Source organism: Diorhabda sublineata, chromosome Y, assembly GCF_026230105.1.
Source record: "Diorhabda sublineata isolate icDioSubl1.1 chromosome Y, icDioSubl1.1, whole genome shotgun sequence".
In the NCBI taxonomy this organism is placed as follows: domain Eukaryota; kingdom Metazoa; phylum Arthropoda; class Insecta; order Coleoptera; family Chrysomelidae; genus Diorhabda; species Diorhabda sublineata.
The window spans coordinates 1,227,027-1,299,115 of NC_079486.1; the positions used below are offsets into that span (position 1 = coordinate 1,227,027).

The 72,089-nt window shown below is 34.1% G+C and overlaps 5 protein-coding genes across 5 annotated transcripts; 3 read left to right on the forward strand and 2 right to left on the reverse strand.

Moving 5' to 3' along the window:
* Positions 1 to 10,014: 10,014 nt before the first annotated feature.
* LOC130451987 (uncharacterized) lies at positions 10,015 to 11,786 on the reverse strand. The gene is made up of 3 exons (XM_056791347.1): positions 11,134 to 11,786; positions 10,606 to 10,998; positions 10,015 to 10,487 (listed from the first exon to the last, which is right to left on the reverse strand). The coding sequence occupies exons 1-3, from the start codon at positions 11,375 to 11,377 to the stop codon at positions 10,015 to 10,017; spliced, it is 1,110 nt and encodes a 369-aa protein (XP_056647325.1). The 5' UTR covers positions 11,378 to 11,786.
* Positions 11,787 to 35,533: 23,747 nt separating this feature from the next.
* LOC130451989 (uncharacterized) lies at positions 35,534 to 36,361 on the reverse strand. The gene has a single exon (XM_056791348.1). It carries the CDS (start codon positions 36,359 to 36,361, stop codon positions 35,534 to 35,536), a length of 828 nt encoding a protein of 275 aa, XP_056647326.1.
* A 26,479-nt stretch (positions 36,362 to 62,840) lies between these two features.
* Positions 62,841 to 65,347, forward strand: LOC130451990 (uncharacterized). Its single transcript, XM_056791349.1, has 3 exons — positions 62,841 to 63,251; positions 63,341 to 63,831; positions 64,081 to 65,347. Exons 1-3 carry the CDS (start codon positions 62,841 to 62,843, stop codon positions 65,345 to 65,347), a joined length of 2,169 nt encoding a protein of 722 aa, XP_056647327.1.
* A 76-nt stretch (positions 65,348 to 65,423) lies between these two features.
* Positions 65,424 to 67,030, forward strand: LOC130451991 (uncharacterized). Its single transcript, XM_056791350.1, has 3 exons — positions 65,424 to 66,047; positions 66,108 to 66,213; positions 66,303 to 67,030. Exons 1-3 carry the CDS (start codon positions 65,424 to 65,426, stop codon positions 67,028 to 67,030), a joined length of 1,458 nt encoding a protein of 485 aa, XP_056647328.1.
* A 3,548-nt stretch (positions 67,031 to 70,578) lies between these two features.
* Positions 70,579 to 71,558, forward strand: LOC130451959 (proteasome subunit beta type-5-like). Its single transcript, XM_056791316.1, has 4 exons — positions 70,579 to 70,710; positions 70,764 to 70,962; positions 71,015 to 71,208; positions 71,262 to 71,558. The coding sequence occupies exons 1-4, from the start codon at positions 70,579 to 70,581 to the stop codon at positions 71,556 to 71,558; spliced, it is 822 nt and encodes a 273-aa protein (XP_056647294.1).
* The last annotated feature ends 531 nt before the right edge of the window (positions 71,559 to 72,089 follow it).

The window sequence follows — 72,089 nt, forward strand, 5'->3', positions numbered from 1 at the left end:
AATTTCCTCATAAATATTTTTAAAACTTTTAAAACACAAATTTGAAAAACCGATATATAAAATATAATTACTCAGTAGAAAAATCGTAAAACCCAACATCAAATTAAATATTTTACGTCTTTAAAAATCTATTTTTTTTTAAATTAAGGCAATTTCTATAACACTATTAAAATTATTTTTTTACGTAACCCGTATTTCATTGTTGTAAGTGATTTGGAATAACCTGTATAAATTTCGTAATGGTATGTATTAGGTATTTAATATTTCGGCAAATAGAAATTAGAATCCTTCTGTTCGTTATACGCAACATTCTTATTGTTAATTTTTATAACTGTATATCTCACATAATATTACTTTTTAATTGAACTTTCAGCCCGGTAAGTGAACATGTATTCGTTAATATCGTCACAACCTCGTATAAACACTGACAAAAAAGGATGTGTTTGTACGCCCAATTTCAATCATTCTGACAAAAGTGACCCATTTTGTTTTGTTAATACTCTGTGTAATTGTTTACAACTGTACGGTATAAATGGTTGTCTACTTATTAGGGAAAACTCTTCAGTATGGCATCTTGAAAGGGTTTAATTTAGTTGTCAAGCAGATATTTGTATTTCAGTTGAAGATGCTCGCTTTGAATTTTACTATGAAATGTTTTACTATTTTTAATATCAAATCAATCAAAGATTATTATTTGTGGACTAAAGGACTTTTTAGTTGAAAATAATATATATATATATATATATATATAAATATATATATATATATATATATATATATATATATATATATATATATATATATATATATATATATATTGTAAAATTGCTTAGTTTGTGTTTTCCAAAAGATTATTTAATTCACGTTTGTAATTAAAAATATCAGTCTTGTAATTGAAGTTGTTCGTTTCTACGATTTGTTGACTATTCGAACAAGTAAAGTTAAATCATTGGAACTCTTAGTTGGGCGAACTAAGTAACTCAACTAGAAGATCTGCTAGAAACCGGAAGATTCAAGAGGATATTGCTTGTTCCTGTGTAGTCCGAGTCAATGGAAAGGATCTTCATTCTATTGCTGTAAGTGTTTTTAATGTCATATAGAGGAAATATTAATTATTTACTTGACACATCTAACGATTCTGACTCAAATTCTGATTCAATTAACTCAAATTCAGGCTCAAACTCTGTTAATACTAAAATAAAATTTAACTTATCATCACCAAAACTTTTTTTCTACGAATAATTTTAATAAAATGGCCACTCCACAATTACCTATTTTAAAAAAAGAGTATTTTGATATGATACCCGAATTTGATGGAAACAATGCATTACTTCTTAGGTTTATAGAAATTTCAGAGAAATTAGTAAGTAAGTTTTATAATACTGTGGATGTAGGGGATTTTCAAAACGAATATTTGATGTCCAGCATCTTAGCAAAAATAAAAGGTGAAGCAGTCATAAACATTTCTTCTTGTACGATAAGAACTTGGGAAAATCTAAAAGATGCACTTCTTAATACTTACGCTGACAAAAGAGATATTTACACTTTAAATATAGAACTTTCAGAAATGAAACAAGGTAATGAAACGCCTTTCGAATTTTATAATAGAATTCAACATTTATTAAATCTTCAAATTTCTTATCTCACGACACATTCTAATGTTAGTAAACATTTAATTTTGAGTAATTACTTTAAAAATTTGGCTCTCAGAGTATTGCTAAAAAAACCTTTAGGCACATTAATGTGTACGAAAAATCCAGAAAATTTGAATATTGCTTTGAATGTTCTTACAAATGACCCACAATAATCATCCGAAAAATGTTTTTCATCCTTGATACGCAAAATAATTCACATAAAAATAAAACCAATTTCCAAAATAATGTAGCATACTTATAAGCAGCCACCTCCTAGGCAAACTTTTATGCCGAATTATCAATATACTAATCGATATTCCGCATCAAACCCGCAAAATCGTCCATCAACTTCTTATATCCCTTCTAATAGAAATAATACAAACTTTTCTAATAATGGTCCAAATCCAACTCCAATGAGTATGTCTACAAGAAATACATCTAGACCCCAATCTCAAAGTTATCAAAATAGGTTCCAACACAATCCTAATCAACAGAAATTTTATCTCGGAAGAACTCCATAATATAAACGATACTGATTGCACTAATGATGAATCCGATAATTTTTTAGAGTCACCAGCCTCGGAACCAAACCAAACATTATCGAATTGTTAAACTTAAATAATTCAGAAAGCGTGTTACCCTATATAATTTTTCCAGAACAGAATCTTAAAGTTTTAATTGATACTGGTAGCACAAGATCCTTTGTGACACCAGCAGTTGTTGAGAAATATTTCAAAAAATCTTATGTCAAAAGACCCTTCCATGTAAAATCTGCCTTTGGTAGCAGTCAACAAAATTTCTGCACACTCATTCCAATCCCTAAAATGTTTATTTATAGGAAACCGCTCAATTTAGAATATTGCGTTTTCAAATTTCACGATCATTTTGATTGTTTGTTAGGATTGGATAATTTAAAAATACTTAATGCAATTATCGATTTAAATAATAATTTGCTTATGACTCCTTATAGTCAAATTAAATTGAATTACGTTGACATTAAAACTGGATCCACGAATTGTATAGTAGTGCCTCCACGTTGTGAACAAGTAATTAAATTAAATATTGAAAATGTAAAAAATGGTAATGTAATTATACCATATACACGAATTGGAAAATTAGAAATCCCTGAATGTTTAACAAAAGTTGAAAATAATATAGCTTTATGTACAATTTTAAATCCTTCAGAATCCAACTTTCGAGTAGATTTATGCCCTTCTATTAGTGTTGAGACATTCGATAAATACGAACAAACTCTCAACCCAAATTTTAATGAAATTTATTGTGAAATTGTTAAATTTGATGTTTCGAAAGTTAGAACTGAACACATGAATTCCGAAGAGAAACAATCTGTATTAAAATTAATTCAAGAGTATAGTGATATTCTTCATGTTGAAGGAAATCAGCTCACCTTCACAAGTAAAATAAAACATCACATTAAAACTTCTAATGAAATACCTATTTATTCAAAATCACACAGGTATCCTGAGATTCACCGAACGGAAATTCAAAATCAAACGAAATAATTACCGGACACATAAACAGTAACACACCTTTCGTTATAGAAATTGATCAACTAGTAGTTAATAATTATATACAAAATCATAAAGACAGAAAAAAATTTTATACTCGAATTTAAATCAAAAATTACAGGAAAACAAATCAAAAGTAATCTCTAAAGCAAATAAAAGCCGTGAAGAATTACCAGATACAATACCCACTAAATTGTACGTACGTAATAAACAGGCACAAGGTAAAACCAAAAATAAATATAAAAGTGAAGAAATCAAAAGCAAAAATACCCGACTAAAAACAGCTAAAATCGCTAATAGACACAAAAATACTTCAGAAAATATTCATCTTTCAAACATAATACGTCCTAAAAACACTCCTTATAAATTTATTTTAGGTACATCACCGTCGGAGAAGCAACAGTCAATATAAAAGATGTTACCTATAACTTGGGAATACTTCCCATAAATCTTGGATATGCCAAGCTGCAGAAAGAAGCCGTCATAGACGTAGTTTGTAAAGTAGAAAATAATCAAACACAATATTTTTTATCGATACACATTTACTATGATATTTTATTTAATCTTTTTTATATGTTACCTATACCTACAGAAATTGAATTAGAATACGTAACATTAATACCTAATTCAAAATTTTTACTTAAATCAAATAAAGTCATTAAACCTCTAAATGACATTTGTACTCGCGGCAATATTTTTCAATGTCTTAATTATTCCGGAGATAAATCAATTTTTGGCAATATTTCCCGTACAAGAAAAATTAATCATAAAATGTAAGCAAGAAACTGAAGTGAGAACTCTTAAAGGCATTTATTTAATAGAAAATTCATCATGTAAAATTATATTTAGGAACCAAGACTTATTATTTCAAAAAAAAAACGTTTGGACAACCTTTTGTAATAAATGAATTAAATTTGAAATTAAATCAATTACACGTTTCTCCAATGAAGATTGATTTAAAAAGGTTAAAATTAAAGAATATTCCAAATCAACTGGTAACGCCAATATTCAGGTAAAACACTAATTTTCACATTCCAATATTTGGACTATTCTTCTTTATACAGCATTGATATTGGCCTTCTTGTGGATTTTGTATAAGAGGAAACATTCAGGAAGGACAAGTAAGAATCACCCGCAGGCAACAGAAGATGGGATCCAGCTTCCAGGAGAAGCTTGCTTCTAAAGGGGGAGACGTCACCTACGCCATTGCCCTTAGGTGGACAGTACATTGTGCTGATTAAGAACTTATTTTATTGTAAAATTTCTTAGTTTGTGTTTACCAGAAAATTATTTAAATCACGTTTGTAATAAAAAATATCAATCTTGTAATTGAAGTTGTTGGTAGAAATTATGTTAGAAATAAAGTTAGTTTTTAAAAACACGGTTCCAGTAAAATCAAAAGTTGAGATATATATATATATATATATATATATATATATATATATATATATATATATATATATATATATATATACGAGACGAAGTTACATGTTTTGCGAAATTTATCAATGCAATGGTGATAACAATGTAACGACTTTTTACTGGAAGCATCCAAAGGTCCAATAGATAGCTGGAAAGTATTTTGGAATGCGCATGGAATATTGTTCATCGACTATCTCCAAAATGGAGATCGTTTGACTACAAAATCAAGGAAAAGTCGCAGAAAAAACCAATGTTCTACCAAGATAATGTACCGATTTAGAAGTCGATGGCAACTATGGTTAAATTGAACGAATTACACTTTGAATTGGTTCATCATCCACCGTATAGTCTAGAGTCTAGACTGTTTCGAGGCAAAAGATAAATTCTTCTACAAGAACGGCACGGAGAAGTTAGAGAAGCTTTGGAATTATTGTATTGCTCTTGAAGAAGATTACATTTTTGAATAATATCGATTTTTGGCAAAAAATGTGTTGTTCTTAGTTGGTTACATGCTTACGGATTTTCCTTATATTTCTTATCTTCTAATTCATCAACTGATAGATAAGGAAAACATCTCCTTATTAACATTAATTTAAAAATACGTAGCCTTTCCATCGAACTATGACATCGATGTTTGAGAATGTTTTAGAACTTGAAAATATCACTTGAATGTTATCTTAAATCCCATATATTTGAAACTTAACTTTACATATTGGATTTACTGGATACCTAATAAGTCTGTTTAAAATAAATTTCTTCTGATTTACTCAAATGTAGAATTACTAAACTATTGACAAAATGAACACACTTTATAGTCTCACGCTACACCAACATTTTCCCTTGCACTAACAATTGGGATTAAAACTATGATAATTTTTATAATTATAGTGAAATTAATCAATTTGTATCTAAAAACAATCCGAAATTAGATCGAATGCTTCTTTCATTATTATATATTTGAATCCATTGTTTGTTCGATAATCTAATTACACTATTGTTGGAACGTACACTATTATAATAATTTTTAGTTCTCCGTCCGGCATAATACTACGGGACTAACGTTACTATGAATTATCAAATCATAAACATTGTAGATATGTCAAAAAAATCAAAGTTACTTCCAAACGTTGAATCTGACATTTCACCAAAGATGAATACCACCAGTTGCAATGTTTCATCTGAGTTTTCTCAACAAAATGCAGAGCATGGTAAAAAAATAAATAGATCGAATGAAGAAATTATTCCTCAAGAAAACAAATTTAATAAGACGGAACAAATGGAAAACAGAACTGGAAAATCATATCATAATCACGCAGATGATGAGGTAGATCCAGATAATCTACAAGCGATTATGAAGGTTGCGAGACTCATGAAACACATTTGCGATTATGCACGATTAATATACAAGGATTAAGGACACAAGTTGTTACAAAGATACAGAACGAAATATCATTGATGTAGAAATACAAAATTATTGCTTTTGTTCCATTTAAACTTGTATTATTTTTATTCATAGTTTTGGTTTTTCTTATTATAAACGAATTCTTAATAAAGTTACTGTTACATTTAATGTGTTTTCATTCAAACAACGTAACAAAAAAGTCTGATTGTTGGTAACTAAAAAAAAATTTTGACTAAGAAACAACATGAAGTACTTGAAATGTATTTTTATAATTTTGAACTTTTTACTAAATTACTAGGTATAACATTTTTTCGATACTGGTTTTTGTAGCTCATTTTGCAGATTATAACTTCTAAATAAAGAAGAATGGCAACGATTTCTCTATCCTCCGTGGTTTAAGCTCTATTCTGCGCATTCTCAAGCATGCGTACTGTAGACAAAGTGTCGCGAACGAGAGAAAAAAATGAATATTGTCCATATAGGAGTATTACATACAGGTATATGAAATGGTCACATATTATACGATCTATCGTAATACAGGTTGTACTACACCAAATTCCAGCTAATGAGAAGTTTAAGTTGTTAGTGAATATTCACAATTGTGAAGTAGAAAAAAGAACAGTAATTTTAATTCGACAATCTCTTAATAATTATGAACTCGTGGTTGAGTTACCCTAAGAAAACTTCAATAATTGGAAGTTTAGGTTTGAAGTGAAATAGAAACAAGTGGCTGTTGCATTGGAGATAGCAGTAGAGCACTTCGAAACATATTGGAAGAAAAAGTTATCAACCCTTAATAGCACAACAAATAAATTAGATCATTTATAGAATTTTTATTTCAATTAATCAACAATTATTTTTAATAGGTGACATTTATTAATTTCAATTGTAATATTTTTCTTGTTCTGGTTGATTCTTGATAATGATAACAAAAAGAGTTCTCACTACCAATTTTGTGAAAGATTCAACAACTCCAAGCTAAATACAAAAACTTGTAGAAAGAAGCAGACTAAGTTATTTGATGTTTTGCATGTGACCCATTGTGTTTTGCAGACTAAATCTACTGTAGTGTCAGGCAGCAAAAGCAAGGGAAAATTACAGCCAGAAAAATGTATCGATTCTTATAATGTGTACTTTAGTGAATACAGTATTCATGTAAATGTCTCTGAACCATCAACTTATATCAATAGCCAATCCACTGATAGAAGTAAAAAAATTTGAAAAAAAAATATTAATGGAAGAGGAAACTGAAATTATGGAAAGAAATGAAGCACGTTAGAGTAGCACAGTAGATTCTTCTAAATCTTCAAATTAAAAGATTTAAATTCTTAATTGATTGTTTTATTTTTATCATATATTATATTTCCTCAACTTCTTATTTCTTAGACCTTTTTATATGTGGTTCGTGATAATTTTTTTGGATTTTTGTTTATAGTAACATGTTACCTCCGTCAATTTGCATAATTATATTAGTCAGTAAATCGCCTACATCATGAATATCAAAATAAAAAAATAAATATTGTATTAAAATTAATGAAATAGAACTCAAAATTTGTTTATGAACCATTAAAAGAATTCTTTACTATATTTATTTACAGAAAAGTTATTTATTATTATTTTCTGTCAACTGTCTTAATAATTCTACTACCGCGTTCCCTACGCTGGGAAATCGTACCGGCTAGACAACAAACAGCGCAGCCACGTTCCACATCAAGATATGCTGCAATAGGGAAATATTATTTCTAGATATGGTTTACAAATAAAGAACAAAAAAGCTATCAATGATAAATAATATTATGGATTAGGGAAAGGTGTGCTGGTGAAAATAATTAAAGATGTTAATATTTGGAAGATTGTCTTTTATTTAAACTAGAGTTTTTGAGTTGTTATTACAAGTTTAAGTATCAGAAAGAATTAACTACATACAATTATTGAATATTCTAGATCTGTATTTTATATTCTATTGCAACATATTTGGATACGGTACGTGGCTGTGCTGCTTGTGGCCTACCCTATAGGCTGAAGTAATACTCAACGTAGGAAACGTGGTAGTAAAATTATTAAGACAGTTGACAGATATCAAGATAAAGATGCACTAGCGTAGGTCTAGATCAAGAATAGTTCACCAATAGGATTGCTCAATAAACTGAATGTGTCTGCCATGTGCGTGCGAAAAATCGCCATACGTGACGTCACCTGCAGACCTCGACCGGTCTTAACTCTTTGTTGAGCTAGACTATTTGATGAGTTTAAAGGCCAATTTTAACAAAAATACAGTTTTATTCATTATTATGAATTAATATTAATTTAAAATCCAATATCCAATTATTCAGTTAATTTTAAGTTCCATTTATAATAGGTATACAATGAAGAAAAGAAATTAAAGAAAATGAATTATTTTTGAAAATGATCTGTATTTTATAATTAGTAAAACAGAAGCCATTAACAAACTTTAAACTAAAAATTAAAAAGTAAAAACAAATGAAATGATTTAAACTGATTTATGAAAAATATTTCTAATAATAATCTAAATTATTAAATTTAAGAAAAATAATAAAATATCAGATATATATAAAATAAAGAGATAGGTAGAAATCTGTCAATGAGTAATTTTGAACATTTTTTTTCCAGTTTTTCTGCCGTCATCTTCATCCCCTTTTACAGACTTTCTCTTCAAATTCGTGCTTTCAAATTTAGCTTTTAGATTTCTAAAATTTATTCTGATTATAGTCCTTAATTTACAAAAAGCCTTAATTATTTTAAATGGATAGTTCGAATCTTTTTTAAAGATTTTCTTTGCTAAATTAAAAACAACACCTGGCCCTTTTCTGAACGATTCTCCATGATGGCTTTCAAAATAAGTGTTCCAAGTTTTAACTTTTTTTAAAAATTCTTCTCATGGCTTAGTGAGACCACCGTACGACAGTTGTTGAATCCAAGAAGGAATACTAAGTACATACGAGTGTTCTTGTGTCGTTTCGTATGTAAAATCACCCAGACTTGGAAAAATATTTTTGTATTTTTTAGCAAGATAACCAGCAATATATTCTAGAGCATCATTAGTCGTTTCCTGTGAATTTTGATGATAATCTGAGCATGAGGATAAATCAGATGAAACTGATGAAAAAGAAGAACTGCCTTGCGTTTCGTTAATATCAAAGGACTGCTCAGCTTCACTGGCAACATTCGCAGTTTTCAAAACATTTGGGGCGATGTACTCTTCCAGTACTTTTTCATCAGTGTTGACACCTGACCCTAAGATACCAGGATTTTTTCCTAATAAAATCATGCGAATCCTGTAAATCGCAGATAAAGGTGACGGATGCTCATCTGGCCCTCCTCTACTTCTCATTTAGAAAAAGAAGTTTTCTAAACTGTCCTGATTTAATTTATGGGTGCATATGTACTTTACATCCATACTTTCTTTCATGTCCTCATAAAGTAGCTGTAATGAAGATATTGATATTAACATACCTTTTTGGAATGTCATCAAACAATTTTTTCCAATTTTTTACAATTTTTTACAATTTGATAAATTTTGTTGAGGTGTTTTTGGTTTTCTAAATCTATGCCATAAGCATGTTTTGTAGGTATATTTGCCCTCGGAACATAGCTATTGAAAATATCAAACCATGCATTTATGTCAGCAATAAAATGCCCTAGATTTTCTGACATATTTTTGTCTTGTCCAGGCTTGTATCGCAAAAGTCCAGTGGAAACACTATTGGAGAGCAATTCAGCAGCTAGTTTTACATTTTGTCTGAGAGTTTTTTCCACATCAAGATGTTTTTTGTTAATTTTCCAGCAGGGATTTACTTCATTATCAGTAAGCGTTACCAGAGCTTCAAGTGGACTTTTATTCACGAATAAATTATCTTCAAGCATAAAACCTTTGTCAAGTAGCCAGTTGCGTAATAGTTTTAGCAGGTGAGGTGCATCGGCAAACATATACACATTCTTACCACTAACAGGATGCTTAAAAGATGTCTGATTAATATCGATATTTAACTGTTTCCATAATCCCACATTACTTGCAACCACAATCGCTCACACATGCCACTACATTGAAATTTATTTTATGCAGTTCAGTTATAATATCCATTAAAAGAGATTTGGTCATTTTTTGATCGAAACCTATATAAATTGGTTGTTTCCAGTTTGAAAAGAGCCCTCTAGCCATGACTACTTGCATATAATTATGTGGTCCTAGCACTTCATCTTGAGCAATATTATATTCTTCAGTTTTCTTGACCTTCACTTCATCGTACTGTAAAACTACTGTCCTTTCAAAATCAGAAAATGACTCTCCGGCTAGTTTCAGCAGAAATAAAACATCTTTCAAAATACCCTGATTAAGGTTTAGTTGGGAAGCCCACCTTCTTAATGATGAAAGACCAGGTAACGAGTAATGCAACTTATTTCTTAAAAATAAATATGACTTCTTGCTGTAGTATCTTAGCGTAAAGGCTGTTGCAATTTCTTCTCTTGTCCAGAACAGTTCTAAGTATAGCAGACGCAGCTTCATTTCTCTGAAACAGAGATGTTACCTTGGGACTAGATTTATAGCATTTATTTTTGAAATATATCAATTGTTCATTAAGTTTTTTAATATTTGTGCTTTTTATATTACTTCTGGATTTTAAAAGAGCATACTGTCTTTCTAACTTTTCATATTTCTCTACAGACTCATTGTACAAAGCCTTATAATCATAGTTTTCTGGGACAAAGTTGGGGGTTGATGAAGTGGAAGGCTCTGGTACATGCTCTTCAAACTGAATACTTCCAAAAGATTTAGGATTATGGTCTTCGGTATCATCAGAAAAAGTATTAATAGGAGCTGTTAACGTGGCTACTTTTAAAAGTTTGTTCACTTCCTCCTTTGCATTTCGTTTGGCCAGTCTTTCTTCTCTGGAACTGATGCTTGAACTACTAGCTTCACTTGTTGATTTTTTTGAATACAATCCCAAAGTAGGAACAGCGGTTTTTTTCAATATTTTTCGTAGTGGTAAACCTAAAATACATATACATATTATATATATTTATGAACAAATTGAGTTACTAAATTTCATTACCAAAATCATTTTGGGACAGTATAGACTTTGAAAGCTATAAACTATTACACTAAACAATTAAATAATTCACCAACCTAATAATTCATTCTGTAAGTCTCTTTCATAATCCTTTTCTGTGAAATGAACTGAGCAGATGTAGCTAGTATCAGGGTTAAATTTATCTTCCCGTTTGCATCGTAATATCCATTCTTTTCTCATAGTTTGGGAAACAAGATCTTTAGCTTTGGGAAACCGATGAAATATAAAATATTCATGTTCTTGCTGCCTTGTTTTATAGGTATTACCACAACCATACACAGCACAACGTGTACCAGGCATTTTGATTTTTGGACATATACTACATGCACTAAAATCAAACAAAGTTTCATTTAGCAAAAAAAAGTAAAATAAAAATCTAGATTAGTTGCTGGACAAATGCAAACCAACCGACCAAAAACGCTGTTATGATTCGCCCATTTTTTTAATTTTTTATTGTGGTGTATAAAGAATAGAAATTTAAATAAGCCAATTAAATTGTCATTTCTGCTCAGCTGGTTTTCTTTCAGCCAGTAACTGACTTGGATTTTAATTTTTATTTTGCTATTTAAATCCAGCTTTAATATAACAAAACATTTTTACCTACCCTTGAAAGTCTCACAAGATTATTTTGCCTTAAACAATAATATTGTCTTTGTTCACTATTCTCCACATATATAATACACACAAATAATAGTTTTTAAAACGTAGAACTAAGTGAAAAACGAATTTCCAACTCTTCAATCACTTGTACGACCTTTTCGAATTAACAAAAACACAAGCAATACCGCACAGCGTAAATGGTAAACAAGCCGTCGAGGTCTGCAGGTGACGTAAGCATCACTTGACTTGGCTCAAGAATTGGCGTATGTACGTCTTATGGGATTGATCAATCCTATTGGTGAACTATTCTTGGGTCTAGATAACGTTTATGTTTTATTTTATTTTCACCATTCGGTACATGTTGTTTCTCTTTTTAACGATACGTATTGGAAGAGGACAGTGTAATGCCAACCCTTCAACGTCTTAAAGAAGCCACTTTGTTTCATTAGCAGTTTAAATGTGAAATACCTATGTTAATCATAGAATTATCACTGCTGGTTTTACAAAATATTTAGCATACCAAAATTATAAAATCACATATTTCAACGCCAATGTGTGAATATCGAGTTTCCTCGTGGAAACGGTAATACTTTGATTATAGCAAAAAATGAAATTTGTGCATTGTGCTTTTTGCATATTTAATCATTTCATTGACGTTATAAAATCCTCCTCAGTTGAAATATCAGAAATTCAGATTAAACATATCATCGGGATATTCTTTCGATTTCTTAGTATCCACGTATCATTCAAAAGAGTTTTTGGAGTAAAATATATGATCATCAGTAATCAAGGAGCACCGTCTACAGGAGTGTGTTGAAAAAAAATGGAGAATATGTTGAGAAAAAAAGAAAAGTTAGACTTTTCAAAGATATATAAATTAAGGCGAATATAGTATATTAGTAAATCAATAACCAATGCTGGTGATTGGGTAATCATTCGTAATAAAATTCTTTGTTGCCTGTTAATGAGAACAATGAAGAAATAATGAAAATTTTAATATCCTGATCCTGTAGGGAATGGAAAAAGTCTATAATCGATTGATACAGGTATCAAAAAGATTTGTCTTTAGGAAGAATGGCGAAAATAATAAAGTGCAACGGTAAAGGACGAATGAGTTCTTCGACTATCTAGAGCAGCGGTGCTCAAACTTTTTTAGTGACGGAACCCTTTTGTAAAGCGAAATACTTGACGGAACCCTACAATAAAACAATAGTCTCTAAAAGTAAATTCTTTATTAATAAGCATAATAAACGTAGAATGTAACTGATTTTTATTTTTGATTAATCCTGTTTCGCACAAATATGTTGTTGGAAATAGAAGAAGAATATTCAGAGCCATTTTGGCAAGCATTGGTTATTCGTCACGGATTCTGCACCAATAATCGTTGAGAGATGTCGTCGTTTTGAACAATGACTCCATACTTGTGTCTGATGACACTTCTAAAAGAGATTCATATATCTCATTTGACATACTTTCGGGCTTTTGCAAGGTGGGTAAAAAGGGATTATGAATCCATGAATTCAGTTTCAATTTTGTATTCTGTTCTTCGGGAAAATACTTCTCCAAAGATGCGCGCATCGAAGTGAGATATTGGACTAATTCTTCAAATACATCATCTTGAAACATTTCTGAGTTGTTATCGCTAACAAACTCACTGAGTAACGTAAAACTTTCTATTTCTTTCTTACTAACGCAAATAATCCAAAAATCTAATTTTCTTTTAAAGGAAGTTATTTTGTTACTGGCCTGGAACACTGTTGTCTGTTTACCTTGCAATGATAAATTTAATTCGTTCAGTTTTTGAAAGATATCCGCCATGAAAGACAGTCGGAACAACCAAGTTTTATCATACAAACGGTCTTTCAAATTAAAAGAAGTATCTGAAAGAAACATTTGTAACTCGGCTTTAACTTCAAATAGCCTTGTTAAAGTTTTACCCCGAGACAGCCATCGCACTTCTGTATGGAACAGCAGTGTTTTATGTTTGCTACCATAATCTTCACACAATAATGAGAACAATCGGGATTGTAGTCGTCGCGATTTGATAAAATTAATAATTTTTACCGCTTCATCCATTACTAATTTTAGGTTTGACGGCATTTGCTTCATTGCTAGTGTTTGTCTATGCAGGAGACAATGACTGGAACCACAATTTGGTGCTTTTTTTTTGTATTCGTGACACGACTCCTGCTGTTTTACCCGTCATCGCCTTAGCCCCATCTGTACAAATGTCAATGCATACTGTAGAGATATATTTTTTCAATCTTCTGACTCTCGTATTTTGTACAGGGATCGGTGTAAGTAAAGAGCTTGCAATAGGTTTGCCATAAAGTTTTATTGAAGAGCGGCGTGATGTTAAACTCTCCTCGTAAAATGCACTGTTTCAAGTTAGAATGAAATTACACACTTTGAGTATGGCGGATCTAGAGGTTTGTTCTTGGTAGTTGCACTGGCAGTTATATACTCATGAACTGGCCTGCACTGGTCCAGTTCCAGTGCTGCTACCAAGAACAAACTTTAGGTGTGCTGATTACGAATACTAAATCGCTAGAAAATCGAGTAGCAAAATAATGGGGTTTTCAAATAATATTTTTAAAGCAAAAACAGCAATCTCCAAAGCCACAAAGATTGCCGAGTGTTAAAAAAATACAAGTATGTGTTAAGGTAAGTAAGGAAAATTCTCCGAAAAATAGTGGAAAGTTTGAAAATGAAAGAGCCAGGTAGTTGGTGCATGTGTGCAGAAAGGAAGCAAATAGTATTGTACAAATGACGGACGGAATTAGAATAAGAAGCAGACCGAAAAAGAAATGGATATGATTGGTAATATTGATTTTAAAGTGAGAGTGGTAATAACTGACAAAGATCAGAGGACTGAAACGAATATTTATATATTTGAAATTGATTATATTGGAATGAAGGATTTTCAAAAAAATCGAAAATTTGTTAGATGGATACATTTTATTATCGATTTAAAATATATAAAACTTGATAATGAAGAAAAAAATCCTCGGATCATTCTTCTGGGGTTAACTGATACGATACAGATATGCTGGGGTATTGTCCTTTTAAGCCGGTGGCAACATTGGTGATCATAATTCCAGCAATATGATGATAATTTAATTCAAAATGTTATTCACATTTGCTGAACACACATTAGATCCACAGGATGCTGTACGACCATCTGTAAACAAAAATTCAAACATATCCAATGCATTACATCCCCATACTGTCAATTTTTTCAAATAAGCTCCTTTGAAATCTATCGGAATTGTTTCGGAAGATGCCTCTGCTAAATTTATCGAATCACCATTTTCGTAGTGGATAACCAACGCTATATCAGGAAAACAGGTCTCATATTCTAAACAGTATTGGTCAACAGAAACTTTATTAATGTATGAACTGTCCCATCTTCATCTTCTATAAGATTGTTCATCCACATCTTTAACATGTTAATATCCTCATTAGTTAATTCCAATTTCGCTTGATTAAAGATTCCAAATTGATAAAATAGTATCTTCATGTTAACTACGGCCGAATACATAGGTAAGAGAAAGTAATTGATATTTGCATAATCAGAATCTTCTTCTTTTTTAAACGTGATTTTCTTCTCAAATCCAATAAAAGTTTGTACGATTGTGAAAAATTTTCTCCCTTGTTGGGTAAATTGAGCTCCAGCTCTTGATCCAACGTCTGAATTTGAGTTTTCAGCAACCCAAAAAATAAGGTTAGTATGATTAAAAAGTTTTAATTAACAAGTGTTACTCTCAACCTAATATAAAAAGAAAGGTCTGAAATCTCCCTTTACGTTCCACAAAATATCTGTCCCCTAAATTAATACCGTTCAAACTGCTTCGAAATTATTGTCAATTCTTTAGGAATAACTGTTACGACTAACATTTTAAAGGTCCGCCTTTTACGAATTGAAAATTAAAAACAAATTTAACTTTATCAAGTGTTTGTATTTTATGTATGATATGTATATGCAAAATACACTTCCCAACAAGTTGTATACACTATTTTTCCTACGACCACGTAAAAAATTCCTCAAAAAAACGTATTTTTAAAATAAGAACGTCAAATAAACAATATCACATATACGTTGAAAAGTATATACACAGGTGTGCTGAATAGTTAGAAAATCTACAAAATATTTTTTATTTTGTGATAGTAGAGATGACTATTTGATGATTTTGATGAATATAATATAACTAAAGAACAGAAATAGAACCAATCGAACAATGAATTTTTTGTAACTATATTAGATACCTAATAAGAACTAAATATAAATAAAAGTTAAATGTAAAGTTGTTTTGTAACAATTAGTGCAGCACCTCCAATTTGAACTATACTTGTGTCATTTTTCTGGTTTTTGCTTTTTAAAAATAGTAAATTATTGCTTCCCAATTTTGTCTATAATAGTATAATGATATAATGATCTGCTTTTGATACTTGCCATTTTTCTGGATTAAAAAGTTACTTGTAATTATAAAATCACTTTATTAACAGAAGTTATTTTCAATTTATACTTTTCTCTATATAAAAAATCTGTTTGATTTGTTATAATAGTGTTAGATTCCATTAATGATCTTTACATAGATGTTTTTGTAATCCCTTTAGTTAACCCACTTTGTCTGTCTTAATTAAATTTATTAATGAATATGTAACTAACTCCTAATTTTATTGTACGCACTTGAAAACTGTACGTCAATTATAGAGTTGTAAAATTCGAATGCCAGTAAAAATTAAACTTGGGTAGTACTAATTTTAAAATTGGTTCATTTGGAAAGAAAACCATAATAAGTTTGTAGATTTCCATGCAAAATACTATAGAATCTATTATCTTTATTTTTTGTCATAAAGTGGAGTTAACAAAAATAATTATTTAAAAAACACTTATATATGGGCAAGAAGCCAATCGACCGATATTTCCGCGATTTTTACACGTTTCTCTTCAATTTTATTAATTTGTTTTGGCAAATCGGGCAAAGGATTTCGAGAAAAGAAATCCGCGAGAGCCATGCGATTGCCTTCTCTATAAACTATATCGAATTGAAAAACATGTAAATAAGCCCAGTATCTATGTACTCTATCGTTAAGGTCAATCTTCTTTTGAGAGGACTTTAAAAAGTTGCAATCCGTCACAACGGTAAACTGTCGTCCATGCAAGTAATGCCGAAAGTGTTTTATTGATCCGCGAGAGCCATGCGATTGCCTTCTCTATAAACTATATCGAATTGAAAAACATGTAAATAAGCCCAGTATCTATGTACTCTATCGTTAAGGTCAATCTTCTTTTGAGAGAACTTTAAAAAGTTGCAATCCGTCACAACGGTAAACTGTCGTCCATGCAAGTAATGCCGAAAGTGTTTTATTGATTTAACAACAGCCATAGTTTCGAGTTCATAAGAATGATATTTGGACTCAGCTGGACTTGTTCTTTTACTGAAATATTCAATAACTTTATTCTTACCATCTACTTTATGCATAAGTATTGCTCCGTACCCATCGGATCTAGCATCGGTATGCAGTTCTATGGGATAATCCGGGTCAAAAATAATTAAGACGGGTTCATTGGTTAAAATACGAATTACTTCTTGTCGAACATTTTCATGTGCCCCAATCCATTCAATATATTTTTTTACCTGAGATAAGGGCATATAATGGTTACATAATTTGTGAAAATTTAGGGACAAATCGTCGAAAGTAAGTCCGAGGAGCGGGTAACTGGTAACATTGTTGAAGAATTTATTTTACGATGGTTTGGACGAACTCCTCCGTCTTTAATTTCATACCCATACGAAACAGATGTTTTAAGGAAAGAACATTTTGAAAAATTGAATGAAAATCAGGCATCTATAAGAATTTTTAATACCATTCGATGTCTTTCAAACGCTTCCTCTATTGTATCCGCAATTACTAATACATCGTCTATGTAAACTATAGCGAAAGTATACGCCAGCTCACGTAATGTTTTTAAAATTGCTTGTTGAAAAACAGAAGTTCAAATGGCATTGTTAAAAATTCAAACTGGCCATCAGGAGAAACAAATGCCGTACGTTCTATAGATTCTGGATGTATGGGAATATGATGGAAACCGCTGGCCATATCTAAACTGATATAAAATTTTGCTTTTCTAAGTCTAGGTATTTGATCTAAAATAAGCGGCAAAGGAAATTTGTCTGCTATTGTGTTTTTATTTAATTCACGATAATCAACGCATAAGCGGTCTGATCCATCCTTTTTCTTAACTAGTAAGATAGGGCTAGCAAACGGTGAATTACTAGGGCGAATAACATTAGCTTCAAGTAATTCATTTATTCTTTTTCTAACTATTTGTCTCTCTTCTACACTAAGCCTATATGGTCTTCTCTGTACCGTAAACTTGGATCATTTAAACGTATTTCAAATTCACCACTGTGAGTACGAGGAAAGTCCGTAATAAAAGAACTTTCATATTCACAGATTCACAAAATGGATGCAAATACCTTACCAACAATTGGTATTTTCCCAACTCCAAATTTAACAAGTATTTTTATAATTTTGTTTATGACAATTTTTAAAGGGATTTCAGGACCATCATCGAATGAAGAATATCCATCAACGGTAGAACAGTGTACTAGAGCTCTATGCACTCCACAACAATAATGACAATATAAAGAGAAACACAATGTCTAATAAGAGAAGCAAAAATATATAAGAAAAGGAAGACCCAGGAAAATTCGGATAGAACCACTAGGACATAAAGTCTGTCTCAACTCTCAAAAGAAGATATTGAGTCAAGTACAAGGAATTTTCAGAAATGGTTCATATACATAGAAACAAGAAATTTAAATGTTAAAAAGACCTTAACATCAATTCCATAACACTGGATGCTATATCTAGTTGAAATTGATCGACATAAAAGAATAATGCAGTCACAGATCTCTTTAACAATATTTGATAAAATTAAGAGAATTATTTGCCCATTCTTGCCTTGAATTTGTTTATCACATATTGCATATTGGTTTAGAGATGTTTCAGAAAAGCTCATACTACGAATTTTTATCAAGTTTTAAACATTAAATTGATTGATATTAACTGATAAATTATTATTTTCAAGTAAAAAGTCCTTCAGTCCACAAATAATGAACTAAAAAAGTAATTATCATAAACAGAAATACTTAATGATAATGATGATTGTACAGTTAATTCTCAAAGTTTTTATTCTTATTGGAGTAAAAATAATCAACTTCTCGAATAGAAATCCGGGTCAATTTTTGGTTTATTTGAATTTTTGTGGGAATTTCCTGGAATACCAGGGCAATGATTAGTAGTACACAGATAAGCACTTAATAAAAATAATTACCATTAGTAGATGTATTATGCTTATTTTGAACAGAAAATATTTTAAAACTGATATGTTAAATTCCTCATGTTATTTAATATTATATGTATATGTAATATATTTTATAATGAGTAAAACCACTTCTCCACTTCAATCAAATTTTAACGTGATTTATCAATGATTATGTGGTAGATAAATAATTATGACATTTGCGCTTAAGTAAAAAAAATTGTTCTGCCACGAAACGTTCTTAGAAACACGTGTCTTATATACGGGATAAGAATGAAAATTTGATATTAAAAATAGTAGAACATTTCATAGTAAAATTCAAAGCGAGCATCCTAGGGAGTTAAATCTGGCGAATGGGGTGAATGAGGTAACAATTCAAACTTTAATCAATTAATTTTCGCCATTGCAATAAGGGATACATTGTCTTGATTGATTATCACTTTCTTCTTAGCAAATATCCGCCGTTTTTGCTTGATTTTTCAACTCAAACGTAAGTTCGCATAATACTCACCTTGATAGTTTCTCCTCTTTCAAGATAGACAATGAAAATTATCTCACGCGCATCCCTAAAAACCGACGCCATGACCTTGTCTGCATATGGAACGGTCTTTGTCTTATTTGGAGCCGCTTCCCCCTTTTCAGTTCATTGTTTTTATTATTTCTTTGTTTCTGGTTTGAAGTGATATAACCACTTTCCATCTATGATTATGGAACGGCTCTATTTCAAATATTGCCAAACACTCGATGGAGTGTACCACACTTTTTGCAATACCTACTGTGTCTGCTAGCTCGCGCACTTTCAGTCGACTATCATCCAGTAGATTTTCTTCAACATTTCTGGAGTTGTCATCTCATTTGGTCGACCACTGCGATGCTGGTCATTGTAGGTCGTAAAGCCGCGATTAAACTCTGCTACCCAATATTTTACTGTTGATAACATCACAAAACGATGACCGATGGTTTCCATCTTTACAAATTGATCAAAATCATCCACTATTGATGGCTGAACAAGTACTAAACAACGTGGCGTCTTCAAGCTTGAAACATACGCTGTATACATGACTTTTTATCTAATACTGGTATTTTCAAAGCAAGGACAGCCATCTCTAAGTCAGGCTAGATACTTCTACACCATCCTCGTACGGAATGTATTAAACTTACGTTTAGAAAACAATTTTCCACTGATATATTTATCAACTTTGAACCTACCTTGCATATTCGAGTAGATATTTAGTAATTTCGATTATTTTTAATCAGAAAGACTGTAATCTCTGGCGAGTTTTGCAGTTATTATGATAAGAAAATTGCTGAAAAATGTATCTATATACTCTAAATAGCCAAAGTAAGTTCAGTCGAAATACCTCTCCATTCTCAAAGTTATTCTCAAATCCACTTGATGAAGGACTGGCTTGTCCACTACATTCACTTGTGTGAAGAAACTTTCTAATCCAGAAAAATGGCAAGTAACAAAAGCAGTTCTATATGAATCCCATTATACTATTATCGAAAAAATTGGAAAGCATTCATTTGCTATTTTTCAAAGAGCATAAACCAGAAAATAATTATAATAATAATAATTTCAAATTGTTCACAGTAACCAGTACAAGATGAGTAATTATTGAACTTACCACTGAATTTAAAGTTGTTCTAATTCAGTCAGAGTAATGATAGTCTTTCCTTTAAGAAATAATCCTTTGATAATTTGCAGTTATTACAAATACCAAAAACAGTTGATATCTTATAAATCACCTCTTCCTGTAGTTGTTTGTATCTAATTCAATCAAATAACCACCTGATATCAAAGTATACGCAGTAATACATTTTGTTTTGTACAAATCACATAGAAACTAGAGGAGAACATCGAAACCGGCGTCAGACAGTGTAATAGTGTGTATGGTGGTAGCAGTAGTAGTAAATGCAGCACACAAATTGTCCTCGCGTACTTTATGAAATAATCATTTGACTCTTTTCAATTTGTCACTATGCAATTCAATGAAACGTTCATTCCATAATTGTATACATTCATACTTATACAATTCGAAATTATTTATAATTGTATAAATCAAGTTCAAAAAGAAATCATTTTCATTTACGTTTGTAACCATAAGCATTCTCACATCTTATATGAACGTTTTAGCTAGTCTCCATTATAATCTATAATATCTCAACCAAGTCACATACAATCAAAACTTTTCAGAACAGTTCTCCATTACTCGTTTAGTTCGATTTGCACATATAATGTTTAATTTGTACAAAATGATTAGATTGGTTAAATGGTAATTGCCTTAAAAATACTTATTTAAAAACAAGTGATAAGACAAAATTCATTTATTAATAATTTATAATAATAAACATCTCAATGCAAAACTTATTTTTATTAGGTTAGTTTAGAATTTTTAAAAGAAGTCACTAAGAAGGCAAAACCAAACCGTAAGTACATTGCTGATAATTTGAAATATGGTTTTTGTGGTTACTGGCACAGATGACAACCTGCTACTTCAGTGTGTTTTATGTTTCGAATTATTTGCTGATGAGAGTATGAAACCTTCAAAAGACTTTTCACAAAAGAAAAACATATGTATTTCTTTCAGTACAAAGAAAAAGAATTCTTAAAGTCAAACTCAATAACGAAAACATCAATTTCTGGTGAGAAAAATAGACAAGCTACATTTGCATCTTATGGCCTATTCATATTGATAGCTAAAAAAGGAACAGAACACTCTGTAGGTTAGAATTAGTCTTTTTAGGCCGTTTTCAGGGATCAATAAGAAACCAGTTATACGTGTTATCTAATAGAAAAGATGTAAAATATTCAATAGTATATAGGTTGTTCCATTCCAAATTTGATAATTGTGGAGAAAATTAAAATTTCTGTTACGGTACTCAACAGCTTAATGAGCTATTCAACACTCAAATGGTAATGAAAAATTGTTGATTAATTTTTTATTTCAAGGGGATAGCTGGGGGGTAGTGGGACACATAGATCCCAGTGGAAACTTTTTGCGGGACATATTTAAACCAATGGTATTCATTACAATTTTCTTTACAACAAATTTTTATGTATGAAGACTAGAAAAACAATTTTTGCACAGAGGAACATTGCAAGCTGAGCAGAAGGTTGTTGTGTGTTTTTCTCTCTTATTTTTTTTTCACAACTGTGACATCTCCTACGAGTTGGTCCTTCATTTGGAAGATGATCTCCAACATTCAATAACCATTTGGGTCATTTTGATGGTCTGCCGTATTGGCGTTTTCTAGCAACCGTGTCATATTTTCCAGCCTCAGAAATCATTGACTCTGCAAGTGGAACCAGAAAATCCAGGTAAGAAATTTTCTTTGATGTATTTCTCTCCAAATAATCCATGCATTACCGCACTGGTCATAAGCAAACGGTGAAAAACTTTTTTCTACCACTTCAAAGACTTACGATCCATGTCATAAATACCAATCAATTGATCAGAAAGATCAACACCCCCCATGAACCTATTGTAATTGGCGACACTTTCAGGACAAGGAATTTCCTATTTATTACCATATTTTTCTTTTCTGTTCACAAAGGTCATATCATTTCCATGACACTTTGAAAGCAGCGTTACTTCTTTTGTATCTTTCCACAAAACCGCCGTAGTACCAAATTGATTATGAACAAAGTCAGCTTTACCCCTGTTTCTTTTCTTTTTTTCGACTAACCTCTGGATCTTTTAAATACTATTTGGGAAGAGGTGATTCATTCATTAGTATTAGATATTGCCAACCTCTTCAAAGCATTTAGATTGTGTAAATCATACTCATCAACATGCATATTTAATATTTTACAACAATGCCTGAAAGAGCCGCTTCATCTAAATATTCATAAATTGAATTATTACACTTATTTGAAAGTTTAAGTGCTTCTACGAGTAAAACTAACATAACTTGTACACAACAAGAAGAATGTTCTAATAATGTCACTGGTATTGCAGTTCCAATAAAAAAGAAATAGGAAACAAAAATGAATAGTGATGAATTACCCGAAGCAAGGGACCTATTGGGTACTTCATTTTGCAAGGACTTTGTGGTAGTGAAAAACTAATTTAATAAAAAAATGCGTCGAGTTTATTCATGAAAGTGGGGACAGATTTTTCAAATTTAAATTCATCAAAATCATTTTTTACCATCCCATCACCAAAGAAAAGCCTTTTACATTAGCCTACAGAATGTTGTTATTTAGAGTGAGTTTACTAATTCAATCAACTGACGATCTTAAATGAAATTATACTCGGTAATATTTTTTTGTTTTGTACAAAACACATAGAGACTAACGGAGAACATCGAAACAGGCGTCAGACAGTTTAATAGTAAGTGTGGTAATAGTAGTAGTACATGTATTGGATTTCTCAATGTGAATATTCTTCTTATCTTCATAGTATCTTTTAAGGGCTTTTACTTTTGTAATATGTTCATTCAACAAATTTTCGGCAGCTGTCTGTATGTCCTCAGTGTCGATTCATTGTACAATCAACCAATCAACATGTATACCATAAGTTTTTACATATATTTATTGTATTTAAATATTTACCTCTATTATTCGATTCACTTTCCCCATTTTGCTTTCTATCAGCATCTCCATTTCCTTATTGTTTCTTCTACACTTGTCAATTTGTCACTGTGCAATTCATTTAAAGGAAGACTACGAAAAAGAAGAAGAGGAGAAGCAAGAAGTAGAATAGCAGAAAGATACTTTTGAGTGACAATGTCGTGATTTTTAAGAAAATTTTCTGTCAGAATTCAAATTTCCGTTCTAATTTTTAATAAAAATTTATTAATTTTCTCAATAAAGTTTGTTGAAAAACTCTATCTTTTCATTTGTTTTATGCAAATCATTATTTATGCCAAATTTTATCATTTTAATACCTTTTCCTTAAATTTCCAATTATATTGTCTTAAAGCGTCATAAATATGAGTAATTCCGTGATTAACACGTTGACTGCAGAGCCAAACAAGCAATTTTTTCGTGTATAAATATAGTAATAAAACAACACTGTATATTGACATGTGCAGTGTTGCCGTTTCAGTTGGCAGGTGGGAAATTCAAAAAGTGATGGACTCATCGATCTGGCTTTGTAATTACTATTTGGGAAGAGGTGATTCATTCATTAGTATTAGATATTGCCAACGTCTTAAAAGCATTTAGCTTGTGTAAATCATATTCATCAATATGCATATTTATTGAATATTCTGTATTTTACAACAATGCATGAAAGAGCTGCTTCACCTAAATTTTCCTAAATAGAATTATTACACTCATCTGAAACTGTAAGTACTTCCAAGAGTGAGACTCTCTTAAAACCAATAAGAAAAATGTTCTAATAATGTCACTGGTATTGAAGTTCCAATAAAAAAGGAACAGGAAACAAAAATGAATACTGATGAATTACCCGAAGCAAGGGACCTATTGGGTACTTTGCAAGGACTTTGTGGTAGCGAAAAACTAGTTTAATAAAAAAATGCGCCGAATTTATTCATGACAGTGGGGACAGATTTTTCACATTTAAATTCATCAAAAACATTTTTTAACTATCCCATCACCCAAGAAAAATAGTGAGTGTGGTATAGTAGTATATGTCTAGGATGTCTCAATGTGAATATTCTTCTTATCTTCATAGTATCTTTAAGGACTTTTACTTTTGTAATATGTTCATTCAACAAATTTTGGGCAGCTGTGTGTATGTCCTCAGTGTCGATTCATTGTACAATCAATCAATCAATATGTATATCATGAGTTTTTACATATATTTATTGTAATTAATTGTAATTAAATATTTACCTCTATTATTTGATTCACTTTCCCCATTTTGTATTCTATAAGCATCTTCATTAGCCATTCGAAAGTATTATCTGATGTGGAATTTGCAGTATTGCCAATCATTTCGTTAATGCTTCTTTGACACTTCTCAATTTGTCACTGTGCAATCCAATCAAACGTTCTTTCCATAATTGCATCCATTCAGGTTTGAGTTTAATATTGTAAGTATCTTCGGTTCCATTTTCCATTTCTTCATACCTATACAATTCTAAATTATGTATGATTGTAACATTCAAGTTCAGTTCAAATGATAAGCATTCTCACCTCTTATTCGAAATTTATTCTTAAAGTCACACTCACTAATGAAAACATCAATTTCTGGTGAGCAAAATAGACAAACTACAATTGCATCTATCGCATATTCATTTTGACAGCTAAAAAAGGATCAGAACACTCTCTAGGGTAAAATCTGAAGTTTCATTCACTGAAAAGAATATAAAAAAATCGCTCAAATTCACAGTTACAGTTTAAAAAAAAAACTTTTCACATCAACTTGATGAAAGTACTGAAGTTGCTTGCTAACTTGCTGACTTTTTGCTATTCTGTGTGATGGAATGGGAAGTGAGCACAAAGCATTCCTGCTTCATTGTGAAGTATGGTGGCTCTCAAGAGGTAAAGTGCTGTCAAAATTGTTCAAGCTTCTTAAGGAAATAATATTGTTTTTGTTGAAAAATCACAATAGGTCAGAAATTTTTCTTTTTGATTTCCTTATTTCCTGTTCCTTGTTTTCCTCAATGTTATTTTAGACTTCTCACTTTACTGTTATTTGTTCTTTGTTTTCAACATCATTTTCCTCATCGTGGCTCTTCTTCACATTACTTTCATCTTGTTTTTGACTTCTGGTTTCTTCATTATCTTTTAATATCCTAGTTATTATTTTTATATCATGTATTTCAATTTTATTCCTGAACCGATATCCATTCGAATATCCTCGCATCTGAGCCAAATACACTTAGATTACTTAGTGTCCAAGGTTTATCCTCAATCCAATTTTCCATTAAGTTATGAGAAGTTTGCTGGAGTGTAATCAAGAATAGTACCTCATTTTTTCATATATTCTTTCATTCGTTTACTTGTATATTCTTCATTATTTCCGATCTTACTTAATGAACTTTTGTATCAAATTTAGTTTCAACCATTTTTATGTATTCTATTATCCAGTCTGACACTTAACTTTTGTGTTCCAGTGAAAATATTATAACATTCTGAAGAAAGCATTCATCAAAATGTTTGTTTCCAATACCTTTTACGCTTATGTCACGTTTTGTATATTTCATAGTGCTTTGATCTTCTAGTTTTTTAAATGTGTACTCATTGCCTCCTATTGTGGTTATTATTGTCGCTTATGAATACAGATATATTGATTGTCATTTCTCTTATAGGTATAGCTGAAAAATTTTTGAGTGACCTTACCTTTTAATTGTTTTGTATCTCCTTCATACAGCTTAGACAATTTTTCAAATATTTCATCATTTACCAGTACAGCTCATAATATGTGTTATGTATGTATGTACAAATGTATGTTTTTATATATTCATAATCATGAATACTACTCGGTACCTATGCGGTTTATAACCAAGTCCATAATTCTATATGCTTTTAAAGTTATTCCACTTATGTTACAGTTTCCAGAAAAGTTTTTTGTTCTAATGAATTTTCGTTTTTAGTTTCGTAATCCGAATTATTTATTTATACAGTGAAAAGTCTCGGACCCATAACTTGTTGTTTTTAGTATTATTATAATAAAAATATCCTATTTATTGTTATAACTTAATATAATGATATATATGCAATAACCTAAACTGTCTAATATCACTAGGAGCCAACTTCACAGCGTACTAGTATGTTGCCATTTTCACTTTCAACACAAAAAATATACTATGCAACGCAAATATTATTTTTGCGAGACTACTGAAAAAGCGTCGCAAAGATCTGATACTTTTCAATCATTATAAATAAAATTTTAAAATTAGTACTACAAATATAAATACAAATAAAAATCATACAAAATACTATTGTAGTTTTATTATAACTATTTTTTGAAAAAAGTGGCAATGCAAAACTGTTATATAGGGCCTATAAATGAAAATATGGAAGTAGCATTTAAAATAATAAATACAACGCGCTCCTCGATATTCAACTGAATGTTCGACATTGATGTCTGGCCGCCGGCGTCAGTGTTTGCAAGATAACTTATTGATTATAAGTACCCAGACGCCGCATCGCCTTACAACTTACACATACAATTCGGAAGCATAATCAAGCTAGGCTAGGCGAATCGGCATATTATTTTTATAAAAGAATAATAAAAAAAATTAAATGAAAGCTTCTTTTGCGGCGTCTTTGTGATACGTCAAAACTGCAACGACATTTGAATACTAAACATGCAACGTTATCAACAACGCCAATAGAATATTTTGAGCGTCTTTTGCAAACATCAAATAAAGAAAAGAACACTTTGGAGAAGTATGGTACTTTGAATGATAAATATCTATTGGCATCGTATGAAGTCTCGTATTGGATAGCAAAAACGAAAAAGCCTTTTACTGTTGGAGAGCAACTTTAACTACCTGCAGCTATAAGAATGTCTGAAATTGTTTATGGAAAACAGTATGCTGCTGAAATTAGTAAAATTCCATTATCAAATGACACTGTGTCCAAAAGAATTTCAGACATTAGCAATGATCAATTTCAACAGCTTCTTATGAGGCTTAAAGACAGCTCAAAGTTTGCAATACAACTGGATGAGTCGACAGACATTTCAAAAATGGCACAGTTGTTACTTTTTGTAAGATATATTTATGAGGAAAGCATTCATGAAGATATACTGTTTTGTCGTCCTCTGGAAGGTCATACTCGTGGAAAAGATATATATATAAAAAAGTAAATGAGTTTTTTGAAAAAGAAGGATTAAATTGGAAAAATTGTGTTGGAAATGATCATATTACATTTACACATTGTATGATTCACCGAAAGGCACTTGTTGTTAAAAAAATTGCACCAGAATTAAACAATGTGTTTTTTGATGCAGTCAAAATCATTAACTTTATTAAAAGTCGAGCACTTAATAGTCGATTGTTTAAAAATTTGTGCATTCATATGCATTCGGATTATACAAGTTTATTGTTGAGAATTGATCAATTGACAGCTGACCCAAACCCAACCCAACCTTGACCCTATCCAACTTCACACTATACTTTTGTTTTATATAGAGTCAAAGTTGGTAATTATGTATTCTAATGTATTCTGATTTTATTAAATTAGTAGTCGATAAGCACCTTTTGACAGTTTCATGTAATAGTGACACAAGCGAAAAGAAAGGCGAAAGAAAAACGTGCTCCGAAATTATTATTCCGTTATTATTGTTATTTGAACGCACTTTTGAAATCCTGTTCAATAAATCGAACATTGATCAAAATTGGACTCAATTTATTTGCAACTACAAACCCAAAACCCACTGTAAATGAAACAACAGGTTATGGGCCCAGGGCAGCTGTAAAAGGGTTTTGTTGTAAATAAAGCCAGGAAAGCGACGGCAAAGTCCAGAAAGCAGTTCAAAACGTCAGTCAGACGACCACATCCGGCTCGCACAGCAAGTCAACGTTGAACAACACACACGCAAGTCGTTTTAAGTCAGAAAATCGCCACGAAAGATTGTAAATTCATTTTGTTTATTTAAAAAAAATTGTCAGAAGTCAGTCAAATTGTAGAATTTAAATGCAAAATGGATACTGTAAAATCTCAGTTGGAGATGTTAAGTGAAGATAGTCAGGGGAATGTCAATTTTATTTCTTGGCGATTTAAATTAAACCTAGTACTTAAGAACAAAGACCTGTTTGAGATTGTATCAGGCACGAAAGTCAGACCAGCAGGTGCTGCGTCAGATGGAACTGTTTCAGCTTGGACCAAGAAAGATATCGAAGCTCAAACACTGATAGGTTTAAATGTAAACAGTAAGATAGCTAACAAAATTGCTAATTGTAAAACTTCCAAAGACATGATAGACAAATTAGTTAGTTTATATGGTACAAAGACTGATGTAACTTTAGAAACGTCCCGAATCAAATTCTTTACCTTTGAGTATGATGAGAGCAAGTCAGCAATAGAGAACTGTATGGAGATCATGGACTTGGCAGAGGAATTGTCAACTGAAAATGATCCAATGAGAGAAAGTTGGGTCATCACGAGGATTTTGAGTGTCTTACCGCCAAAACGCACATTTCAGAACTGCGTGGAACAACGTGACGGGACATGCAAAGAACTTGGACACACTCATCGAACGTCTGAGACTTGAGGACGAGCAGCTTAGAGAACCGACGACAAACGCAGAGGGCAGTACCAGCAACGCTCTCATGGCAAAACGTGGAAAACAAGGGCAGTCGTCGAGCAAGCAGGACAAGTCACAGTTCACATGTTACAAATGTGGGAAGCCAGGTCACGTGATCAAGGAGTGCAGAGGAAAGGCATGTCAGAAGTACATTGAGTATTGCAAGAAGAAATACTCATGTAACAATTGTAAGCAGAAAGGCCACTTCGCAAAGGATTGTCCATCCCGAGAAGAAGGAAATAAGTCAGCAAATGGAAAACCCAAGAAGGCATTTTTGACCACAGCTCTCTCGACAGTGGACAACGACATCTCGCAGGACAGGGCAACTTTATGGTATCAAGACAGTGGAGCCAGTCAACACATGACGTCTCATCGAGAATGGTTTGTACAGCTTGTCGAGCTGGACGAGCCAATCCCAATTGTGATCGGAGATTCAACTAGGCTAGATGGCGTTGCAGTCGGTAACATTGAGATGGAGGCTTTTGATGGTCAAAAGTGGTATCCAGTGGTACATGAAGATGTGATCTATGTACCATATCTCAACTTTAATCTTTTCTCAGTCAGTCAGATGTTAGACAAGGGACATGTACAGAAGGCAGATGAAAACGAGTCGATATTCCATTGTAAGAAAAGCAACGAGGTTGTGGCAGTAGCAAGGCGCAAAGGAAATTTATACAAAATGATGCTCAGAAGAGAAGGACAGGAAGAAGAGGCAAGTTTGATGGTTCAATCGATTAAAGTATGGCATGAAAGACTCGCCCATCAAAACGTGAAGTATGTGAGGGACATACTGAAAAGGAAAGGGATCAAGTATGTTGATGACTGGAATAATTATGTGTGCACAGGGTGCGCATATGGCAAGCAACATCGATCCGCACATCCGAACAATCCCAAGACAGCCCAGCAGCCGTTAGATCCTGTTCATGTCGACACTGGAGAGATGAACATCCCATCCCTGGGAGGAGCAAAGTATTGGCTCATGTTGAAGGACGACTTCACTCACTACCGAAGCTGTTATTTCATGAGGACGAAAAGTGAGGCCCCTGAGAAGATTGCCAGCTACCTGAGACTTGTAGAAAATCAACTAGGAAGGAGAGTGAAGAGCCTGAGACAACGGCACGGAACTGAAGAATGCAAAAACGAAAGAACTCATGGACAAGTTGGGAATCTTTCACACCTTTACGAATGTACACACGCCAGAGCAAAATGGAAGGGTTGAAAGAGAAATGAGAGCTATTGTCGAAGCAGCCAGGGCAGCGATACATGAAGATGGATTGAACGAGAAACTATGGGCAGAGGCAATGAACCACGTGATCTTCACGATCAACCAGACAGGAACCAGCAACGTACCAGGAAAGAGTCCAGCAGAATTGTGGTTTGGAAGGAAAATGAAGATTGAGAAACTGAGACCTTTTGGCTGTGAATGTTATGTGCTGACCCAAGTACAAAAGAGAGGCAAAATAAATAGAAAATCAGAAAAGGGAATTCTGGTTGGCTATGACATTGATTCGCCCTGTTACAGGATTTACATGAAAGAGAAAAGAGAGGTCATTACTTCAGACAATGTTATCTTCGACGAGGAGAGGATACGACAGAGGCAAGGCACTGAAGTTGAGACATCGGCAACAGAGGGTACACTTGAGAAGAAAGAAGAAAGCAGCAGTGAGTCAGACGAAGAAGAAGACAACTGGACGACTGGAGAAAGTGCTGAAGAGGAAAGTGAGAACGAAAGTGGGACACAACCGCCAGAAGAAGAGCCAGGAAGGAGAAGTTTGCGAGATCGTCGAACTTTGCAACCATAACAACCAATAACAGACATGGAGGAATGAGCGCAAAAGTAGCCATGATTGGTGGAGCTGAAGACATTCCGGTGAGTCAGGCACTTAAAGATGAAAAGTGGAGAAAAGCAATGCATGAGGAGTACGACTCGCTAATGGAAATGAAAACTTAGGAACTGGTGGACTGCCCTGAAGGAGTGAAACCTATCACATGTCGGTGGGTACTTCGAGAGAAAGCAGATGGAAGATACAAGGCCAGATTCATAGCCAGAGGATTTGAACAGAAGGAAGGAGATGCATCGATTCGACTACTACTAAGTCACGCAGAAAATGAAGTTGGTATCGTTCGATGTGAAAACGGCATTCTTGTATGGAAATCTGGAACAAGTCATCTACATGAATCAGCCTGAAGGATTCGACGATGGATCAGGTAAAGTTTGCAGGTTGGATAAGAGTCTTTACGGACTCAAGCAAGTCCCAAAGATGTGGAACGAGAGAGTCACTACACACTTTGTAAAGAAAGTTGGCCTGATCAACGCAGATGACGACCCGTGTATTTACTATAACAAGGACAAGAGCATTATGCTCTCACTCTTCGTGGATGATGGACTGATAATTGGGAAAGATGAAAAGAGAATATACAGACTTTTGAAGGAAATAAGCAAGGAGTTTCAGATCACTTACAGTGAGAAAGTTCAGGACAAGTTGACGTACTTGGGCATAGAAATCAAGGTCGACAAAGATGGAATCTTCGTGAATCAGCCTCGGTACACGGAGAAGATCTTGAGGAGGATGAAACTCGAACAGTGCAACCCAGCATCCACACCAATTGAGCAAGGGATGATCACCAAGAAAACAGATTTCAAGAACGACGAGGCACTACCGGCGAAGAACAACTATCGCGAGGCGATAGGGAGTTTGTTGTACCTCGCTACAATATCTCGACCAGACATCAGTTTCGCCGTGAACTACCTCAGTCGATTCTGCAACAATCCCATGAAAAGCCATCAGGCGATGGTGAAACGTGTATTCCAGTACTTGAGAGGGACAGTGACAGCAGGAATCTACTTCGGAGGAGGCAAAGAACTCGTAGCATACACCGATTCAGACTTCGGAGGAGACCCTGAGACAGGAAAGTCGACAAGTGGAGTATTGGTGATGAGAGGAGGACCAGTAGTCTGTTACTCACAGAAGCAGTGTTTGGTAGCGACTTCAACCGCAGAAGCCGAGTACCGAGCCGCAGTATCTGTGATTGGAGATGTGTGCTGGATCAAGAGACTCGCACTGGAACTTGGTATCCTGGAAAGTGATCAGCCGATCACTCTGAAAATCGACAACATGTCAGCGATTCACATGTTACAGAATGCACACGAAGGAAAGACAACCAGAGGCAAGAGACACATTGAGATACCACGAAAACACATTCAGCAACACGTCGGCAACACTGTGACACTGCAACACGTCGAGAGCAGCAAACAGATTGCAGACATTTTTACAAAAGCACTCAACAGAAAAGTTTTTGAGACACTTCGCTGTCAATTGATCAAGGAGGAGTCTTGAGAATTGATCAATTGACAGCTGACCCGAACCCAACCCAACCTTGACCCTATCCAACTTCACACTATACTTTTGTTTTATATAGAGTCAAAGTTGGTAATTATGTATTCTAATGTATTCTGATTTTATTAAATTAGTAGGCGATAAGCACCTTTTGACAGTTTCATGTAATAGTGACACAAGCGAAAAGAAAGGCGAAAGAAAAACGTGCTCCGAAATTATTATTCCGTTATTATTGTTATTTGAACGCACTTTTGAAATCCTGTTCAATAAATCGAACATTGATCAAGATTGGACTCAATTTATTTGCAACTACAAACCCAAAACCCACTGTAAATGAAACAACATTTATTGCTACATGCTGAAGTTAGGTGGCTATCAAGAGGTCGAAGTTTGAAACGATTATCAACTTTAAAGATGAAGTTCTTATATTTCTAACAGAGCATAATTCTAATTTGGCCGATTATTTTCACGATAATTTATGGCTTCTCAAGCTATGCTATTTGGCAGATATTTTTGATAAAATCAATGATATGAATTTATCAATGCAGCGAGTCTGTGTTAATATGTTTATGTTAAAAAATAAACTTAAGGCGTTTGTTAAAAAAATTCTTATATGGAAGAACAGAGTAGAATGTGGATCGCTCGAAATGTTTCCATTTACTGACGAGTATTTAATTAGTAACAATATTTCAAAAAAAGATACTCCTATAACAAAAATTATAGTTAATCATTTGAAGGATATGGAAGTTTACATGAAGAATTTGCCGAATTAACAAGTGATACTACCTTGCGACTCAGATTTTCTCAAGTGCCTGTGCCTGAATTTTGGATAGAAATCAAATCAGAATATCCCCTACTATCGGAAATGGCAATGAACAAATTACTGTCATTTTGTACAACATATTTATGTGAATCAGCCTTTTCCACATTAACTTACATAAAATCAAAATACCGTTCAACTTTAATAAACGTTGAAAATTTATTACGATCTGCCCTAACTCAAATTGAGCCTAGATTTAATTATTTGTGTAAAAATAAACAATCACATCCGTCACATTAATATTGTTTGATGTTAATAATATGTTTTTATTAAAAAAATTGTTACAAAAGTTTATTTTTTCTATATATATATATATATATATATATATATATATATATTTGGGGGGGGTGGGAGGAGATTAGGAATCTGCTCTCAGACATCTAGGCTGATCAATATTGTGCCTAGATAGTGTCGGGTTGGCTATTGGCTGTTGTACTGCCGACCGACTAAACCCTTCCCCCTCGTACGTGGATTCACCTGCTGAGAAGAGTGCTGGAACGTTAAGTATTACTTCAGCATTGCGAGCGTTGCCTTACACTTATTTTAGTCTGTGCTTACTTCTATCTTCTTCTTTTGTCTCTATTATTTTCTGGATCATAACCGATACTATGTTCCATTTTTTTTCATCCTGTAACATATGGTGTAAAATATTATCTGGAATAAGTGTTTCTCCTACACATTGTTCAACTTCAATTCGCTGTGGGTTCCATTTTGCACATACGAAAAATGTGTGTTCCGCGTCATCCATTTGGCTACAGTACGTGCATTCCGTTGTATTACTGATTTTAAACCTGTGGAAGTATGCTTCAAAACAGCCATGTCCTGTTAACATTTGACTAAGATGGTAGTTCACCTCTCCATGTTTTCTGTTTACCCACGTTCTAATATTTGGAATCAGTCTTCTAGTCCATTGTCCAGTTACTGCTTGTTCCCATTTGTCCTGCCACCGATTTAATGTTTCAGTACGTATCTCTATCTTCTCATTCCTTTGTTTGCCTTTTGTTTTGCATCGTTCCTCAGCCTGCAGTTCTATAGGTATTATTTCTGAAATCACTTACAGCACGTTTGTAGAGACTGTGCGGAAAGCACTAGATACTCTCAAAGCTAACTTTCTTTGCACTTTTTGGCAAATATCCCTGTATTTGGTATATTTCAGCGTTTCATACCATACGGGAGACGCATATAACAAAATCGAGTGAGTTACTGCACATAATATTTTTCGTTTACTTGCTGTAGGCCCATTTTTTTGCGGCATATTTAATTTGCGGTTTTGTAGTGATTTCGTTATTCAAGACTTCGATGGTGAGTCTTCTTGCTTCCTTTCGATCACCCAAAAGTACCGCCTCTGTTTTTTCAGGTGCACGATCAAGTTTTTTCAAATGCATCCATTCAGCTATTCTTTGAATAGCGATGTTAGCTTCTACTACTACCTGTGTCTTTATCTTTCCTGTTACTACTACTGCAAGATCGTCAGCGTAGGCCACCAATTTTACGCTACTTGGCATATCCAGTTGCAACAAGTCGTCATAATATAAGTTCCAAAGGAGAGGGCCAAGTACCGAGCCCTGTGGGACACCGCAGGTTACTTCCATAATGGTATTACCTACAAGTAGATTACCTCCGTTAGATAACTTGTTATCATGCGCATTAGGTATGGCGATATGTTTCTCTTTTTCAAGCTGTCAGCTATTCCTCTCCATGGTGCGGAGTTGAATGCATTTCTTACATCTAAAGTTACAAGTAAGCATATCTTACGGTTTGCCCATGCCACATGTTTTGCTTCTTTTGCGATTTCTAGAACTCTAGCTAGTGCATCCACAGTGGAAATACCTTTCTGAAACCCAAACTGAGAGTTGCTAAAACCTCCTCTTGCTTCTATTTCTGCAAGTAATCTATTTTTGACGAGGTGTTCAAGAATTTTTCTCATGCAGTCCAGGAGACGTCCTGTATGACGTTTTCAAATCGTCCTTTTTTTTGGGCTTTTCTATTAGTACTAGTTTCGCCACTTTCCATATTTTGGGAAATTCCCCCGCATACAGTTGTCTGTTCATCACATCGAGGCACTTTTCTGGCCGGTATTTCACTACACACTACACACTGGTGATAGCTTATCTGGTCCAGCCGCCTTCTTTGGTTTTATTTTATTTGCTGCCGTTACAAGTTCTTCCTGTGTCCATGGTATTATATCCGTCCTCACCATGTCAATATTCGGCAAGGGGGTATTTCATATTTTGGAAATAGTCCACTTGCTTCCTTAAGTATGATATCCTGTGAGATTTCTGTTTTCGGTCTTAGTAGAAATCTTTTTGTCACTATTTGGTAGCCTTTTCCCCAAACATCGTTTTGAACTTCCTCTATAACAGTTTTCCAGGAGTGTTTCTTCGCGTCTTTTATCATTTTTTTCAAGTAATTTCTTTTTTCTTTATATTCGGCTCTTGCTTTCTCTCTTTCTTCGACTGTGCTTCCGGATATTCTGTTTGCACATGTCATGTATCTCTTTTTACAAAGACATTCTTTTCTGGCCTCACTGATCTGTGATGACCACCAGTATACTGGTTTTCTCTTTCCACTATAGTTGTATGTGGGCTGAAATGTGCGTTGACAAGCCTTTTTAATAGCCGCCATGAGACCTTGAGGGTTTAGGGTGTCTGTTTCTTCTCGTATTTTTTGTTTTATCTCAGATATGAAGTATTGGATTTTCTTTTCTTCTATTTTCCATCCTTTAATAATTTTTTCAGGAGCTACTTTTTGTGTTTCTAAAGACGGTATCTCAAAGAAGATGTAATTGTGATCAGACAATGTTTCTTGGTCCAGTACTTGCCAACTCCCAAACATTTTGTTTATATCATTTGAGACAAAGGTGACATCTATATGTGATGAACTGTTTCCTCGGGAAAAAGTAGGAGTATTTCCATGATTTAGTGAAACCAAATCTAGGTCTGCGGCCCATTCAGACAACATATCACCCCTTTTGTCATTTTCAATCGACCCCCATATTGCCGCCTTCCAGCTATTAAGCATTTCTTATTGCGCGTTCCAATGGCGTCTTTGAGTTGGTTCAGAATTATTCCGAATACTTCTAATGTAAGGTTAAGTGATATGTAACAACTAAAAACGACTAATTCTGTGTATTCAATCCACACGAAGCCCTTGCCTCGTCCGCTATTTAGGACACGAATATCGTTATTGGTAATGCCTATAGCTGCATCAAAATTTTCATCAACGTACCATTTTGAGTCTTTTATGAGTATTTTATTCGGTTCGCTCACTATTGAAATGTCTATATTGTTCACTATTATTGTTTGCTTTAGCAGATCGTGTGCAGGTCGCCTGCGACCTAGATTTATTTGTACAAATTTAGCCATTTCTTAGCCTGTTCCCACTATATCGCCTTTTGTGATATCTCTTCGGTATCTTGGGCAACGCATCGTGTGTGGTCTGTGACCAGATTCACTACACATTAAACAGTAAGATTTCTCAGTGCATTTATTCTTTTGATGTCCCTCCTTTCCACAGTTTTTGCAGCATTTGGATCGATCAGGTCCGCTACATTGCCACGTCGTGTGTCCAATACCCCAGCATTTGTAACATGTTAGCACATTAACTCTCTGCCTAACGGTGCAGCTTACAAAAACCTATTCTTATATTTCCCTTATCCGTAAGTTTTTTACCAGTTTTTTTGTCAACTAGAACGGTTGCGATCTGAGTCTCTCGGAAACCAGGACGAAGATTACTGACTGAAACATAATCTGTTTATATCATATTTATATCATATTTATATCATATATATATATATATATATATATATATATATATATATATATATATATATATATATATATATATATATATATATCGTTTAGGCGAAAATCGAAGGTTATCCATGGTGGCCGGCTATGGTGGAAGAAGAAAAAATTGTTAATTTTCTCAATAAAGTTTGTTAAAAAATCATTTTTTCCAATTAATTTTATGCAAATCATTTTTTATACCTAATTTCAACAGTTTCAGCCTTATCCTTAAATTTCAGAAAAAAATTCAATTATATTGTTATTAAAACGTCATAAATATGAGTAATTCCATGATTAATGCGTTATCCGCCGAGCCAATCATTTTTATGCTCCTTTCCGTCAATTTGATGCCCAATTCCAAAGAACAGGGGAAACAAATAGAGAAAAAATCGATATTTAGTAGAGTAGTCTGGGATACAGTTCTCACCTCATCAACATTACTGGGGCGAGGCATGTAGACCACAGCTTGGGTTTTGTTCTGTTTACACTCGTTAACTGTGGCACATTGACAAATCATGTCATCCATTTCAAAAGGAGCTGTTCTTATATCGATACTCAATCGGTTCATCCTATACATGCCTCTATGGTTAGTAATAGTTTGAATGACAATGCCCCGCTGGTATACTTTCGAAAGCAAATATGCTTAATATGGATCCAGCTTGAAAAAGTATGTGGGACACTCCCATCGGGTTTCGGAATACCCACCACAGGGGAGCCCAAGTCGATAGTGACAACAATTTCAATTTGCTCATACAATAAAGGAGTGAACAGTATAAAATAGAACAACATTGAAATTGTATTAAAACATACAAATAAAATAAACGAAGTAAAGCTAAATCCTAAAATATACACAGAACTTCTTTGAAATAAATAAATTTAGTTCTGTCTAGAGGTTGAGTAAATACATCAAGATTATTATTATCTTTGGAATTTACATAATCTATATAAAACTTAGTAAATACAGGGTGTTTCTATATTCGACCGACAATGCTTTACCACAGAGAGATCTCAACAAATGATTCATTTTGATGTAGGAATACGAATCCTTACGTGTCCTAGTTGTTGAGACTGGAGCAAATTTTGTTTTAAATTACCTGAATATTTCTAGTTGAAAAACTAATAACCTTTTATGGAGCTAAAACGATCTTTCTTTATTCTTAATTTCAAAACTTTCCCATTTTCTGAACAATTCTCTTGTTCATTGGCAAACAGAAACATCATCTAAATAATTTTATTTTGAAAATAACAAGGTATAAGAAATCAATCAATACAAAATGTAAGTCAAAGTTTTAAAATTTCTATACAAAATCTGTCACACTGGGATTTTCTAGAAAACCAAAATAACCTCACAATTTTCAATAATTATTTTTGTCCGTACATTAAAATTAGGATTTAGTTACATATTCATTGAGAAGTTCAATCAAGACAGATAAAGTATGTTAAGTAAATGGATTACAAAAACATTTGTGTGAAGATCAATGATAGAAAGCAGTTCTATACGATTCCCATTATATTATTATCGAAAAAATTTGAGAGCATTCATTTACTATTTTTCAAAGAGCATAAACTAGAAAATTATTATAATAATAATAATTTCAAATTGTTCACAGTATCCAGTACAAGATGAGTATTATTGAACTTACCACTGAATTTTAAAGTTGTTCTAATTCAGTCCGAGTAAAGATAGTCTTTCCTTTAAGAAATAGAAACTAGAGGAGAACATCGAAACCGGCGCCAGACTGTATAATAGTGAGTGTGGTGGTAGCAGTATGTAGTAGTAAATGCAGCACACAAATTGTCCTCTCGTACTTTATGAAATAATCAACACTTTTCCCCTTTTGTTTTCTATTATCATCTTCATTAGCCATTCGAGGTATTATCTCATCTGAAATTGTCAGTATTGGTATTGCCATTCTTCTTAATGCTCATTTAACTCTTCTCAATTTGTCACTATGCAATTCAATCAAACGTTTATTCCATAATTGTATCCATTCGGGCTCTACCCCAATTGTGCCAGTGCCCAAATGTTGCCAGTGAGTTAATATTTCTCTAAATATTAATATGTTTCTAATAAATTTACTCTTATTTAAAATAATTAGTAGTTGCTCAACAATATTTGATATTAAATCATATATTTTAAGTATTTTAGGTGACTTCCTTTGAAAATCTCAAACTAGTCTGAAAAAAATGACTTTAGCAATGTCATGTTTCCATCATTATTTCAAATTATTGTCTTACCAGTTTTTGAATAAGAACTTTCGAAGTACTTACCATTTCATCACTTTAATCACTTTGTACAAATTCAACACTATATATGCCAATGAAACTGAATAAGTAATGAAGAATTTTCCTGAAAAGTCCTGTGTGCATATGACTTGGTTGAGTGTAAATTTAGCTTAGCGAATACATTGCCGTTTCTACTGATACACACCCACTCACTTTTGTTTTATTTTTTTAGCTTCTCAACAACCATTTGAAAGTATATTGTTATCAAGTCATTCTAATGGAAGCAAAAACGTTGAGAGAACAAAAAGGGAACAGTATTTTTTTCAAAACCAGTCCAAACATCAAAATGTAGGCTTACAGCTGTTCTATGGAAGGTATCTATTTTATATTAATTATATGTATAGAGAATTTTGAGGGGACCACATTTCTAAATGTTTTCGCACATTTGTTCTTAGCTTTTCAGCTCTGTCATCCTTTACTGTTAGAATAATTGTAAATAAGTATAATTTTGAATCAGCCTCTTTCTGTTACTCATTTAATTTTGTTAGTACATGTCTTCATTTTCCCTCGATGTATTTCCTATAGATTATCTTCTAATGCAGAAGATCAAAATTCACTATTTTTATTACTAAAATGGAGTTTATCACTCCACTTTTTGCTAACCAGAGTTGTAATTGGACCATTTTGACGAAATTCCAAGTTGCATGATTTGCGAAATTTATCGGTGTAAAGGTGGAAACAATGTAACGGTTTTTTCTGATGGTTATTGAGCAGCTAGATTTTTTTTTCCATTCTCGCTCAACCATAATAGCTATGAGTTAAGTTAAATTGGCAACCCAAATTTTAAGTACAATAGAGGTTCTTCTTTATTTATCGAGAACAGATATTAATACATATTTCCATAATGCAGGTAATACAGATGAATTTCTTCTAAATTTTAATGATTTATTTGATATTCTTAAATCTCGTAATAGATTGGCAAAATAAATATGTTAAAAACCACTTAGCTCAACAACAAAATATTTAATTGCATCAATTTATTATTTTCAAAACTACCTTAAATCACATATTTCTAAATATTTGTAGTAATGTGAAGAGCCATGATAAGAAAATGATGCTGAAAAGAAGTAAGAATGCTTATCGTTTGAAACGTAAATGAGCATGATTTCTTTCTGGACTTGAATGGTACAATCATACATAATTTCGAATTGTATAAGTATGAAGAAGAATTGGAAAATGGAGCCGTAGATACCTTCAATAATGATCTCAAATCTGAATCGATATAATTATGGAATAAACGGTTGATTGGATTGCATAGTGACAAATTGAGAAGTGTCAAATAAACATTAAGAAAACAAATGACAATATCAATACTGACAACTTCAGATCAGATAATACTTCGAGAGGCTTATGAAGATGATGATAGGAAACAAAAGGGGAAAAGTGATGATTATTTCATAAAATACGTGAGAACAATTTGTGTGCTGCATTTACTACTACTGCTACCACCACACTCACTATTACACTGTATGACGCCTGTTCCGATGTTCTCTAGTTTCTATGTGTTTTGTATAAAAGATATTACCGCGTATAATTTGATTTCATATGGTGAGTTGATTGAATTAGTAACTCACTAAAGGCATTGAATAAAATATGGAATTTGATCCATCGAAAAATTGGTGTATCGAGCCATCATCAAGTACCTGTATTTAGAAGCGTTAAGAGGTGAGCAGATTAACGAGGTAAATTTTTCATTGAAGATGACATGATTTTATCAGACCGTCGAATTGGGCTAAAAACCCATTATTACTATGGATGAGAAGGGGAACATTTCTACGATCCAGGAATAAAGCAACAATGGATGGAATGGCGACACTCTGGTTTTCCCAGACCTAAGAAGTTTCGTTTCCAAAAATGTGCTGGAAAAGTTCTTACCCCAATTTTTTGGGATTGCCATGGAGTAATCATGATTGATTTTTTTATTAAGGGTAGAACAATAACTGGAGATTACTATTCGACATTACTGACCACTCAACTGAAAAAAAATTCAATAGGTCGTAAATTTTCTTCCAACGAGGAGGTAATAAAAGCTGTGTAGGTCTGGTTGCGTAAGAAAATATTTTGACATTGAAATTTTGTTTGGTTCTATAGTAGGCTAAAAATTTTTCAATATATCCTCGTATCACCACAGAACTGCATAACGCATAACTAAAGGAATTTCTTGGTTGTCTAGGGTTCTCTTCTGCTTAAAACGCCGGTTAGAAAGAAAATACTTTCATTACAGAATGTGTGCCTCGCCGTAGGATGGAGTAGAGCAATAATCTCAATCCTACATTCGCTAATCCTGATCAAAATCCGCCTCGGATTCGTTTCTTTAATAGCTGACCCATGGATTTATATCTTCAGCGCATGTTGTCGTTCGATTGGGTGCCTCGTGATCTCCGATTTTAACAACGTTATATCTATCATTTTCTTTAACCTTAACAATTTCGTGAGGATCTAAAAATTTTCTCTTCAATTTTGGATCAGACGTATATACTTCAAAGAGTGTGGTACTTATGATTTGCTGATAGGTTGAATTCGAGGCAGTCTGTACTTTGTCAACGTATTTGTACCACTTTCTTGGCTCTTCCAAACTGAGTTTTGTTAAGACTGGTATAAGGGTCCTATTTACCCTTTCCACTTCTCCATTACCTCGTGGGACACCACAAGTTGTTAACACATGTTTAATATTTTCTTCTCGACAATATGATTCGATTTCTTCAGTTTATTCTCGCCACATTGAACATTGATCTCTGATTCTTTACAATCGCAACCAGATTTTATGAAATTAGGATAAAACAATTGGATTATCTATGGAAACTCTAGTTCGAAATACACTTTGATTAGATAATGTTCGCCAAAAGCTCCGGGATTAGAATGTTCGATGACTTTGTTCAATAACCGTCGATCAGATCCGGATATTTAAATTTTTGTTTGCCATTGAATAGTAGACATTTTCAGAAAATAGGAAAATTTTGAAATTAAGAAAAGTTACTTCACACACTGACGCTAAATATCTATAGGCTTCTTCAAGATTTTTGCCAACAAAAACTGTTTCGCAGATTGCAACTCAATTAAGCTTATTCCAATTATTAAATGGTGGTTTCATGTTGTGTCCAAAACGTATTATATAGAAGATGAAATTATAGATGCAACTGGGAGTTGTTTCGGCCAAGGGAATTTCACAGTATATCTAGCTTCAGAATTTGCGCCGAAGTAAATCGAATCGAAAAGAGTCTAGAGTTTGTCACAATAATAGCAGATGAAAATGAGTGGAATAATTGAGAAAGTCCAAACCAGAATTTCCAAGATTTAATCTCTTGCAGTATACAGCAAAAGTCCATATCTCCGATTGAATTGAGCCAGGTAAATATAGTTCAAAGACACTGTGTAAAACAAGATGTATAGAAATGCTTGAAGCCGTGTTGACCTTAATGAAACAACTTCCTGCACTCCCGCTCTTCTAGAAGCTCTTGATAGTTCAACAGCGCTATTTCTTGTTTCAGTTTGGTGGTTGGTCGACAGAGGGCGCTAGTGCCTCTAGAATCGTGTTTAGTTTGGCATCTGCCCGGCAGACGACGCTAGTGTGGAAGGAAATTAAACAAAAATAGAATTTTTATTTAGTTCAACTTGAGGCCGCTAAGTACTTTCAGTTCGACTATTCCTCGTTAGATGGCGTTAGTTTGTGTTTTAGTTTGGCGTTTTTCCAGTAGAGGGCGGTAGTGTCTATAGAATCGTGTTTGTTTTGGCGTCTGGCCGGCAGAGGCGCTAGTGTCTACAGAATCGTGTCTAGTTTGGCATCTGGCCAGCAGAAAGCGCTAGTGTGTATAGAAATTAAACACAAATAGAATTTTTATTTAGTTCAACTTGCGGCCGCTAAGTACTCTCAGTTCGACTATTCCTCGCTAGATGGTGCTAGTTCGTGTTTTAGTTTGGCGTTTGGCTGGCAGAGGGCGGCAATGTCTATAGAAACGTGTTTAGTTTGACGTCTGGCCGACAGGGGCGCTAGTGTGTATAGAAATTAAACACAAATAGAATTTTTATTTAGTTCAACTTGCGGCCGCTAAGTACTCTCAGTTCGACTATTCCTCGCTAGATGGTGCTAGTTCGTGTTTTAGTTTGGCGTTTGGCTGGCAGAGGGCGGCAATGTCTATAGAAACGTGTTTAGTTTGACGTCTGGCCGACGGGGGCGCTAGTGTGTATAGAAATTAAACACAAATAGAATTTTTATTTAGTTCATTTTGCGGCCGCTAAGTACTTTCAGTTCGACTATTCCTCGCTAGATGGCGCTAGTTCGTGTTTCAGTTTGGCGTTTGGACGGCAGAGGGGGCAGTGTCTATAGAAACGTGTTTAGTTTGGCGTCTGGCCGGCAGAGGTCGTCTGTGTCTACAGAATCGTATTTAATTTGGCGTTTTGCTAGCGAGAGGAGCTAGTGTCTAGGGAGCCGTGTTTAGTTTGGCGTCTGGCCGACACGGGGCGCTACTGTTTATGGAATCGTGTTTAATTTGTCGTTTTATCGGCGGGAGGCACTTGTGTATGGAATCGTGTTTAATTTGGCGTTTAGCCGGCAGAGGGCACTAGAGTATATAGGATCGTATTTATTTTGGTGTCTAGCCGGGAGGGGGCGCAAGTGTCTATAGAATCGAGTTTAGTTTGGCGTCTGGCTGGCAGAGGGCGCTAGTGTGTATGGAAATTGACCACAAATAGAATTTTTATTTAGTTCAATTTGCAGCTGCTAGATACTTCCAGTTCGACTATTCCTCGCTAGATAGCGCTATTTAGTGTTTCAGTTTGGTGTTTGGCTGGCAGAGGGCGGTAGTGTCTATAGAATCGTGTTCAGTTTGGCGTTAGGCTAGAGGGAGGCGCTACTGTCTATGGAACCTTGTTTAGTTTGGCGTCTGTTTGGCGGGAGGCGCTATTGTGTATAGAAATTAAACAGAAACAGAATTTTTATTTACTTCAACTTGCGACCGCTAAGTACTTTCAGTTCGACTATTCCTCGCCAGATGGCGTAAGTTCGTAATTTAATTTGGCGTATGGCCGGCGGGGGCGCTAGTGTCTATAGCATTGTGTTTATTTTGGTATCTGGCCAGCAGGGGGCGCTGGTGTGTATAGGAATTGAACACAAATAGTATTTTTATTTAGCTCAACTTGCAGCCGCTAGGTACTTCCACTACTTAATATGGCGTTTGGCGACAGAGGGCGCTAGTGTCTATGGAACCGTGTTTAGTTTGGCGTTTGGCCGACAGGAGGCGCTACTGTCTATGGAATCGTGTTTAATTTGACGTTTGGCTATCGGGAGGCGCTTGTGTCTATGGAACCGTTTTTAGTTTATCGTCTGGCTGGCGGGAGGCGTTAGTGTTTATAGAATCGTTTTTAATTTGGTGTTTGGCCAGCCGGAGGCACTACTGTCTATGGAATCTCGTTTAGTTTGTCGTTTGGCCAGCAGAGGATGCTAGTGTCTGTAGAATCGTGTTCAGTTTGACGTCTGGCCAGTAGGGGGCGCTAGTGTCTATAGAATCGTGTTTAATTTGGCGTTTGGGTAGCGTGAAGCGCTAGTGTCTAGGGAATCTTGTTTAGTTTGGCGTCTAACCAGCAGGGGTCGCTACTGTCTATGGAATCGTGTTTGATTTGGCGTTTGGCCGGAAACGGGCACCTGTGTCTATGGAACCGTGTTTAGTTTGGCGTCTGGCCGGCGGGAGGCGCTAGTGTCTATAGAATCGTATTTAATTTGGCATTTGGCCGGCAGGGGGCGCTATTGTCTCTGGAATCGTGTTCAGTTCGGCATCTGGTCGGCAAAGGGCGCTGGTGTCTATGGAACTGTGTTTAGTTTGGCGTCTGCCGGCTGGGGGTGCTAGTGTGTATAGAAATTAAACACAAATAGAATTTTTATTCAGTTGAACTTGCGGCCGCTAAGTACTTTCAGTTCGACTATTCCTCGCTAGATGGCGATAGTTCGTGTTTTAATTTGTCGTTTGGCCGGCAGAGGTCGGTGGTGTCTATAGAATCGTGCTTAGTTTGGCGTCTGGCCGGCTGGGGGCGCTAGTGTGTATAGATATTGAACACAATTAGAATTTTTATTTAGTTCAACTTGCTGTCGCTAAGTATTTTCATTTCGACTGTTCTTCGCTAGATGGCGCTAGTTCGTGTTTTAGTTTGGCGTTTGTCCGGTAGAGGGCAGTAGTGTCTATAGAATCGTGTCTAGCTTGTTGTCTGGCCAGCAGGAAGCGCTAGTGTGTATAGAAATTAAACACAAATAGAATTTTTATTTAGTTCAACTAGCGGCCGCTAAGTTTTGTTAAGACGGGTATAAGATCCTATTTACCCTTTCCACTTCTCCATTACGTCGTGGGATTTCACAAGTTATTAACACATGTTTAATATTTTCTTCTCGATAATATAATTCGAATTCTTCAGAACGGAACGCGGATCCTCTGTCAGATATTATCCTTGACGGGCTTCCAAATATTTTACGCTAAGACAACATATCACTTCTTTCGTCGTGGTTGATTTTGTTGATTTTAGGATGAAGCATTCCTTCTTTCTTTCCTACAGGACGAGGTGATATATTTTACGCTATTTTTCAAGACAACATGTTACTTCTTTCGTCGTGGTTGATTTTGTTGGGTAAAGCCACATAAATTTGGAAAAGTCATCAACTACCACAAAAATGTAGTGATAATTTTTTTTGTTGACTTCATTGGTCCTAATTGGTCGACGTGATACCTCTCTAGCGGATCTTCTAGCTTTTGTATAGGATGAAGCAGTCATTCTTTCTTTCCTTTTTTTATTCTATAATTTACAAGGTATACAGTTATTTTTAATCGTTTCTATTTTGTCTTTTAGTCTTGGTATGTAAAATTCCTTGTTTACTACTTCTTCTGTTTTTTTCTTTCAAAAATTTTCTATCCCGTGGACTTTTATTATAATTTTTTGTTCTTTGTTGTTCATGTTCTTTGGAATGACAAGTAATTTTAATCCATTATCGTATTTATACAATATATCGTGCTCTAAATAAAAATCCTCATAATCTTCTGTAGTCAATATCCTTTTTATCGCCATTTGTGTACCTCGGTTCGGCCATCCTTTTTTCTCACAAGTACATTAGTAATTGGTTCTTCGCTTTTCAGTACAATTTTCACCTCAATATTAGTTGTCTTTGCTTTGAGTGGTTAGTAGTTTTCTATTAATTTCTTCACTTTCTCCCTATTGAACCTCGGAAAAGCATGTAGCGCCTAACGAGTTCTCCTCGGTTCACAGTCATTAGAAAAACAAATGTAAAACTTTAATAACTTTGAGTTTTACATACTCAATATTGTGACCAATTCTACCCACAGAACTTAACGTTGTCATGATTTATTCTACGCAAAATATATAAAATTTAAAAAAAATAGAATTAAATAACTCTTTGTCTTTCGTTTATTAAAACTTAATCCTGTACCTTTCTACTCAGAAAACAAATATGCTATATAAGAAAATATCTCGTTTTTACAGCAAAGGAAAAACCAATTTATCCTCAAAAATGTCAGTTACAATCAATACCATATAAATTTATTATTCACCTTAGCTACAGAAAATATTTTGTAATTCAGATAAACTAATTGAATTTCGATAATTATAGTTTGTACAAATGTATTGTGCCCTTTTTATTTTAAACAAGTATTGTTAAAATGTATCTAAAAAAATTTTCGCAGCCTTCCGCCACTGATCACTAGTTCGTGGACTTCGAAAAATACTTCTCACATCAGGCTTCCTCCAGGTTCCAGTAACCTCGAGTAGATCAGCTCGGAATATGAACAGTGTAGTCTTCTTTAAATTAGCATATTTCTCGTAACACTTTATTTTACAATGTTGTGCTATTGCGTATAGCTCCAAAGATCATTTTAACCACGGAAAGTCTATTAGAAGAGCAATCACATAGTGAATGTAGTGGAAAAGTCAGTCCTTTATCAAGTGGATTTGAGGATAGCTTTGTGAATAAAGAGGTAAGACGAAAATACCAATTACCCAATAAAAAAGTTTCACGCGCGCACGTTATGAGGTTTTTCAGATGAGCTTTCCGACACTTTCGATCACTTCTTACAAGGGTTTTCCGGCCTGCAAAACTTCTTGCACTATTACACCGCTCTTATTTGAGGCTTAAACCGCACGTTACAAAAGGTTTCGCTCGCACACGTTATGAGGTTTTTCAGATGAGTTTTCCGACACTTTCGATCACTTTTTACGAGGGTTTTCCGGCCTGCAAACTTTCTTGTGCTATTACACCGCTCTTATTTGAGGTTTGAACCCCACGTTACTAAAGGTTTAACGCGCACCCGTTATGAGGTTTTTCAGCCAATTTTTTCGTTCGGAAAAACCGGCTGGCATTTTCATATCTGACCTGTGCTGACCTTAAGAAGTGGCGTTCGGTGATGTATTAAGTGGGAGCCGCCAGTTTACAAGCTGAAATGGCGCGCACCTTATCGACCCTGTTTTTTGTAGCCAGCTCCCCATCTATAAACCGTTATGGTGCTTACGTACCTGTTCGAGCTATTCTAGATTCAGGATTAATGTCTTTATAACTGAGTCTTTTCACTCAAAACTAAATATTCCAAAGCAAACAATGAATTTCGCTGTTTCTGGTTTGAACAGTGCCGTCTCTAATGTGAAATATAAATGTTGTTTAAAATTTAAATCTCAACATAAAAATTTTATGACGGACTTGTCTTGTTTTATTTTGCCAGAAATAACTGGAAACTTGTCTACATTTTACATTGATAAGCAAAAGCTAATGATACCTAAATATATCAATTTGGCTGATAAAAACTTCCATAAGCCCGGACCAATCGAGATACTGATAGGTGCTGATATTTTTTGGAATGTTTTATGTCCAAACCAATTGAAGTTAAATACAAATGGTCCTGTTTTACAGGAAACTCAGCTTGGATGGTTGGTTTCAGGTAAAATACAAGGCTTTCAAATTTCTAATATTTTGTTTGTAATTTGGTTAACAATGAAGGTGATTTATATATCCAAGACCAGTTTTCAAAATTCTTTGAAATAGAAAGTGTTAAAACTGCCAGTCCTTGGTCCAAAGAGGAAATGGACTGTGAAACTCATTTTAAAGACACAACAACAAGAACTCAAGAAGGTCGTTTTGTTGTATCGATTCCATTGAAAGCAAGTCCAAAAATATTAGGTGAATCTTTAGGTCTAGCCAAAAGAAAATTCAAATCGCTTGAACAAAAATTCTCAAAAGAATACCAATTCTCAAGAATGTACAAGAATTTTATCCTCGAATATGAAAAGCTCAATCATATGCGGAGAGGTATCTGAAGTAAATCATGAGGATGCCTATTATTTACCGCACCATGGAATTCTACGTATGCATAGCGCAACAACGAAATTAAGGACAGTTTTTGACGCCTCGGCGTGATCTACAAGTGGAGTTTCTTTTAATGAACTTCAGCTAAAAGGACCGGTAATTCAAGATGATTTAGTGTCAATATTATTACGCTTTAGACAATATAAATATGTTGTTACCGCGGACATTGAAAAAATGTACCGTCAGGTCTTGGTGTCAAAAGATCAGCATAAAATGCAAAGAATTCTATGGCGAGATAACGAAAATAAAGCACTAAGTGTCTGTGAACGTTCCACGGTAATTTATGGTACTACATGTGCACCATTTTTAACTATTAGGTGTTTAGTAGAATTAGGTAAACTTTGTGAAAGAGAATTCCCTTCTGGCTAAACTTGTTAATAAGGTTACTACTTCTTTGAGGCTTGATTTCAATTCTGTAACATTATGGTCTGACTCCACAATAGTGTTGGGTTGGCTCTTATCTTAGTAGTTTGAATAATTCAAATATATGGTGGCAGGGTCCATATTGGCTTCAAGAGAGCCCTGACCTTTGGCCAAAAGACAACAAGACGTCTATTCCCCTTCCAGAAATAAAAACTACTTTGGTAGCGGTGTCTGAATTTAAATTTCCATTCGAAAGGTTTTCTAATTTGAATCGATTGAGGAGGTGCATGGCTTTCATTTTAAGATTTATAAAAAATTGCTCAAGTAATAAAGAAAATCGATCGTTTGGTGTTTTTACAACAACAGAATTAAATAACTCTTTGAAGTTGCTTGTAAAACTATCCCAAATATCTTCGTTCAATAAGGAGTATAATGATTTAAAAGCTGGGAATGAAATTGACAAAAAAAGTAAACTTTTATCTTTAAACCCGTTTATGGACACGAGCGGTATACTTAGAGTTGGAGGTCGTTTGCAGAATTGAAATTTTCATTTAAATAAAAAACATCCAATGATTTTGTCGTCGAAACACCATTTCACGAAACTTCTTTTTGAACAAGAGCATAAAAACTTATTACATGCAGGACCATTACAATTTTTATATAATATACGAGAAACGTATTAGCCAGTTGCCGCTCGCAACCTAGCTAGATCTATTGTTCATAAATGTATACAATGTTATAGATTAAAACCAAAATCAGTGCAACCTATTATGGGAAATTTACCAAGTGATAGATTTTTATCTGGTTTCCCCTTTCAAATCACATGTACAGATTATGCCGGACCTTTTCATGTACTTGATAAAAGGGGACGTGGCTCAAAAATCATGAAGGGTTATGTTTGTCTGTTCATATGCTTGGCTACAAAATCCATTCATCTTGAGTTTGTAAGTAGTCATTCAAATGAAGATTTCCTTTTGGCTCTGAAACGCTTCATCAGTCGACGTGGAAAACCATCTCAAATTTATTCAGACCACGGTACAAATTTTATTGGTGCAAATAGAAACTTGAAAGCATTCTATGATTTTCTCACTCAAAATGAATGTTTAATTAGTGATTCTATGAACAATCAAGGCATACGCTGAAACTTTAATCCAGTCCAAGCTCCACATTTTGGTGGATTATGGGAGGCTGGGGTTAAGGCAATGAAATATCACTTAAAACGTGTTTCTGGTAAATCTAACTTTACTGTTGAAGAGTTCACGACTTTGCTCTGTCAGATAGAGGCCATATTAAACTCCCGTCCTCTTTGTCCGCTATCTACTAACCCTTTAGATCCTTCTCATTTAACACCAGCTCACTTCATCATTGGTCGTCCACTAACTTCAATTCTGGAGCCAGTTATGATTTTAGAAAAGGAAAGCAGGTTATCCAGATACCAAAAAATCGAAAATGCAACACTTCTGGACGAGATGGTATAAGGAATACATTTCCGAACTTCAGCAACGATCTAAATGGAAGACGAACCATGGAGAGTTGGCAGAAGCTATATTGGTACTTATAAAGGATGACAAACTTCCACCTCTTAACTGGAAATTGGGGCGCGTAACAAAATTATTCCGGGGTAGTGACAATATCTCGCGAGTTGCAGAAATTCTCACCAACAATGGAACTGTCATCAGAGATTTTTCCAAACTGTGCCCTTTGCCGTAAAAAAAAATAAACGTGTGTGCTTAAGTTTAAGTAACTGTTATATACTCTGTTAAAAGCTGGTGCTTTTAATGCCGCGGGTATGTTACGACTTCTAAATTTTATATGGAAGCTAAACCTGGCAACGCTGCGACCACGAGGGCCAAGACAAGAGAGACAGCAAGAACCCAGGGCATTCAAGATACACACCACAAGAGTAGCAGACGTAAAATTTATAAAAATTCGTTTAATGTATAATAATTCAATATCAATATATGAGATGCAAGGATAATATAAGTAATTAAAGTTGTGCGTTTACGAAATATAATAGTGTATCATTATTATTATAATAAAAGAAGAAAAGAACAAACACCGATATCTAAACACGTACTAAATATACAAAATTCAAAATATCTTACAACTTGCACTGAAATTTATAATATAATTTTCAAATTGAAAAATAAAACTGCTTTAGTGCAACTTACACATTTAATTAATTTTGTTCTAAAAACAGGACATTACCCGGTAAACTCAAAATTGCCAACATCGTTCCCATTATCAAAGCTAATAAACAACCATACTAAGTGGATAGTTACAGACCTATATCCTTGCTCAATAATATTGCAAAGGTGATAAAGTAATTCATAAAAGATTACAAAACTTTATTGACAAACAAAAAATTATACCACCCGAGCAATACGGATTCAGAAGTGGACACAGTACGACGGCCCAAATAATACGAGTTTTTAGTTATATTAGAGAAAGCTTCCAGAACAAAAATAAATCCATCATGGTCGCTATCGACATCCAAAAAGCATTTGACTCCGTATGGATCGAGGGTTTAATTTTTAAATTGATCAATTTAGAAGTTCCAAACTATTTAATAAAAATTTAGCATTCCTATTTAACGAATAGAAAATTTTACGTCATACGGGTCCATACCCCATAAAGGCTGGAGTTCCGCAAGGGTCCGTACTATCACCTTTGTTATATTCCCTTTTCACACACGATATACCCACTTCCCAACAAATCCTAACAGCTATGTATGCAGATGACACTTGTTTTGTAGTATCGGCAAAACATCCCGATCAAGCACTTAACATCATCCAAACACATTTTACCATATTTTCAGAATAATAAACTATCTATAAATGCGTCAAAAACAGAGTACTTGTTACTCAGACGTATAGCCAGGAAAAGCAGCTCATTGCAATCGCAGCTTCACATAAACGGACAAACGATCCTGCCAAGCAGTACCCTAAAATATCTAGGGTATATTGTGCAAGGAAATACGAATGCTAACGCCCACATAGCCAAACAAATACTAAAAGCTAAGATTGCAATGGGCAGACTTTACCCTCTCATCTGTAAACACAGTAAAATCACCACACAAAACAAACTTTTATTATACAAACAAATCATTAGACCCATTTTAACATATGCAGCCCCAGTCTACTACACAGGTACCAAACAAAATTTCCGCACCCTGCAGGTGGTACAAAACAAATGCCTCCGTATGGCTATTAAATATTCATGCTACCCAAAACTTCATAGAACCTCCTGGTTACATGACATAGCCGATATACCCACTGTCAAGATATCCACGACAGTGGTTGTAGGCTTCTGCGTGGTTCACTAATCACGTAGTTTAGTTGGAGAAATCCAAATTTATATATACCGGAATCATAGTAAATAAAAACTTCAATATATTCATACGCATTAATCAATATCAGCCACGTTGCTTTCTCGAAAACTAAAACCCCGATCGATTTTTGAAACCCTGTTTTTCAGCTGCTTTTCAGGGATATTTCAGCCGAAAGATTCTGGGAGTCACAACTATATACCAGGGACAGAGTTATTGTAGCTACATCAAACTTGTGGATAATGCCCCGGTGCAAGGATCCACAACAGTACTTACAGACGTACACAACACATCTAGAGATCGCCAGAACAACGGCCAACTCATGTATTGTTATCTTTTAGATGTATTGTAGATAGGGAAACATAAAAGAAAATAAAGACATTTTTAATACCTCCACACCGGATAGATCATTAAACAAAGTAACACAAACAAAAGTACAAATGGAAGAAGATACTATAGGATCACAGCGCAGTGACTCATCAGAGGAAGACATAAGCTCAAAGAGATCGACAAACGTCCCTGAAACAACAACAATTCAAGCACAAATACATAAACCTGCTAATCTCTCATGGGGGCAGGAAATTGAAGACGCTGAGAATACTGGCGTTGGAATAACAACCGACAATTTCACGTCGCAATACGAGAAAATTGTTAAGAAAAATTCTAAAATAACTGCTAGAAAACTAAATATGTCTAGTGCGGAACAACAAAAAGTAGACATAAACGCAATCCAGACAATCACCACAAATGAACCCATGGACACTAGAGACGTCACACCACCGGGATTCGAAAAACCCAAAAAATGTGTATCTTTCAATAAAATACTGAGTCAGACAAACAAACAAGCCACAATCGAAACACACAACAATTACGATACGCTATCTGAACCCTCTGAAGACGAGAAACAAACTACATTCAAAACACAAAAGAAAAGGAAGAAAACTCACTTCAGAAAGTTCAATAACTCCGGTGTTACCAGCGATGATGACGACACAGGCATCCAAGAGAATAAACGTACAAAAGCAGCCTCCAAAATCTCTAAGAAACTCACCGCATGCCCACCAATAGTAATTGACGGAAACGTTTCACACCACAGGCATATGGTAAACAGAATAACAGAAGAAGTCAAAAACCCATTCGAACTTAAGTACACAAACAATTCAACAATCGTATTCACCAAAGATGCTAGCGACTTTGAGAATTTGAAAAAAACACTGAAACGGGAAAAAATTCAATTTCACACCTACTCCAGACGAGAAGACAAAACACACGCATTCGTACTAAGAGGCCTAGCAGAAGGGCTACACATCATTGACATCCGAGAAGAGCTTGAAAAAATTCATAAAATTCAAATTAAGGACATTTATCGTATGACAACGAAGGGTCGCCCCCTTTATTTAGTTATTACAGACTCCAAAATTACTCTGGACTACCTGAATAAAACGGTAAGAGTAATCGAACACACAAGGGTTGTATGGGAACATAGAAGACAAAACAAACCAATCATACAATGCCACATCTGTCAGCTCTGGGGCCACGCTACCTCAAATTGCGGTAGAACGCCGAGATGCCTAAAATGCGCGGGGCAACATCTTACACCAGAATGTGTTAAAGAAAGATCGCTTCCTGCCCGATGCGCCAACTGCAGAGGAGACCACCCTGCAAACGCAGAAATTTGTCCAGAATTCATAAAAAGGAAAATATGGCTTGAAGAAAAGAAATCAATAAATCTAAAATCCAAAACCACCACCACAAAATATATCCCAGCTCCTATTCCAACAAACAACCCATGGACAAAAAGAAACAACAATGAAGATTTTCCCAGCCTCCCATCCAAAAACATTCCCCAAACAACCCCCCAAAATGAACAGCCTCAAATACAATCAAAAACAACAAACGTTCAACCCAGACCACCCAACAACGATATAACCAAATTCACCGAGCTGAACAACATGTTCAAAGAACTTCACTCCTTGGTAAACTTGGACGAACTTAGCAGAGCCGTTGCTGATCTACTAGAGGAAATGAAGAAGGCAAACAATAAAATGGAGAAATTCACGATCTACAATAACTTTGTTACTAATATAGACAACTATGACATCTAGGCAGGTAGGTGGTAGAACAGTATTTCAAAAACGATTTAATCTTAAAATTATATTCTGTAATGTACGTGGAGTTTATAGCAAACTCCATCTCATCAGACATTTTCTCGACATTCACAAACCAGATATTTTCTTTCTTATCGAGACACTTCTTAAACCAAATAAATCAATTAACTTTGGAAACCCAGGATATCGTCTCATTAGACAAGACCGCCCCGCCGATGCCAACGGTGGTGGTATCGCATTGTTAATCAAAAAAGGCATAAATTTCCAACTCTTACAACAAAATAATACATCAATTGAGCATATCCCAATACTCTTAGATAATAAAATTAAAATAGTCGGTGTTTATAATCCTCCCGGTAATACGTTAAAAGAATTGGACTTTCACAATATCACAAAAACACACAACAAAGTTCTGATAGTAGGTGATCTTAATTGTCGACATCCACTGTGGGATCATTACGCTAAACTCCCTAATAAAAACGGAAATACTCTTTTGAAATTTTGTGACAATTCTGATTGTATTATATTCAATACTGATGAACCAACGCATTTTCCATACGCAAACTTCACTCCCAGCACACTCGACATAGCCATAGGGAAAAACATTAACAACATACACAAAATAAAAACCCTAACAGACTTCAACTCCGATCACGATCCTGTCCTTATCCATCTGAAACTTTCACACAATATACATAACCCTGTCATTACAAAAACATACGATTACAACACTACAAGCTGGGTAAAATTTAGAAAACACATAAATGAAAACATCACAATAACAGACAAAATAGAAAATACACAACACTTAACAAAGATAATTGGAAATCTTCAAAATATTATCATCACAGCAAGAAATCAATCAACTATATTAAAACCAAAAACCCAATTCCATAATACTCTCCCAGATCACATCATACAAACAATACACGAGAAAAACAAAATAAGGAGAAAATGGCAACAAACTAGGCACGATAACGATCATTCACTACTAAAACACTATCAACACACAATAAACAACTTGATAAAAGAACACAAAAACAACGAATGGTCCAATTTTTTGAACACCTTACAACCAGAAAACAACTCGCTATGGAAAATCGCGAAACGTCTCAGATTCAAACAAAATAAATTTAATAAAATTATTAGTAACGGACATACGTTTACTAATGAAATCGAAATAGCGGAAAAGTTCGGAGAGTATTTTCAAAACAACTTTATAAATTATTCACAACACACACAATACCATCAAAATATCACACAATCAGTTCATCAATACCTGAATTCATTAAAGACTTTAAATACACAAAACTTAACAACTTGTACAGAAGTTTACAACACAATACAACAATTAAAAAATAAAACAGCCCCGGGATCAGACGGGATACCTAACTTTTTAAAAAATTTTACTCAAAAATATACCAAAAAAAGCAATAGTACAACTTACATACATAATAAATTTCTTTATTAAAACTGGTCAATACCCGGATATGCTCAAGATTGCCAACATCATACCAATAATCAAAGCTAACAAACAACCATGGTATGTGGATAGCTACAGACCAATTTCCCTACTGAATAATATAGCAAAGGTAATTGATAAAATAATCCTTAAAAGATTACAAAATTTCATAGATAAACATAATACTATACCTTCCGAGCAATACGGATTCAGAAGCGGTCACAGTACAGTGGCTCAAATCATCAGAGTTTTAAATTATATTAGAGAAGGCTTCCAAAACAAAGAAAAAGCAATTATGGTCACTATCGACATACAGAAAGCATTTGACTCCGTATGGCCCGAGGGATTAGTTCACAAATTAATCAAATTAGGTATACCAAGCTATTTGATTAAAATTTTAAATTCATACCTAACGAATCGTAAATTCTTCACTAAAATAGAAAATCACACAGCTGGACCATTTTCAATACAAGCTGGAGTACCACAAGGCTCTGTGTTATCTCCTTTGCTATATTCCATATTTATCCATGATCTACCAACTTCCCCGCAACTTCTTACCGCCATATATGCCGACGACACCTGTTTTGTATCGACAGCAAAGAATCCAGATCACGCATTAGACATCGCACAAAATCACATCAACACAAAAATTATACCATATTTACACGAACACAAATTAGCCATTAATGCATCCAAAACAGAGTATTTATTACTCAGGAGAATAGCTAGAAAAAACTGCTCACTGCAATCTCAGCTGTATGTAGATGGACACCTCATTACACCCAGTAACACCCTGAAATATTTGGGGTATACTGTACAAGGCAACACAAATGCAAAAGCACATATCATGCAACAAATACATAAAGCCAAGATTGCAATGGGCAAACTGTACCCACTCATATGCCGACACAGTAATCTCACAAGCCAAAACAAAATACTTATATACAAACAGATCATACGTCCAATACTCACATACGCAGCCCCAGTTTATTATAACGGCTCCAAACACAATTTCAACTCCCTGCAAGTGATACAGAACAAGTGTTTACGGATGGCGATAAAATATAATTGCTATCCCAAACTACCCAGAAACACGTGGTTACATAACAAAGCCGATATACCCACTATTAAAGACTTTATAACAAAAATCTCTACAAATTTTTACAATTATTGTCTGCCAAACGATCTTCGTAAGAGCCTCAAAGACGCAAATCGCGCAGAAGACATCCGAGATAGTGGGTGTAGGCTTCTGCATGGGTCGCTAACCATATAACAAGGTTGTTCAACTCCAAACGTTTATTCATCACAAATGTATAGAATATTTCAAAATAATAATAATAATAATTAATATCAAATAAAACAACGTCAGTCATGTTGCTTTCTCGAAAAATATTCCCCCAGTCGATTTTGAAACTCTGTTTTTCAGCTGCTTTTCAGAGATAACCCAGTCGAAAGATGCTAGGAATCATAAACATATATTACGGACAAAGTTATTTTTAGAGCGAAAATGTATGGATAATGTTGAAGAAACAAGGAGCCAGCTTAATACTTCAGACGCACTCAATACATGTAAAGATCGCCAGACCATCGGCATACACATTTTATATTGTTATTTTTATATGTATTGTTAATTTGGGAATCATAAACAGAATAAAGAATCTTTTTAATTAAAAAGACATTTTAAACAAACAAACGTACCTTTTAATAACAGCTTAATTCTCCGTCCGACCAATCACTATACTGTTTACGTTATTGTAAACATGAAATCATATATCAATATACCAAAAATAGTAGAAATGTCACGTTCAAACGCTAAATCTGGCAATTCAATAAAGGATACATAACACCAGTTGCAATTTCACAGCTGAGTATTCCAGAAGTAAGGCAGAGTTTGGTAAAGAAATAAATGGATCGAATAAGGACATTACTTTCCACGAAAAAAAAATATATATATATACATATTATGAAAAAGTAAAAATTCCTAAACAAATTATCCTTCAAACGGTTTCTATGTATTATTCGTTTATCAACTTCGCACTTGAATATGAATAGAAAATAGCTAAAATTTTTCTAATTTCACTTTTACTGGAAAGAAAAAATGGAAGAAACAGTTTTCATTGCAAAATCCTAAGAATGGGTGCTCGGAAATTTTGATCTAAATCTCGTTGTAGGCTAGGATTCGGGTTATAGTTTCGTGAAATCTGAAAGATTGGAACATTATTTATAGTTAAGGATGCTTCAAGATATAAAAAGCAATTAACCCTTCTCACCATAAATGTTGATTATCAAGGTTTCTTTGTCCTCCAAAAAGGGTTTCCTTGACACTATTCAACAACAATCATATATAAAGGAAAATAAGCTAACAAATCATTGTTTTCAATCTTATATTGTACTGTCAACTTCATCAGATTAATGATGCCAGGTCATGTTACTAAGCGTTAGTATGTCACCTAATTGTTCCTTGAGGGCGCCAGAAAATTATAAAAACCTGCCATAGTTTCTTTAGTACCCATATGCTGATTGATGAACATAGACCTCCCGGAAAAAACGCCACAAAAACCTTTGCTCTTTTTATATTTTGTCTTCTTCCATATATACATATAAAAGAGCCATTTGTTATTGGTTTGCTGAATTTAAACGTGGTCGTACAGACACCGATCATGGTGAACGTCGTCCAATTGAGATGGTTACTCCAGAAAAAATCAAAAAAGTCCACAAATTGGTTATTCCTTATCTCCCATACAGTTCGGATTTAGCGTCCAGTGATTTTCACCTCTTCTTAAATTAAAAGAACACTTAGGTAGCAACCGCTTCAAACTAATCAAGGATTAAGTCTAAGTAGAGGTCACACGGTTTAAAAACGGATTGGTGGAAAACTTCTTCGACTTAAAAATACAAGAGCACCGTCTTCATGTGTGTGTTGAAAAAAAAATGGAGAATATGTTGAGAAAGTGACAAAAGTTTGAATTTTTCAAAGTAAATTCTTAACCAAAGCTGGTGATTGGGCAATTATTCGTAATAAAATTCTTTGTTGCCTGTTAATAAGAACAATAAAGAAATAATGAAAATTTTAATAGCCAGATCCTGTAGGGAATGGGAAAAGTCTATAATCGATTGGTACAGGAATCAAAAAGATTTGGCTTTAGGAAGAATGGCGAAAATAAATATATGGAAGTGCAACGGCAAAGAACGAATGAGTTCTTCGACTATCTAGAGGTTTGTTTTTAGTAGCTGCACTGACAGTTATATACTCATGAACGAAAGCGCTAAAAAATCAAGTAGCAAAATAATGGCGTTCTCAAATAACATTTTTAAAGCAAAAACCTCCAAAGAAACAAAGATTCCCGAGTGCTAAAAAAATAGAAGTATGTGTTAAGGTAACATTGGTTTTGAAGAGAGTGGAAATAACTGAAGAGAAAGAACAGAGGACTGAAACGGGTATTTATATATTTGAAATTGATTATATTGGAATGAAGGATTGTAAAAATAATCGAAAATTTGATAGATTGATACATTTTATTATCGATTGAAAATATATAAAGCTTGATAATAATGAAGAAAAAAATCCTCGGATCATTCTTCTGGGGTTAACTGATATGATACAGATATGCTGGCGGATTGTCCTTTTAAGTCGGTGGCATCATTGGTGATAATAATTCCAGCAATATGATGATAATCTAATTCAAAAATGTTATTCACATTTGCTGAATCCACATTAGATCCACAGGATGCTGTACGACCATCTGTAAACAAAAATTCAAACATATCTAATCCATTACATCCCCATACTGTCAATTTTTTCAAATAAGCTCCTTTGAAATCTATCGGAATTGTTTCGGAAGATGCCTCTCCTAAATTCATCGAATCACCATTTTCGTAGTGGATAACCATCCCTTGAATTTTCGGAATAATCCTAGATGATCTGAAAATAGCTACAGCGATTCCTATCATTTTATTTCTTCTACCGTTGATTAATTTCGGTTGCAATGGACAACCTACTTCAATAGGCATCATCCCTCTAGCTAAAAGCGGCGTAAGCCGAGAGAAATGTGTGGTTCTTTTAAAATTGATCGCCAATAATCAATATATTCAAAACCGTTAAGCGCGCAATACTGACGCACCACTCCCATAGAATTGAACACTGTATCAGGAAAACAGGTCTCATATTCTAAATAGTATTGGTCAACAAATACTTTATTAATGTATTGAACTGCTCCATCTTCATCTTCTATAAGAGTGTTCATCTACATCTTTAACATGTTAATATCGTCATTAGTTAATTCCAATTTCGCTTGATTAACTATTCCAAATTGATAAAATAGTATCTTCATGTTAACTACGGCCGAATACATAGGTAAGAGAAAGTAATTGATATTTGCATAATCAGAATCTTCTTCTTTTTTAAACGTGATTTTCTTCTCAAATCGAATTAAAGTTTGTGCGATTGTAAAATAATGTTCTCCTGTGTGGGGTAAATTGAGCTCAAGCTCTTGATGCAACGTCTGAATCTGAGTTTTCAGCGACCTTAAAAATAAGGTTAGTGTGATTAAAAAGTTTTAATTTACAAGTATTACTCTCAACCTAACATAAAAAGAGAGGTCTCATATTTATCAAATCGAAATTATTGTCAATTCTTTAGAAATAATCGTTACGACTATTATTTTAAATATTTTAACGAATCGAAAATTAAAAACAAATTTAACTTTATCAATTGTTTGTATTTCATGTATGATATCCGAGCGCTTTTAAATAAAACTAAATTGATCTTATTACACCACGTGTATTTATTCAACATGTTCATAAAACTGCCAGGTTATGCTCCTCATCTTTTACTATACACTAGCCTCAACCTCCCATGCCTGTTGCGCCAATTAATTGTAACATGAATTGCTAATTGTCTCGGCTGGAGTAACACTTTATTATTAATTTTTTTATATCTATCTAAAGTAAAGAGTGCGATCACGTGAAAGATTCTTCAAAAAAACTTATTTTTAAAATAAGAAAGTTATTTAAACAATATCACACGTATGTTGAAAAGTATATACACATGGGTGCTGAAAAGTTGAAAAATTCTACAAAATATTTGTTATTTTGTGATAATAGATAAGACAAAAACGAAAAGAATGGTTATGAAATATTTTATAACTAAGAACAGAAAAAGAACCATTAGAACAATGAATTTTTTGTAACTATATTAGATACCTAAGAAGAACTAAATAATTATTGAGGATTTTGTTTCAATTTTTTTGAGACGTTATAAAAGTTAAATGTAAAGTAGTTATTATAACAATTACTGAATTGCAGAGGATTTTGTAATGTTGCAGCATTCCTGGTATCGCTAACATATATGTTCATTGCCTCTTGTTGCTGTAAACAAACTTACATTGTTTTTGGGTTGTGCAGTGTCAGTATGTTGTTCAGCATTTTGTTAAACACTATGTTCAATGTTTCTATTTGCAGCTTCTTTGTTTAATGTGCTACTGTTACTAATAGCATTCATTATTATTAGCACTCCTCAATCTATTAGTTGCAGGATTATCTATGGATGTATATAATTTTTAAACTTTTAACTTGTTAGTAAAATCAAAAAAATGTTTTCCTTCATTATGGAGAATATATATTCATTCAACTACTTTATACATTACACGGTAATAGTAATAACACTTAATTTTAACGCTCAATTACCTTGCAGAGACTAGTATGTATTTGAACACAAATTACAACAAACTTTCCATTTTCATTGTAAACACTAGTATAACCTTAAAAAATCATATTGTCTTTTTCTTCAGTCTTCTTAAATTTTGCATTTTGCTTTTCGGCACCCAGCCAGATTCAATATTGTATCGCGTATTCCCTCTATCGTTCGAGACCACTTATAACATAAGAAAAAGAAGCATTTGAATATATGTATGTATTATTTTTTAGTATATGTGTGAAATAAGCTACTTTCTCAGGAAAAAATGAGTATGCAATCTATCATTTTCATATGTGGTCATAGGAAAATATATTTTACTATATTGTAAATACACTATCATCATTTTTTTTATAACTTCGGAGAAAGCATGCTCGTTGACTAGCAATATTTGTTAGTACTATTAATTAAGTATTATTACTCCATGAAACTAAAATTAAAAACATGACAAGACTCAAAACTGAATTTGAATGAATAACCTAATAAAATTATGAATTATTCCATACTTGATATTATATATTCCATACTTGACTATCGAGCCATAATCCTCTGGTATTGGAACATTCTTATTTACTGAGTTTGAGGCTGTTTAACCATTTAATGTATATATTTAAATTATGTTGAGTGCGCTACTGAACTTGGCACATGCGCCTACCTAGAGTAACCGGGCTTGCGCCGAAAAAGACAAACATAATATCATCAAGGAGCCACGAGGCCAACAGCGCTTTTTGCTCAGGCTCACAAAGCATTTTGTACAATAAAGTGAAAATCGAAACAAATCGTTTTATTGTGTGCTTCTCACATTGTATACAGTCCACTTTAAAACATTTTCAATCAAGATATCCAACCATTTTGGTCCTTCGAGCCGGATTTAGTGTAAAAGCAGCGGCAACAGTTCACGCTGATTCAACAATTCAAGACAGTACTTACAACAATCAGACAATCACAGGCTGAAAAGTGTAGTGCAAATCATTTATTCTTCCAAACCGTAAGTTTGTTCCATTTTATCATCTGCATGCATAGGGATTTCAAATCGTTAAAATCGATATTATTTCATTCTGAATCTCTATAAGTATTTTACTGCAAACTAGTTCATTTCATTTAGCCGGTTCTCACAAAACATCACAATGTTAGCAGGAGAAAATGAAGTAAATGTGTCAAAAGTAGATCAATCGAAATCGGACAAATCCGATATTTTGCTAGAGTTAAAAGAGCAACGTGATGTAGTTATCGAAAAGCTGAGTAGGTTTATAAATTTCATTAAACGAGCCAACGAATCCGATTTATTAGAATTAGAATCACGTCTAGACCACGTATCGAGTATTTTCAACCATTTCGAACAAGTTCAGTCACGAATAGAATCGCTAGAAAAGTGTACAACTAATTCAGAATATCGTGAAACATTCGAAAACAGCTTCTTCAAAGCACAAGCCAGCGCTAAAAATAAAATTGTAGAGTTTCACAGCAACATACAAGCCAGAATAACAGCTAGTCATAATGTAGCTAGTCAAAATAATTTGTTCAACAATAGTGTTACTGTAAATTCAAAAATTACACTGCCACCAATTGACTTACCTATCTTTGATGGCGATAAAAAAAATGGGTATTTTTCATTCAAAGATTTCAGGCATTAGTTGACCAGAATCAGCAGTTATCTCAAGTAGAAAAGTTGTATTATTTACAGGGCCGACTTAGGGGTGAGGCAGAAAAATTAATTCAGCAACTTGAGTTGACAGATGAGAATTATTTAGTAGCTTTACGTATATTGCGAGAACGATTTGAAAACAAAAAAATTATTATAGACAAACATGTAGAAGAATTATTTAACATGCCAGTAATTACTAAGGAATCACCTCCGTTTTTAAGAAATTTAATTGACACATTCAAACAACTAATTACTTCACTAAAAGCTCTAGGTGAACCAACTGATTCGTGGGATCGCCTATTAAATCAACTATTAAAAATTAAACTAGACGCACGCACTAGGGAACGTTGGCATGAACATTTACATTTACAAAATAAAAGAGAACCTCCACCATTGTCAGAATTTCTCGACTTTTTAGTAAATCGTTGTGAATATTTAGAAAGCAAAGAAAAAACTGATAATCAGCAAACCATGTTAAAATCTAACTATTATAATCACACGCACAAAAATGCAAATAACAGTATACAAACAAACAAAATTAATTCTAAATATCCGTCACGGGGTGAAGGTCAAACAATCACATGTGCCGTCACGTAGGCGCAATGCGCTTATTGCAAAGATCAAGATCATTACATTTATTCATGTAAAAAATTCCTTAAGTTACCAAGTTCAACGCGACAAAACGAGGTATTTAAACTAAAATTATGCTTTAATTGTCTCAGAGGTGATCATAGGTCAGATTCTTGCACTCGTGGAACCTGCAAGGTTTGTCAAAAGAAACATAACACACTAATTCATCGAGACAATATTCAACATCATGATACACAAAACCAACTAGCTAAACATGACAACATTCAAACACAAAATCACAGCAATCCTTCATTAGCCACAAACACACATTTGGCAATTGAAAATAAACAAAACACAGCCGCACCTCGAGAAACTATCCAACTCTCATCAATCACACATCATCTAAATAATAAAAAACAAAATGTTCTTCTTAGTACAGCGGCTGTATTCCTCAAAGACAAATCAGGCAATTTAACCAAAGCACGTGCATTGTTAGACTCGGGTTCTCAATCAAATCTAATAACCTCTGACCTTGCGCGATTATTAAATATCGGTACTACCAAAATAAACTTACCAGTGATCGGTGTTAATCAGGCTACTACTAATATCACAGAGCAATTAAATATTGATATAATTTCAAGAGAAAACAATTCTTTTCAACAAAATGCTACATTTTTAGTTATAAACCAAATAGCGGGTAATATTCCAAACTTCAAAATCGATTGTCAACATTTAAATATACCGAAACACATTACTCTTGCGGATCCTGAATTCGATAAATCCGCCAAACTGGATATTCTCTTAGGCGCAGGTGTCTTTTGGGATATTTTAGCGGATGGGCAATTTAAGCTCGGCGACGGTAAACCGATACTTCAGAAAACATTATTTGGATGGGTCATATCGGGACCCATATATCAAAATTGTTCAATTCAAAATAACAGTAGTATTACCATATCATGTAATTTAATCACAACTATGCTTGAAAACGCAATTGAGAAATTTTGGAAAATCGAGGAATACCAAGACGATAACAAAACCAAACGGACGATCGAAGAAAAACAATGCGAAGAACATTTCCTAAAAACAATTCAGCGGACCGAAACTGGCAGATTTCGTGCAACGTTGCCAGTTCGCGAAGGTGTAGGCGATTTGGGGAATTCGAAGATGAATGCGATTAAAAGGTTTCACAAATTAGAAAGTAAACTGATCAATGACACAGTCATACGTCAACAATATTCGGAGTTCATGAGGGAATATGACAAACTCGGGCACATGACCAAGGTGCCGACGTGGGCAACGGAAGTGGATGGAAAGGGAGTTTTTTACCTACCACATCATGGTGTCGTGAAGGATAGGCAACCACTAAACTACGAGTGGTGGTGCATCCGCCAAAACAGGAAACGGTATTTCATTGAATGATACGCTCATGGTGGGTCCTTTAATACAGGAAGATCTTTTTGCTATCATCATTCGTTTTTCACAACACAATGTAGCAATGGTAGCGGACATAGAGAAGATGTACCGGCAGGTGGAAATTGTAGAAGAGCAGTGTGATTTACAGCGAATTATGTGGCGTTCTGATCCAAACCTGCCTCTAGAAGTCTACACATTAAACACCGTAACATACGGCACAGCTCCAGCTTCATTCATTGCTATACGATGCTTGCACCAACTCGCTTTAGAAAACAGTAAAAAGTACCCAGTAGCATCACAAGTAATAACTCGCGATTTTTATGTTGATGACCTCATCACTGGTACAGACACCATTGAAAATGCACAAATTTTGAGGCAAAACATCACCAACATTTTAGAAAGTGGATCCTTTCCTCTTCGGAAGTGGAATACTAACAAACCGAACATTTTCAACGATATTAACAACATTTCAGATCTACCAGATCATTATCTATCAACCGATGACCAATCAAAAGCTTTAGGGCTTGTCTGGAACTCTCAATCAGACACGCTACATATCAGCACAGATTCAATACAAATTGAAAATAACAATTTCACAAAACGCGGAATACTCTCCGTAATTGCTCAGTTATTCGATTCATTGGGCTTGGTCGGTCCAGTAATTGTTAAAGCCAAAGTTATCATGCAAAAACTTTGGCAGCACAAAGTAGATTGAGATCAAATTGCTCCTTCACCAATAATTTCAGAGTTTATTCATTTACAAAAGGAATTACCTATTTTGGCTACAATTAAAATTCCTAGACAAATAACAGTTCCCAAAGCCAATGTTATTGAAATTCACACTTTCAGCGATGCATCTACTATCGCGTATGGTGCGTGTTCATACCTACGAACTGTAGATAACTCCGGACAATGCTCTGTACGTTTAATTTGTGCTAAATCAAGAGTATTACCCTTAAAGGTTGTCACGTGCCACGCTTGGAGCTAAACGCAGCTTTATTAGCAACGAATCTGACAGCTAAGCTCATGGAGGCTTTTACTTGTCGTATATCTAACATTTTTTATTATACTGATTCGACCATCGTTTTATCGTGGTTAAATACGGAACCCGCACTTTTAAAAACATTTGTAGCAAACCGCGTAGCGGACATGCAAAGAAAATTCAAAATCGAAAATTGGCAACATGTAAAATCCGAACAAAACGCGGCTGACATCATCTCGATGGGATCACTACCCAGTCAGCTGCTGGAATGCGACATGTGGTGGAACGGGCCATTCTTTCTAAGCAATCATAATCAACCGGTCACGAATAATAATTTTTTACCACTCAATGAATTACCAGAGGTAAAAAATTCCGCGTTAACACACAATGTAATTATAGCTGATAGTACGATATTCGAGAGATATTCTAATTTCGACAAATTAAACAGAGTCATAGCGTGGATTTTACGATTTAAAGGTAACACATTACGTGCAAAACATGATAGAATATACGGTACAAAACTCACAGTGCACGAATTAAAACTGACAAAACAAAGTATTATAAGGGCAACGCAATCAGTGTATTTTACGGAAGAAATAAAATGTTTAATTAAAAATAAACTGCTAAACGCTCATTCAAAATTATTAACTTTAAACCCATTTATGGCGGTTAGGGGGGAGAATTGTCAATTCAAACTTTTCATTTGATAAAAAATTCCCTTACGTCCTACCTCATAATGGTCACGTCACGCGCCTCCTAATCGAAAGAGAGCATACATTATTATTACACGCTGGTGCTCAAGCAACTTTGGCCTCTTTCAGAAACAACTTTTGGCCATTGCGGGGTAAACAAATTGTCAAAAAGATTTTGCATCAATGTATAACTTGCTTTCGAGTAAAGCCTCGCTCTTACAATGAAAAAATGGGAAACGCTTCGCACAAGCTAGACCGTTTTTAAGCAGTGGCGTCGATTACGCGGGGCCATTTTCGGTCAAGGAAGTTAAGCACAGAAATAGAAAATGTATAAAGGCATATTTGTGTATTTTTATTTGCATGACTACCGAGGCTGTGCATTTAGAGGTATCAACTGATTTAACTGTAAACTCGTTTCTAAACGCCCTCAAAAGATTTGTTTCACGGTGCGGTCTATGCAGTGATATATATTCTGACAATGGGGGATGTTTCGTTGGAGCAAACAATGATTTGCGATTGTTCCTAAAAACATTAGAACAAGACAATTCATTTTCTACATATTGTGACACACAAGGAATTCGGTGGCATTTTAACCCTGCGAACAGCCCGCATATGGTTGGTTTGTGGGAATCGGCTGTGAAATCGGCCAAATATCATCTAAAAAGAGTGATAGGTCAAAACTGCTCGTCTTTGGAAGATTTTACCACCCTATGCATTCAGATGGAGGCCACTCTTAATTCTAGACCTCTCATCCCATTAACCGATGATCCCAACGACCTTTGTCCTTTAACTCCCAGTCACTTTTTAATTGGCGACGTGTTGAAGGCCATACCTCAATCAAACGTTCAGCAAATACCAGTTAACAGGCTATCAACGTATCATACACTGGAGCAAATGTAAATCTCCGTACGAAGAATGGAATCATGAAGAGGGCGGTGTCAGAAATTTGCGTCCTACCCATAGACGTTTAAAAAATGTTTCTTAGTGATTGACATTTATTTTGACATTTTATTTTTAAGTTATTTGAAAACACATATAAATTTCATAATTTTTTATATTATTTTTCGTTTGAAAGTCGAGCCTTTGGAGGCCGGTATGTTTAACCATTTAATGTATATATTTAAATTATGTTGAGTGCGCTACTGAACTTGGCACATGCGCCTACCTAGAGTAACCGGGCTTGCGCCGAAGAAGACAGACATAAAATCATCAAGGAGCCACGAGGCCGAGAGCGCTTTTTGCTCAGGCTCACAAAGCATTTTGTACAATAAAGTGAAAATCGAAACAAATCGTTTTATTGTGTGCTTCTCACATTGTATACAGTCCACTTTAAAACATTTTCAATCAAGATATCCAACCAGAGGCCTCCCAATCTCCGGAATAATTTACAAACATTAAACATAAGGAAGTTTTTTTTCTAAAATTTTATTTTTGTCAAAAACTATTGTACCTTCTTACTCCTGCTACACCATTTGCTTTTAGGTGAGAAAGAGATTCTTCATGCTCTGAATATTCGCTCTCCAAGCTGATGTTGCTTGACTGCAATAAGTTTCTAAAAACATTGAGGTTAAAAATCTCTAAATATATAGATTCATAAACAAACCGTTTTTTAACTTCATAGTCTGGCACATATTCTGATCCAGAGCTTGAAAAGTCTTCAAAAAACCCTTCTTCTGAAGTACGTGACATATTATATCGCGTAAAACAGGCACCAACAGGCACAGACTTTGAACTTAACACATAAACGATTACTTGGTTGTCGCTTGGAACCCTATTATTCTTAATAATGACGTTGACTGTTGCTTGGAACTATATTGTAAATTAAATATTGGCGCCATCTTTGAGAATGGGCTCAAAGTTTGTATAGCAGACGATGCAGGTTTCTATGGATCTTATTTTCTTACAAAAATTAATTAATTTTTCTTATGGGAACAAAGTTCTAAGTTGATTTATCCTTATTTTGATATAAATGATGAAGGTGATCTATAGATCACTATAAATAAGAAAATTGTCAGTTTCAATATCATATTTTGATAAAAACTTAAAGAAGTCGAAACGTCAAAATTTATCTTTCTTTTAAAAACTATCAAAAACAAAAACTTGGGCATGTATATATTTAATTTAATATTTAACTTAACACACCCTCGAAACGAAAGCAATATTTCATCGATGGTACATCGATCACTAACTTTATAAACAAGTCGACTGTTTTTCAGGAATTTATGAAATATTTCAGAAATAGCTGAGGCTATGAGAAACTGTTTTCTTGCTTTTCAACTAGTGCCAAATAAAGATTTTGTATCTTCTTTATTCGATTTGTAAATTGATGTAAACAGCAAAACTCCAAGAAATGTACGCAGTTCATTTTCCGTTTTAATAATTTCTAATATTTGCCACTCCAATTATGTTCCTTGTTTGCTGATAATGTAGATTAGTAAATTTTCTAATATCTTCCATCATGTTTGAATCGAATGACAGACACCAAACATCGATCTCTGATGGAGAATTTCTCAACTTTCTCGATGCATATTGAGTAAACCCTGGTAGCTTACATTCCACAACATTATAAAATGGTGGCCTTCCCACCCTTCTAGGTTCTTTTTAAGTCCATTTCTTTCCACTCTTGGGATGCTTGGAATGACATGCTGGAGGAACCACTTGAGCTCGAGTGGAATCAGATTCGTTACAGTCACTCGCGCCTTCTAACTAACTAAGATTTGGTGAGAAATCTGAATCATCTTCAGACTCCAAAAAAGAATGGCTTAGATGTTCATGAGAAAGACCTGGATCAGTTTGAGTACTCGTACCTGGACGTGGGGAATCTCGTAGTATGACCTCAGCAGGTTCACTTTTTAACTGGACTGAAGAATTCTCTTCTCCACTGTCACAAGGGTCTTGATCCTCTTCATTCTCACTTTCCTGTGAGAGCAGTCTCTGTATATCGGAGGAAAAGTTTGGGTTCGTAGTCCAAAATATTTGCTTGTCCATCTGCACAGACAAAAGTTAATAAATTTGATAAATTTTGACCTTTCTACAGAGGAGATATATTAACCCTATATTATATTATTTGATGTTTCAAATTTAGTTAAACGGTAGAATGTGCCTTTCACTAGCATACAAGATTGAATTTACATGACAGCGAGATGTGAACAGATGACACAGTCTCACCAACACACTCATAAAATTTCCCACATAGGTCTCACAAACCCACGTGTGGCGTTACGAAACAATTTCATAATCGAACCTAATTGAAAGATAAATGCCAAGTTATATAGATAGTTGCTTAGTTACTAGGTACTTTTTAAATAATTCATTATCTTCTAAACGTTACGCTAATAATAAAAAAAATTTATAACATATCTTTCAAATTTGTTCTATATAATTCATGATTCAGTAAAGTTAGTCGAAAATTGAAGCTGTTTGTCTGCTATAACGTGGTGTTAATAAACCAATAGTTGATATTTGATATTGACAGCTGTTCAATTTTTGTTCATTCCAATCACTAGTTTTAACCAAGAACTAATACTTCTTTAGATAGTGATTTTAGGAATATTATATTAAAAATGAGTCTAACCGAAATTTGTGGTTTATCGGATAACATTACCTTTAAAAATTCCTTGTATAAAAATTATTTGCACCAATTTTTTACCAATTTCAACTGTAACATGAGTTTGCAAGTACCACCGTTAAGTGATGTAAGAGCCATTTGAATAATATTTAGATTATATCCAGCATTATTTAATTTTAGCCTGCAAATAGTTTTACGATACTCACGGAAAATGAAACGGGACGTGAATTGAAAATGAATTTTGATCATGGTACAACTACCTTGGGATTCAAGTATGAAGGAGGAGTAGTTCTTGCAGTAGACTCCAGAGCTACAGGAGGACAATTTATTGGCTCCCAAACTATGATGAAGATTGTTGAGATAAATGATTTTTTATTAGGTAATTGTAGTACTCAAAAATCATAAATCACATTATTTTTGTATTTTTCTAGGAACATTAGCTGGGGGTGCAGCAGACTGTGTATATTGGGATAGGGTTCTTGCAAAACAATGCAGAATATATGAACTTAGGAATAGAGAACGTATATCTGTAGCTGCTGCTTCCAAATTATTGGCAAATATGGTCTACAATTATAAGGGAATGGGATTGTCTATGGGAATGATGTTAGCTGGTTGGGATACAAAGGTATGAAAATGATCTTTCTTACAAAGGTACATTTATGGAAATGAGTTTTTCAGGGCCCTCAACTCTATTATGTAGATTCAGAAGGCCTTCGAACAGCAGGAAAAGTATTTAGCATTTGCTCTGGTTCAATTTATGCTTTCGGTGTATTGGATTCAGGTTATAAGTGGGATTTGACAGATGAAGAAGCTCATGCTTTAGCTCGAAGATCAATTTATCATGCTACTCATAGAGATGCATACTCTGATGGTATAGTAAGGGTTTACCATATGAGAGAAACAGGTTGGGTTCATATTGATAATAATGACTGCAGTGACTTACATTACAAGTATATCAAAGAAAGGGATGAATAAATTTTATAAGTGCTTGATCTAATTTTATGTAATTTGTATTTGAAAAATGTTTCAAATAAAATACACTAAGGTTATTTAAGTCAGTTTTCTTATTAATGCATTGATCCTTTTGGGCAATATATGTTGTTTCTAAAATTAAACCTCTTATAGAATTTGTTATAGATATGTATAAATGACACTAAGATGATTTACATGTCTATATTGATGAACTCATCATTTGGGGCAATATATGTAGTTTCAAGAAATAGACTTTTTTGTAATTTTTTTCAGTTGTCAAAACCTTGGTAGATTAATAATGCATATTGAGTTCTTCATGATAGACATGAGTGGCTAATGAACATCTATAAAAATAAACGCTATTAACAACCAACTAACCTCACCTACCCCATAAATTTCAACTTAATGTTATCCATAAATTAACCAATCATTATTGAACATCGCTCACTACAACATCTAGCCAATTAAAAACTACTCTTAATTAATTATTGTAAGTAAAAAAATTATTATTAAACATTTATATATATTTCTTGT

Excerpts from the sequence above, each read along its gene's own strand:
- LOC130451987 (XM_056791347.1), bottom strand. The coding sequence starts at position 11,377 with ATGCCTGGTACACGTTGTGCTGTGTATGGTTGTGGTAATACCTATAAA. Across the intron at positions 10,999-11,133 it reads CTTACAGAATGAATTATTAG|GTTTACCACTACGAAAAATA; the intron begins GTTGGTGAATTA and ends TATGTATTTTAG. Across the intron at positions 10,488-10,605 it reads ATCCAGAAGTAATATAAAAA|AACTGTTCTGGACAAGAGAA; the intron begins GCACAAATATTA and ends TGCTATACTTAG.
- LOC130451989 (XM_056791348.1), bottom strand. The coding sequence starts at position 36,361 with ATGCTTAATAGCTGGAAGGCGGCAATATGGGGGTCGATTGAAAATGAC.
- LOC130451990 (XM_056791349.1), top strand. The coding sequence starts at position 62,841 with ATGTTAGCAGGAGAAAATGAAGTAAATGTGTCAAAAGTAGATCAATCG. Across the intron at positions 63,252-63,340 it reads TGTTCAACAATAGTGTTACT|GCATTAGTTGACCAGAATCA; the intron begins GTAAATTCAAAA and ends CAAAGATTTCAG. Across the intron at positions 63,832-64,080 it reads ACTGATAATCAGCAAACCAT|AGGTGATCATAGGTCAGATT; the intron begins GTTAAAATCTAA and ends TAATTGTCTCAG.
- LOC130451991 (XM_056791350.1), top strand. The coding sequence starts at position 65,424 with ATGGTAGCGGACATAGAGAAGATGTACCGGCAGGTGGAAATTGTAGAA. Across the intron at positions 66,048-66,107 it reads AAAAACTTTGGCAGCACAAA|GAATTACCTATTTTGGCTAC; the intron begins GTAGATTGAGAT and ends CATTTACAAAAG. Across the intron at positions 66,214-66,302 it reads TGCATCTACTATCGCGTATG|GTTGTCACGTGCCACGCTTG; the intron begins GTGCGTGTTCAT and ends TTACCCTTAAAG.
- LOC130451959 (XM_056791316.1), top strand. The coding sequence starts at position 70,579 with ATGAGTCTAACCGAAATTTGTGGTTTATCGGATAACATTACCTTTAAA. Across the intron at positions 70,711-70,763 it reads AAGTACCACCGTTAAGTGAT|CCTGCAAATAGTTTTACGAT; the intron begins GTAAGAGCCATT and ends ATTTAATTTTAG. Across the intron at positions 70,963-71,014 it reads GATAAATGATTTTTTATTAG|GAACATTAGCTGGGGGTGCA; the intron begins GTAATTGTAGTA and ends GTATTTTTCTAG.